Here is a 57,121-nt window from a genome sequence, read left to right on the forward strand (position 1 = left end):
TTATTTTTTGTTTTTATTTTAAATTGTTGTTGACAAGTATAAATGGTATACATTTTGTTTTACAGAAGATGATTTGAGATGATATATATGTGCTTAGGAATGACTATGTCAAGCTATTTAACAGAAGCATTTCCTCCCATACTTTTTATTTATGACACAAACACTTACATCTTCTCTCAGCAGGTTTTAAGTGTAAAATATTTTCCACTAGCTGTCCTGAGCATGCTAGCAGATCTCCTGAACTTGTTCCTCCTGGATAATTGAAAATTTGCTTCCTTTCCCCGTATTTCCCCAAGCCCTTCCTGCTCAGCCTCTGACCACCACCATCTGACTCTGCTTCTGAGTTTGACTTTTATATCCCTGGATGAGTGTGGTGAGGGTATTTGTGTTTCTCAGCCTGGCTTATTTCACTGAACACAGTGTCTCCGGTTAATCATTGCTGACTACAGGTGACAGGATCTCCTCCTTCTGTGGAAGGTTAGGTGCATTCCACTTCCCAGGGCATAATGAACGTGCCTCTTCATCATGCGTTATTCTGCTGATGCACACTCCAGTGGATCCTACTTCCTGGGTGTTGCACACTGTGCTGCAGTGGACGTGGGGGGATGGATGTCTCTTGGCTGTAAGGATCTCACACTCTGCATGTATGTACCCTGTAGTGGGTGTGCTGGATCATAGGGCAGTTCTATTGTGAGATTTTTGGGAAAACATTCTGTTCTTCACAATGAATGTGTTGCTTTATATTCTTCTCAGCAGTTTGGAAGAGTTATCTCTACATCTAAACTAACACTTTCTCATCATTTGTGTTTTTGATAATAACCATAGTATGAGGAATGAGGTGATATCTTACAATTTAATATGCATTTTTCATGATGATTGCTGTTGAATATTTCTAAACGTACCTATTGGCCCTTTCTATGTCTTGTTTTGAGAAATGTCTATTCAGGCCACTTGCCATTTTTTGCCATTGGGTTGTTTGTTTTCCTACTATTGAGTTGTCTCAGTTCCTTTTCCACTTTGGGTATTAATGCCTTATTATATGTACTGTTTGCAAATCCAGTGATGTGTGCTGGGATATAGTCTGTGACATATGTTGTGCATTTTCATTGCTGTTCAAACTTCTCAGACAGTCCTTAAATATATCTAGATGGTACATCTGACTCCATACTGAGGCTCTGTGGTGTGTATATATGTGGTACAGCCTGTTGCACCCAGAGCCATGAAGAACCCAACAACAGAATCAAGCAGGAGGGAAAATGATGCTATCATGAGACAGAGTAAGAGAAGATGCAGGAGGGCACTGCAGGGGACCATGGCAATCTATGTTATAAGGAGTCATTTTTTACATAAGGAGAAGGAATATGTAGGTAGAAGGATAAAAAGTATCACATAGAATATACATTAATCAGTAAGATAGTCACATCATCAAGTGTTATGCACCACACTAATTACATGTGCTATACTTTTATACATCTGACAGCACAGGATAGATTTGCTTACAGACACATGAGGAACACTTCGCCCCTTGATATTCTGATAAAGTCCCTAGGTGCTAGAGATATTTACCAGTAGTATAATCTGGTGAGACTCATGTTAAAATATGGGTCACCACTGATGAATGGCCACAGAACTGGTTCACCCTAATCACCCGTTACAGGTCTTACACGTTTTCAATTCCTCTTTGTTCAGTTTTGGTAGGTTGTGTGTGTCTAGAAATTTGTATGTTTCTTCCAGATTTTTTAATTTATTGGAATGTAGGTTTAAAAATAGCCCCTAATAATCCTGTGAATTTCAGTTATTTCTGTGGTGGTCTCTTATTTCATGTCTAATTTTCTTAATTTGGGTCTTCTCTCCTTTTCTTCTATTGGGTGATGTTTTACCATTCTTGTTTATTTTTATTCAAAGAACCACCTCTCTGTTAAATCAATACCGCATATTGTTTATTTATTTTCTGATCAGCTCTGATCTTAATTATCTTACGCACTTTTAATTGATTTGTTCTTATTTTTATAGAAAATTGAGATACATCTTTAGGATGTTTATTAGGAATCTGTTTTCTTTCATGTAGGCATTCATATATACACTTTGCTCTTAGAAACATATTTATACTGTGTCACTATAAACAACCTGCAGGAAAAAAGAGGGGGGATGGAGGAGGGAAGGTGGAACTACTGGAACGTAAATGGAGCATATTATATTCTATGCATGTATGGTTACGTCAAAATGAAATTCACTATTATGTGTAACTACACTATAGTAATAAAAATTTAAATTTCTTCCCTGAGTTCATCTGTGATCCCTATGACCTCCCAAATTTGAACTAAGAGGATAAAGAAGATCTAAAGAGATCAATAAAAAGCAATGAGATTGAAGCAGAGTAAATAGTCCTCCAACAGAAACAACAACAATGAAGCCCAGGACAAGATGGATTTCCAAATGTTTTCTACCAGAAATTAAAAAAACTCACACCAATACTCCTCAAATTATTCCATGGAATAGAAAGTGGAAATTCCAAATTTCTCTATGGAGCCAATATCACCCTAGCACCAAAAACAGACAAGGACATATGCACGGAAAGAAAGCTGTAGATCAATATCCCAGGTGAAGATAGACATAAGAACCTTCAAGAAAATATTAGGAAACCATATTCATGAACATATTACTAAGATGGTACATAACAGTGAAGTTGGCTTCATTCCAGTGCTGCAAGGATTGTTCATTATTTGAAGATCAATTCCTGTGTAATTCATCAAATGAATCAAATTCGGGACAAAAATCACATGATCATCTCAACAGAGGCAAAAAATCCTTTGATAGAATTCATCAACCAGTCATATGAAGAACACCAGTGAAAGCAGGGAGAGAAGGACTTCCCTCAACACCATAAAGGCTACATTAGACAGACTCAAAGTCGACATGCTAGTAAACAGAGAAAAGCTGAAAGCATTTCCTCAAAAATCAGACCAAGTCCTAGATGTCCATTCTACCACTCTTATTCCATATAGTTCTTGAAACTCTAGGCAGAACAATCAGTCAGAAGATGGAATTCAGTCAGGTTTGCAGATGATGTGATTCTGTATGTAGAAGGTCTAAAAACTTTAGCAGAAATGTCCTCAAAATGACTAAGAGAGTCATCACAATAGTAGGATACAAAATCAAAAAATCAGTAGTTTTTCTAAGCACGAATACGAAAACCACTGCAAAAGTAATGAGGAATCAGAAACCCAGGGATTAATATAATTGAAGAGGTGAAATAACTCCCCAATGAAAATGTCAGAAAGTGAGAAAAGGCATAGAGGAAAGCACTAGGAGGTGGAAGAACTCCCAAGTTTATGGACAGGCAGAGTTAACATTGCTAAAGTGACCATATTACGAAAAGTGTCATTTATGTCTAATACAGTCCCCATCAAAATACCAATGGCCTTTTTCACAGAACTAGAAAAATAGTCATAAAATTCATATGGTACAACAAAATTCCCAGAATAGCCAAAGAAATCCTAAGGCCATAAAAGCAATGCTGGAGACATCTCAATGCCTGATGTCAGATTAGACCACAGAGTTGTAGTGTCAAAGACTGAGTGGCACTGGCATTCAGACACAATGTGTACCAGCAGAAGAGGGTAGAAGGCACAGTGACAAACCCACACTGAGACACTCATCTGATCATTGACAAGGGCAGCAAAAACATAGATGGAAGAAAACACATCACTTAAAAAAAAAAATGCCATTGGGGAAATTTGATATCTACAAGTAGAAGAAGGAAGCCAGATCCCTATCATCCTGCACAAAAATCAACTAAAAAAGGATCAAAGTACCAGTAATCAGACAGAAACTGCAACTCCTAGAAGAAAATACAGGGTCAACGTTCCAATCCAGAGGGGTAGGCATTGACTTCCTCAAAAGGACTTATAAAGCTCAAGAAATCACACCAAGAATTAAGAATGGATGGCACCAAATTAAAAAGTTTGTGCACAGAACAGGAAACAAGACTGTTAAGAGAGCCCACAAAATGGGAGGCTGGGAGAAAATCTTTCTTCCTACTCTTCTAAGAGGGGATTAATATCCAGAATATATAGAGAACTCAAAAAACTTAACATCCCCCAATAACCCAATCAATAAATGAGCAAATGAACTAGACATTTGTAAAAACAAGGTGTTAAAAATTTCAACAAGGGGGGTTTCAAGATGGCGGCCTAGAGGGTGGCTGCATTTCATGTTGCTCCAGGACTCAGGATTCAAAAGAGGAGATATTGAGACACTTGGGACCAACTCAAAGCAGCCTGGTTACTCTCACCCATTGGGAAGACGTCCCAGATGGGACGGTGGTCCCGGAATGCAGGGAACTTGTGAAGTAGAGCTGCCGGCGAGACGCCCCTCCCCCCACTGGAGCAGTGAACTCGGACAGCTGGGAGCGCCATAAAGGAGGCCGCTCGGCACAGCGCTGGGACTCGGAGCCACCACTGGGGCTCCAGCGGCTGCCCAGGGGAGGAGTGGCGAGGAGAGCTGTGTGGACTCAGAACACCGGGGCCTGCCCTGAGGAGGAGGAGGAGGACCGTGGCCACTTGGATTTGGAGTGACTGCACCAGAGCTGCAGGCGGTTGCCAGAGGAGAAGCCGCGCAGCGAGCTGTTTGGACTCAGAACGACGCTTCTGAACACCAGGGCCTGCCCTGAGGATGAGGAGGAAGAAGAGGAGCACGGCCGCTTGGATTCGGGTGACTACACCAGAGCTACAGGCGGTTGCCAGAGAAGGGGCTGCGTGGCGAGCTGTTTGGACTCAGACCACTTCTGAACCCCGGGGCCTGCCCGGAGGAGAAGGAGGAGGAGGAGGAGGAGCGCGGCAGGTCATTTGGACTCGCAGTGACTGCATTAGCGCTCCAGGTGGCTGCTCAGAGGAGAAGGCGAGTGGTGAGTTGTTTGGACTTAAAGTGACAGCTCCTGAACACAGGGGGGCTGCCTGGAGGAGAAGCGTGGTGGGTCGCTTGGTCTTGAGTAGCCGCACCAGAGCTCCGGGCGGTTGCCCAGAGGACCCGTGCAGCGGGTCACGTGGATTCAGAGCCACTCAGAGCGACTGCTCCTGAACACCCGGGGGGTTATCTGGAGAAGGAGGAGGAACGGGGAGGGTCACTTCGACTCGGAGTGATTGATTGCCCCGGGCTACTGGTGGTCGGTGGGAGGAGGAGGCACGCAGTGAGTTGCTTGGACTCCTAGTGACCGCACCGGAATACTGGGTGGCAATCTGGAGGAAGAGGCCTGTGGCGGGTCTCTGGGACTCAGAGCGATTGTTCGGGGCCCCAGGTGGCTGCTCAGAGGAGGGGCCGCACAGCCAGGCGATTACGTGCAGAGCAGGGTCCCAGGATCTAGGAGGCTTCTGGGTGGAAGAGCCGCACAGAGACAGGCTTAGGGCGGAGCGAAGGTTCCAGGCCTGCGGGCAGATTCTCTGAGGAGGGGTAGCCTAAGGAGATTCATCTGCGAAGGGTGAGGCTCCCAGGCCCAGGAGGTAGGGCCGGGCCCCTGGGAACATTGCAGAGGAAGGCAGCCCAGCCCAGGTGGTAGCTGTAAATTGAGGGGAAACTCTAGGAGGGAACAGACCAGCGAGACCTCCCCACTGGGTGAGTCTTCCCTGCTGGGTGAGGTTTCCCCACAAGGACAGTAAAACCAGAGACTCAGGCCCAAACAGGCCTTGCCTCAGCCCGCAGCCTAGGTCCCCTTTGGATGACCATTGGTTAACAAGTGGAGGCACCTCTGCCCACTAGCAGGGATTATACCCCACCTAAAGGCCACCACTCCTAGAGAGGCAGCTTCCTTGTGGAGCACCGCATTATCAACTTCCTCCAAGACTTCAGCCTACTGAAGGCTAAGGGGGGATATATATAGAAATCTTGAGGGACATTGTAAGTCAATAGAGGAAATCTGCAATATCTCAGCGGTCCACTGATACCTGAACAATATGAGAAAACAAGGAAAGAAAATGCTGCAAACAAATCTAGATGTTACATCAATAAAACCCAATGACAGCATGGCAGAAGAAATGACAGAAAAGGAGTTCAGAATGTACATAATTAAAATGATCAGAGAAGCAAACGATGAGATGAAAGAGCAAATGCAAGCATTGAACGATCGCACCAATCGACAGTTAAAAGAGCAAATACAGGAAGCAAAAGATCATTTCAATAAAGAGTTAGAGATATTGAAAAAAAACCAAACAGAAATCCTTGCCATGAAGGAAACAATAAACCAAATTAAGAACTCCATAGAAAGCATATCCAATAGGATAGAACACCTGGAAGACAGAACCTCAGACATTGAAGACAAAATATTTAACCTTGAAAACAAAGTTGAACAAACAGAGAAGATGGTAAGAAATCATGAACAGAATCTACAAGAATTATGGGATATCATGAAAAGGCCAAATTTAAGAATTATTGGGATTGAGAAAGGCCTAGAGAAACAAGGCAAAGGAATGAACAATTTATTCAATGAAATAATATCAGAAAATTTCCCAAATCTGAAGAATGAAATGGAAAATCAAGTTCAAGAGGCTTATAGGACTCCAAATACACAAAATGACAACAGACCCACACCAAGGCACATTATAATGAAAATACCTAACATACAAAATAAAGACAGAATTTTAAAGGCTGTGAGAGAAAAGAACCAAATTACATTCAGGGGGAAACCAATACGCATATCAGCAGATTTTTCAATCCAGACCCTAAAAGCTAGAAGGTCCTGGAACAACATTGTTCAAGCCCTGAAAGAAAATGGATGCCAACCAAGAATCTTATACCCAGCAAAACTTACCTTCAAATTTGACGATGAAATAAAATCCTTCCATGATAAACAAAAGCTAAAAGAATTTACAAAAAGAAAGCCAGCATTACAGAACATTCTCAACAAAATATTCCATGAGGAAGAGATGAAAAACAAAGAAGCAAAGCAGCAAAGGGAGGAATTATCCTAAAGGAATTGTCAAATAAAGGAGGAAACAAGTTGTGTCAAACAAATAAATAAACAAAATTTTTAAAATGAACCAAATGACTGGGAAACCAAATCATTTCTCTATAATAACCCTGAATGTTAATGGCCTGAATTCATCAATCAAAAGACATAGACTGGCAGACTGGATTCAAAAGAAAGATCCAACAATATGTTGCCTACAAGAGACTCACCTCATAGAAAAAGATACCCATAGACTAAAGGTGAAAGGATGGGGAAAAACATACCATGCACATGGACTCAGCAAAAAAGCTGGAGTATCCATCCTCATTTCCGATAATGTGGACTTCAAGCCAAAGTTAGTCAGAAGGGATAAAGAAGGTCATTTCATACTTCTTAAGGGAAGCATAAATCAGCAAGATATAACAATCATAAACATCTACGCCCCAAACAGTGGCTCATCCATGTATGTCAAACAAATCCTTCTCAATTTCAGAAACCAAATAGACCACAACACAATAATACTAGGTGATTTTAACACGCCTCTCTCACCACTGGACAGATCTTCCAGACAAAAATTGAACAAAGAAACCATAGATCTAAATAACACAATCAATAATTTAGACTTAACGGACATTTATAGAATATACCATCCAACCAAGAGCGAATAAACGTTCTTCTCAGCAGCACATGGATCCTTCTCTAAAATAGACCATATATTATGCCACAAAGCTAATGTTAGCAAATACAAGAAGATAGAGACACTACCATGTATTCTATCAGATCATAATGGATTGAAGTTAGAAATAAATGAAAGAGTAAAACACAGAAACTATTCCAACATCTGGAGATTAAACAAAATGCTATTATATGAAAAATGGATAACAGAAGATATTAGCAAGGAAATTTAAAAATTCTTAGAGGTAAATGAGAACAAAGAAACATCATATCAAAATCTCTGGGACACTATGAAAGCAGTACTTAGAGGGAAATTGATTTCATGGAGCGCATTTAATAAAAGAAGTAAACCTCAACAAATAAACGACCTAACACTACAGCTCAAAGCCCTAGAAAAAGAAGAACAGAACAGCACCAAAAGTAGTAGAAGACAGGAAATAGTTAAGCTCAGAGCTGAAATTAATGAAATTGAAACAAAAGAAACAATACAAAAAATTGACAAAATAAATAGTTGGTTCTTCGAAAAAATAAACAAAATTGATAAACCTTTAGCCACACTAACAAAGACGAGAGAAAACCCAAATCACTAAAATTCGGAATGAACAAAGAAATATCACAACAGACACGAGTGAAATACAAAACATAATTAGAAGCTATTTTGAAAATCTATACTCCAACAAAATAGAAAATTTCGAAGACATCAACAGGTTTCTAGAGACATATGAATTGCCTAAACTGAACGAGGAGGACATAAACAATTTAAATAGACCAATTTCAAGTACTGAAATAGAAGTCATCAAAAGCCTACCAACAAAGAAAAGTCCGGGACCAGATGGGTTCTCAGCCGAGTTCTACAAAACCTTTAAAGAAGAGCTCATTCCAATACTTCTCAAAGTATTCCATAAAATAGAAGAGGAGGGAACCCTCCCAAACTCATTCTATGAAACCAATATCACACTGATACCTAAACCAGACAGAGACTCATCAAGGAAAGAAAATTTCAGACCAATATCCTTAATGAACATCGATGCAAAAATTCTCAACAAAATTTTAGCAAATCGCATACAAAAACATATTAAAAAGATAGTGCACCATGATCAAGTGGGTTTCATCCCAGGGATGCAAGGTTGGTTCAACATCAGGAAATCAATAAACGTAATTCACCATATTAATAGACTTAAAGTCAAGAATCACATGATTATTTCAATAGATGCAGAAAAAGCATTTGATAAAATACAGCACCCCTTCATGCTCAAAACACTAGAAAAAATAGGGATAGTGGGAACATTCCTTAACATTGTAAAGGCCATCCATGCTAAGCCCATGGCTAATATCATTCTAAATGGTGAAAAACTGAAAGCATTCCCCCTAAAAACTGGAACAAGGCAGGGATGCCCTCTTTCACCACTTCTATTCAACATCGTTCTTGAGACTCTGGCCAGAGCAATTAGACAAACCAAAGAAATTAAAGGGATACGAATTTGAAAAGAAGAACTCAAACTATCCCCGTTCGCTGATGACATGATTATATATTTAGAGGAACCCGAAAATACCACCAGAAAACTCTTAGAACTCATAAGTGAATTCAGTAAAGTAGCAGGTTACAAGATCAATGCCCATAAATCCAACGTATTTTTATACATAAGTGATGAATCTTCAGAAAGAGAAATTAGGAAAACTACCCCATTCACAATAGCCTCGAAAAAAATAAAATACTTGGGAATCAATCTCACAAAAGAGGTGAAAGACCTCTACAATGAGAACTATACAACACTAAAGAAAGAAATTAAAGAACACCTTAGAAGATGGAAAGATCTTCCATGTTCTTGGATAGGAAAAATTAATATTGTCAAAATGGCCATACTACCTAAAGTGCTATACAAATTCAATGCAATTCCAATTAAAATCCCAATGACGTACCTTACAGAAATAGAGCAAGCAATTATGAAATTCATCTGGAAGAATAAGAAACCCAGAATAGCTAAAGCAATCCTTAGCAGGAAGAGTGAAACAGGGGGTATTGCAATACCAGATCTTCAACTCTACTACAAAGCAATAGTAACAAAAACGGCATGGTATTGGTACCAAAATAGAAAGGTAGATCAATGGTATAGAATAGAGGACATGGACACAAACCCAAATAAATACAGTTTTCTCATACTAGACAAAGGTGTCAAAAATATGCGATGGAGAAAAGATAGCCTGTTCAACAAATGGTGCTGGGAGAATTGGAAATCCATATGCAACAAAATGAAACTAAACCCATATCTCTCACCATGCACGAAACTAAACTCAAAATGGATTAAGGACCTCGGAATCAGACCAGAGACCCTGCAAATTATAAAAGAAAAAGTAGGTCCAAATCTTCACCTTGTTGGTCTAGGACCAGACTTCCTTAACAGGACTCCCATAGCACAAGAAATAAAAGCTAGAATCAACCACTGGGATAGAGTCAAACTAAAAAGCTTTCTCTCAGCAAAGGAAACTATCAGCAATGCGAAGAAAGAGCCTACAGAGTGGGAGAATATCTTTGCCAATCATACTTCAGATAGAGCACTAATCTCCAGAATCTATAAAGAACTCAAAAAACTCTACTCCAAGAATTCAAATAATCCAGTCAACAAATGGGCTAAGGAAATGAATAGACACTTCACAGAAGAAGATCTACAAGCAATCAACAAACATATGGAAAAATGTTCAACATCTCTAGTAATAAGAGAAATGCAAATCAAAACCACCCTAAGATTCCATCTCACCCCAATTAGAATGGCGATTATCAAGAATACGAGCAACAACACGTGTTGGCGAGGATGTGGGGAGAAAGGTACACTCATACATTGCTGGTGGGGCTGCAAATTAGTGCAGCCTCTCTGGAAAACAGTGTGGAGATTCCTTAGAAAACTTGGAATGGACCCTCCATTTGACCCAGCTATCCCACTCCTTGGCCTATACCCAAAGGACTTAAAATCAGCATACTACAGAGATACAGCCACATCAATGTTCATAGCTGCTCAATTCACAATAACCAGACTGTGGAACCAACCTAGATGCCCTTCAGTTGATGAGTGGATAAAGAAACTGTGGTATATATATACAATGGAATATTACTCAGCCATAAAGAATGATAAAATTATGGCATTTGCAGGCAAATGGATGAAATTGGAGAATATCATGCTAAGTGAGATAAGCCAATCTCAAAAAGCCAAAGGACGAATGATATCACTAATAAGTGGAGGATGACACATAATGGGGGGGAGGGAAGGGTTAGTGTTAGGGTTAGAGTTAGGGTTAGGGAGGGGGGCAAGTATGGAGGAAGGAAGTACTATATAGAGGGTTAAGAGGGGTGGGAGGGGTGGGGGGAAGGGAAAAAATAACAGAATGAATCAAACAACATTATTCTATGTAAATTTATGATTACACAAATGGTATGCCTTTACGCCATGTACAAACAGAGAAACAACATGTATCCCATTTGTTTACAATAAAAAAAAAATTTCAACAAATATCTGAGGAAATATTCAACAACCTTAACAACATCCTTAGCAATCAGGGAAATGTAAGGAAACTACACTGAGATTTTTATTAGCAGTTCAGGATTATGTAATAGTAATAAATGCTGGCAAAGATGAGGGGGATAAAGGACAGTTATGTGATGTTGCTGGGGGATTTAGAGTGGTCGTTCCTCCAAAGACTAGGAATGGAACTCCATGTGACCCAGTTATAGCCCACTTCAATGTTTTTCCAAAAGAATTAAAGTCAGCATACTCTAGTGATGCAAGCATACCCATGCAATTCACAATAGCCAGGTTATGGAGCAAATATAGAATTGTCTATCAACCTATGCATGGATGAGGAAAAGGTGACATACTGACCCAATGGAGTTTTGTTCAGCTGTAAAGAAGAATGAATTATGTCATTTGGAAGAAAATGGATGGAAATAGAGAGTATCATGTTGAGTGAAACAAGCTAGACTGAGGAAAAGTTTTATCTCATATGTGAAAGAGAGAAAAACTTTAAGAAGTGACCTCAAGAAATCAGAGAGGAGATGGGTGGACACGGGTGGAGTTGAGCAAGATGTACCAGGAAGGGAGGAGAGGAGGGATGCCGAGCTATGGGGGAATGGAATCTACCAAAATTGTGTCCTTGTATGCAGGAATATACCACAGTGAATCCAGTCACTATGTTAATCATAATGCTGCAATGACAAGGTCATAATATGGTGATCGACCATATATTTTCTCAAGCTGTATGCTGTATCCTCACTCTGGTGATTATTTCCTTTGCTATTTAGAAACTTTTCAATTTGAAGCAATCTCATTTTCATATTTATGTTTTTGGGGTATTTTGGGGTGGATCACATCCTAAATGCCTTTCCCCAGACCCATGTCATGGAGCTATACCCCCAGGTTTGACTCCAGTAAGTTTAAGTTCAGTCTTTAAATCACTTGAGTTTTTTGTTTGTTTGCTTAGAGTGCTTTAATTCACTTTGTTGCTCCCTGTCCAGCAACAAGGTCCGATGTATCTCCTCAGGGCCCGCCTGAGGAGAATACGGGGCAGAGCAGGATGATGAGTGTCGGTGGCAATGAAAACCCACCAGAGCCAGGAGGTCTGTCAGCGCACAAAGCACAGCAGGAACTCCTTTGTTGAAGAAGTTACACAGCTTTTATGTAGGGTGGGAGCTAGGTGGGAACCAATTAGCTTAAAGGTCAGCAAGGCATGGGGGATTCACACAGGGGAGAGTCCCATAGGACTAAATGGCAGGCACGAGCTGATCACCTTCACGGAACTGCTGCTAACCAATCCCTGACAGTAGGGAGGGTGGAGATGAGCAGGCCAATCAGGGAGTTGCTGGGTAAGAACACATTGGTCAGGTTCTGGTGGGGAGAGTGGCAGTACAAAGAAGTCCCGGTAAACTGTTGGCGGATCAGGCAGTGCCACGTATGAGGAGGAGGTTGCCACCTGGGTGCAGCCACCATTAGGGTGCGTCCTCTGCACCCTTGAGATTTATTTGTTTAGTGTTTAAAACAAAGATCTAAATCTGTATTCAGGTTAATACTTGCTCAGTGTCATTTATTAAAAGAGACTCGCCGTGTGTTTTCAGTGTATTTGCAGAAACTCAGATGTCCTGCCTTTGAAGTGATGTCAGAAGGTGAGAGAGTGAATCCAGGTGTGCTTTCCTTTACAAATAAAGACCACAAAGAGCAGCCAACAGCTGTTGTTCCCCAATTGAGGGTGAAAACTGGAGTGGAGGTGGGAGGTCATAGCGATGCTGCAGAGTTTTGTGAGTTGAGGAAGAAAGCACGTGTCATGCCTGTCCCATCTCTGCAGTTCAGAACAATCCTGATCCAAAATGGCATTTGCACAGTGGAAGAAGGGTCAGCTGGGGGACCAAGCAATACCTGCTCTGTGCTGAGACTCCAGAAGTGCTCTTCTTTAGAGATCTTTGGAATTCAGAAGATCTCAGTCCAGTTTGTAGGAGCTACTGAGGGGTCCACACTGTTGCATTTCCAAGGAGAAAGGGTCCAGTTCATGTTGCACCCTCTGCTAGCTAAGCTGTGTGCTACAGTGTCCTCTTAGGACCTCCCTGATCCATGATGTAGGAAGCATCCACAGGGCTTTTTTCCTCTAGCTTGGGCTTCAAACTCTCAATTTCAACCTTGCAAAGTATGTGGAGAGCACTGCCATGCCTTCTGCATCACACAGGTGACCTGTCCAGACCCTTGCAGCCCATGATCAGCATACCAGAAGTTCACCTTAAGGAGCTTAGCATTCTGTAGATCCAGTGAGAAACTCCTTCACCCAGTTCATGAAGTCAGGGCCCAGAAAGCTTTTTACCATCTTCCAACCATCCCTTAGTCTCACTGATCTTCCAGGAAGCCCTGCTGAACCATCTATGGCCTCCATAGCACCTGAGATGCATACTCCATGTGATATGGTCTGAAAATGTGCCAAGAAGCAGCTGAGAGGACATTTCTCTCCCCCTTGTGTCATATGCAAGTAGCTGACCAGCTTGATCTCAGCTACTTTGCCTCTGGAACTTCCATGAGGACAAACTCACAGTGCTCAGGCACTGAATGGAGCCTGCCTGTGCCACAGGCTCATCCCTGCCAATCCACAGGCCTCAGATACCTCAGCCAGGTGTCCTGCTTCTACTTTCTCACACTGTGTACTTAATGTGCCCAGGCCTGCTAGTGTGAGCTCAACCAAGCTATCCACCCAAACTGACAGCAACCTGCACCTAGAGATGTGAATGTCACACCACGGGTTGCCACCACATCCAGGAAACTACATCTCAGCCTGTAAAATAATCACACAAACCACTTCAGTTGGGACTAGTGAGTCACCACAGGCATAGCTAATGTTGGTCACTGTTGGGGAAGGTATACAGGGACAGCACTACTGTGCTCATATGGAACCAGGTCCAACTTAGTCCACCCAACTGAAACCTGAGTTCACAAGTACAGGATGGACTTTTACTACAACAGTCATTATATAAAAATGGAGAAAAGATGGGCATAGTGGTGCACACTGTAATCTCAGTGACTTGGGAGGCTGAACAGGAGGATTACTAATTTGAATCCAGATTCAGTAACTTAGTGAGGCCCTAAGCAACTTAAGGCAAACCTGCCTTAAAATAAAAAATAAAAAAGGGCAGGGATATGGCTCAGTGTTTACGTACCATGGGTTTAATTCCTGATACAAAAAAAAATTAGTAGACATAATTGGTACATTAGACACGCAAATACACTTTTAGGAACAAAATCAATAAAAAGCAAGGTACTATGACAATAACTTTCTAGCAGCATATTTTTAGAAAGGGGTATGAATGAATTGCCTGAGAAAATAAACAAAATACTATTTTTAAGAAAAAACAATGAAATATGAGGGATCATCCACAATTCAACCACAAAGTTGAAACAATACATCATTTGAATGGAAATACAGAAAAGAGATATGTCATAACAAGCAGCAAACTAAAATATTGGAACTGGAAAAACTCAATGAAATCAAATATACAGTTAAGAACCCCAACAGAAGAGTATAAGAAGCAGAACAATGAATATCTCAACTACAAGATAGGTCATTTGAAATTACCCGGTCAGAATTTTTTAAAAAATTTTTTTAAACAGAGAAAACTGAAGAGAGCCAATGAGAGTTTTGGGACAACATTTGGTGAACAATGAGATTTTTGGAATGATAAGAGAGGAAAGTCACAGTATAACTATATTTTTATAATAATGGCTGAAAGCCTTCCAAATTTGAGGGAAAATATAGACATCCAGGTCAAAGAAGCTCAATGGACCTTAATTATCTTTGACCAACAAGGGTCCTGTCTCAGGCATCTTACTGCCAAACTGTCAAAAATTGAAAACAAAGGGAGAATTTTCAAAACACCAAAAGGAAAGTTTCAAGACACATAAAAGGGAATCTCTAGTAGACTAACAGCAGATTTCTCAGCAGAAACCTGACAGGCCAGGAGAGAGTAGAATGACGCATTCAGGATCCTGAATGACATAAACTTCCAACCAAGAATACTATACCCAGCAAACTGTGCTTTAGAAATGAAGGAAAAATGGTATCTCGCCAAGACAAGCAGGTACTGGAAGAAATCATCACTGCAAAATAGCCTCAGAAGAAATGCTTCAGGTAATACTGAATCTAGAAGCAAAAATAAGAAATTATCATCATGAAAACACAAGAAACTATAAAGGTCTTTACTAGAGAAGATACAGAAAAATGAAAGAAAAATATCAAAACTTCTTAATTCACAAATCACAAAGATGAACCACAAGAGAGGAAGAGGGGACCAAAGCACACAAGACAACTGGAAAAAAATAATAAAATAACAGAAGTCATTTCATATCAATAATAATCCAGAGTATTAATGGATTACACTCTCCAATTAAATTCTGAACACAATCCTTGTGATCATCTCAACAGGTGCACAAAAATCATTTGATAAAAGCCCTCAAACGATTGGATACAGAAGAGTGTTCCTCAATTAAATCAAGGCTATGTGTGGAGAACAGAAAGAAGAGTGTGTAGCACCCTGAGGGATTGCATGGTTCATTCTGCCCCTCTTCCCTCTGTCCCCAGCACTAGAATTCACTGTCGCTCAGATTCCCATCACACTAGTTGATTTCATCACGTCTTAACATTCACACACATGGGATCCTACAGCATGCTCTCCTGGTGTCTGCCTTTCTCTAAACATGGTTATTTTGAAAGTCACCTCTTTTATGTACATAAATAATACTGTTCCTCTCCATTGCTGAGGGGCATTTCATTACCTCATATACCATGATGTTGTTTTATACCCTCCTGCTGATGGACATTTGGGTTATTTCCAAATTTTTGCTATCATGAAGATTTTATGATCCTTATAATAGAAACCTTTTGTGGTTATATTCTTTCATGATTCTTGGGTAAACATCAACACATGGAATGAATGTTGGGTCATATGGTAAGTCAATGATGAACTTAAAACCTAAAAGACATGTATATTGATTTTCAAAGACTCCTATTTCCTTCATATCATTAACACCAGTTGGTATTTTCAATTCTCTGTGTCTTAGCCCATTTTGTGTTGCTTTAACACAAAACCTGAAACTGGGTCATATGTAAAAGGAAAGGATCACTTAGTTCACAGACCTGGAGGCTGAAAGCCCAAAGTGAGATTGCTCATCTGAGGGCCTCATGGTGTGTAATAACATGCTGAATAATGTATGGTCATGGCTGCATATGATATGAAAAGAAAATGTGGCCACAGTCAAAGGACAAGATATGAGGGGCATTGCTTGGTAATGACTCATTCTCATGGAGGGAAGTGCAGGCCTGTGAAAAGGGAATGTTCCATGTTGTTCCCATGGTGCTGCTGAGAGGTAGTAGAACATTAGGAAGTGGAACAAAACTGGAGGGAGGAGGTAACTGGAGGCTTCCCCTGGATGTGTCCATTTGTCTCTGGTCCATCACCCATGCCCTCTTGACTCCCAGTCACCATAAGGACAGCAGCTTTACTCTACCATAATTCTGCCTGTAGTTCTGTTTGACCACATGCCCAGAGACAATGGAGCCTGTCATTCATGGACAGAAAGCCCTCCAAAATCAATTGCTCCTCTTTCAATTATCTTTGCTCAGGTAGAATGTCACAGTGTTGAAAGCTTGGTAACAGCAAGTAGGTACGACTGGGGTTGTTGCCATGATTATCTGACCATGTGCTTGAAAGATGTAGAAAATGATCATATTTGAAAATGTTTTCTTTCCAAACTTTTCCCATAAACCATTTGGAGTTGCAGAATAGAAAAGGGCTAAAATATTGTGGATAAAACTTAAGAGATGTTTCTGGTGTGAGCTTGGATGAGCTGAATGCTGACCACAATGTCCACAGTAAAGACTATGCCTAGGAGATTTTAGATGGAAATGAGGACTGTCTTGAGGATTAGACTAGAGTCCATTTATGTTAGATTCTGGCAAAGGACTTGTCTATGTTTTACCCATGCCCTGAGACTCTGTGAAGCTGAGCTTAGGAGTTTTAGACTAAAGAATACAGCAGAAGAAATGTCAAGGAAGAACAGCATTCAGGCAGTGGCTTGGGAGGTTCTGGTTGCTTTTAGCCAAATTTACATTAAGAATTGGAAGAAAAGCAGATCAGAAAGATCTGAAGCACTTGCACTTTGGCCAGAAAAGGACCACATGTAAGGTGGAGGTCAGGTAGGGTGTGGTTTCAAAGAGATTAGCACCATTGAAAAGAAGCTGATGTCTTTGCACTGGGACAATAGGGAAGATACCATGAGTGCATCTCAGTACTGATCACTGTACCCCATTAACTACAGGCTCTAGGATATCAATGAGTGACCTATCTGAAAGACTTTGCTGTGAGAAGAGAGAGTCCTGCCCCCACAGAGTCACCTCGCAATTTGTTTTCCCAGGAATCATTTCACCATGTTCCACCATGCAGTTACCAGAGGATGCTTACCACTGGTCTAAGAGGACCAGGTCACTGCTTCTTTTACCAACAGATCTTGACAATATCCACATGTTGCTTGTTTTGAAGACATTAAGAATGACAGTATTATGGTCAATAGAGCCTTTTATCTAGACCTCAAGAAAGGCCAGGGAGGCCAGGCAAATTGTTGCAGGGTAGGAATTCCTGCAGGGAATTCATACATCCTCCTGAGAGGGTGATGCATAAAGATGTGAGTGAGCTAATACTAAAGTGGAGATCCCAGGAAGTTAAGATATACCAGGAATGTGGAACTGCTGCTGAGAACAGCCACAGAAAACAAGCAGAGCTAGGTCAAGGGAATGACCACATGAGTTTCAGCCAGAAAGCATATAGGGTCAGAGCTACCCAAGACCTTTTAGTTCAACATCCCACCACCACATTCTCTGGATGCCAGAATTGCAGGGAAAGGATTGAATGTTTGCTCTGCTGACTTTTGGCCTTGTTCTGGGCTAATTCTACTTTGGTATTGTGTGGTTTCCTTTAGGAATGGAATGTTTATCACATGCCATCGTACGTTGGAGATACGCAACTTCTAAAAATGATTTAGGGGCTCACAGCAAAAGTTTGTTTTGAGTCTCAGAGCAGCCTTTGGATTTGCACATTTGAACAATGCTGGAATGTTAAGACTATGGGGAGACTCCGCATGATGGACTGAATGCAAATTTTCAGTATGTGATGGGCATGAGTCTTTTGGGTCCAGGGGCAGAGAACTGTGTTTAAGATGTTGAATGTCCATGTGGCCTCCTGTGTTGAAGGCTGGTTCTCAGCTGGTGGTGCTATGGGGAGGTCAGGGAACTCTGGGATGCTGGAGCAGTTGGAGAATGTAAGTGACTGGGGGCATGCACGCAAGGGTATATCTTGTCACCAGATCCATTTTCCTTCCTGCCTGCAGTGAGGTGAACAGCTGAGCCCTGCCACATCTTTCTGCCTCATCACAGGGAAAATGGCACTAGATGACCCTGGGTTGATACTTATTGGACCTGAGCAAAAATAAGTTATACCTTCTTTAAGTCTCTTTTCTCAGGCAATTTGTCTCACTGAGGAAAAGTTGATTATTCCATGGCCTTAATCCATTCATGAGGGCTGTGACACCCTTTCCCAAGTGTTCCTCATGAAGCCCCATCAAACCCTGCCCCATTATAGACCAGGCTTCCAATATATGAGCACAATCCAAATAGAGCTCACTGTTACCTCTTCTAGGACACCAAAATACATGTCTCAATTTTGATTTAAGATTTTCAAAAACTCTTATGTGTTTTGACCATTTTTGTGTCATTTTTCATAAAATGTTCAAGCCTAAAATCCACCTAGGAATCCAATGTTTATTGGTCCACATGAGTCATTTTCAGTTTCCTGTATTGAGATTATTTTCTCCTGAATTATGAGCCACTTGCCCTTTTCCATCTCTTCTTTGTTGTCTTTTACCTTCTTTCCAATATGCAAAGATTCAGGAGTGGGAATTGTCTTTTTTCCTTCTTTCTGGTACTGGGGTGTGAACCCAGAGGCATTCCACCACTGATCCACATCTAAGATTATTTATTGTTTTAAATTCCATACAAGGTTTTGCTAAATTGCAGAGGCTGGCCTCTCAATGAGATCTTCTGCCTCAGTCAACCACATCTCTGGGATTACAGGTGTGTGCCACCATGCTGAAAGTCAATTATCATTTTTTGTGTGAAACACAAAGGCAACATGTGTGGAGCACAATGTGATGCCCGTCAGGGCCATTCCACATGTGGTGTGAACATCATGGATAAGTCCTCCAAGATTAACATGGGTACTGTGGATAATTACAGCTGTCTCCCAAAGTCTATCATTCTCTTCTAACTCTTTTAATAACCAGGTTTGTGAGTGTGAATTACTTTTTCTCACTGTAGCAACCCTGGAGTTTAGGTGGGTTAATCACGGTGCTTGGTCCAGGCATGAGGACTCTTCTCCTTATCTGATACCATTCTGCCTGGCGCAGTGAAGAGGTCCTAAATGAGCATGTGATTGATTCTGCACAAGAAAGACAATGAATTTTTTGTTTTGGGCATGGAACACTGCAATTTATAGACATGAATATATTCTCATTTTGCTGACTCAATTTATGTTCGAGTTCCCATTACTTATAATTAATATAAACTGGGTGTTCTCATCTTAAATGTATGATATTGTTTATGGGGCATCACTGGATCTGTCTTTGTACCAAACCTACAGTGAAAGCTGTCATGTCTATCCAACTGTCTACTTCACTACCTATCTAACCTGTTCAGTCTCGTGTCTATTTTTTCCCACCACTTTACCCTCCCCATTTGTCATTCTGTCCACCTCCCCTCTTTCCTGAATCCTCAAGGCATTGGTTTATGAACTCGTCCCATACTTTGTCCACAGGAGGTACTTTTGCCAAGAGAGAAGAAACACTCTTTTGAATAGGTATTCTTAAAACTCAAAAAAGGATGGTACAACAAATGGAAATGACAATTGATTTATTCACAATGGGTGCAAACGTGCATAAAAAATAGATCATCTCATGAAGAAACTGCACCCCATGAGCAATCAAGTCTTTACTCAAGAGCAAAGAGTCACAATGATCAATGAAATTCATAAAATTGAGAGGTATAGGAGAAAAATTGTGTCAAGGAAGCCAGGAAACCATTCAATCAAATATTCATAAATTCTGATCAATTTTATATGGAAGAACATATTTTCATTGGATAAAGGATATGCCACAAAGTGTAAAATGTGTACAATATTTTATGGTAAATATTTTGACAACTTTCCCAGTGAATATTAAAGTAGACGAATCCCATGATCAACTATGCTATTGGCAACATATTATATATAATTACAAAAAGAATGAAGGGGAATAATGAATGGGAGAGATGAGATAAAGCTGCAAACAAGATCATGTGCCTAAAGACACCCCAACAAACCATCAGCCCAAATATAAGAAGCAAGAAGGTGGTATGAGTGTGGTACAAGAAAGAATGCTTTCCTTTTACAACACAATGAAACTGAAAATCTAGCAGAAAAAAATGTTCTCTATTAATTCATAGAATATGTAGGATATCCACATATAAGCCAAGCTATTGCAAAGGTGTTCTCTATGATTTTATATAATATGGTTACATATATAAGTATGTATATTTACATATACCTAGCAAATCATGGAGATGCATATATTTTATGAGCAAATGGTACAGAGAAAGGGTCAAAGGAAAGATGTATTTATCTGCCCAAGGGTAGAAAAACTAACTGTTGTGCATCTATAATTTGGATTGAAATATGAAAGTATGAATTCAATAAATTGCTAGTCCAATATGAATCATGTTTCTCACAACCTGTGACAAAATGACTCTAAAATTCTAAGGGACTCATGAAAGGAAAATTCTGCAAAATGATCTCAAAGATACTGAAAAAGACAAAAATAAGAAGAAATATATTAGCCATTTCCAAAATATATTCTACTTAGTAAATGAAATATATTACTTATTTGATATAAAAAGAAATCACAGATGATGTGATTACATACTTAGAGGAACCAGGAAATTCCACCAGAAAACTTTTAGAACTCATAAGTGAATTCAGTAAAGTAGCGGGATATAAGATCAATACACATAAATCTAATGCATTTTTATACATAAGTGATGAATCTTTGGAAAGAAAAATTAGGAAAACTACCCCATTCACAATAGCCTCGAAAAAAATAAAATAGTTGAGAATCAATCTCACCAAAGAGGTGAAAGACCTCTACAATGAGAACGACAGAACACTAAAGAAAGAAATTAAAGAAAACCTTAGAAGATGGAAAGATCTCCCATGTTCTTGGATAGGCAGAATTAATATTGTCAAAATGGCCATACTACCAAAAGTGCTAAACAGATTCAATACAATTCCAATTAAAATCCCAATGACGTACCTTACAGAAATAGAGCAAGCAATTATGAAATTCATCTGGAAGAATAAGAAACCCAGAATAGCTAAAGCAATCCTTCGCAGGAAAAATGAAGCTGGGGGTATTGCAATACCAGATCTTCAACTCTACTACAAAGCAATAGTAACAAAAACGGCATGGTATTGGTACCAAAATAGACAGGTAGATCAATGGTACAGAATAGAGGACCTGGACACAAACCCAAATAAATACAATTTTCTCATACTAGACAAAGGGGCCCAAAATATGCAATGGAGAAAAGATAGTCTGTTCAACAAATGGTGCTGGGAGAATTGGAAATCCATATGCAACAGAATGAAACTAAACCCATATCTCTCACCATGCACGATACCAAACTCAAATTTAAGTTTGGATTAAGGACTTCAGAATCAGACCAGAAACACTGCAGATTATAGAAGAAAAAGTAGGTCCAGATCTTCAACATGTCAGTTTAGGACCAGACTTCCTCAACAGTACTCCATATCACAAGAAATAAAAGCAAGAATCAATAACTGGGATAGATTCAAACTAAAAAGCTTTCAGCAAAGAAAACTATCAGCAATGCGAAGAAAGAGCCCACAGAGTGGGAGAAAATCTTTGCCACTCATACTTCAGATACAGCACTAATCTCCAGAAACTATAAAGAACACAAAACACTCTACACCAAGAATGCAAATAATCCAATCAGCAAATGGGATAAGGAAATGAATAGACACTTCACAGAAGATCTACAAGCAATCAACAAACATATGAAAAAATGATCAACATCTCTAGTAATAAGAGAAATGCAAATCAAAACCACCCTAAGAGTCCATCTCACCCAATTAGAATGGTGATTATCAAGAATACAAGCAACAACAGGTGTTGGCGAGGATGTGGGGAGAAAGGTACACTCATACATTGCTGGTGGGGCTGCAGATTAGTGCAGCCACTCTGGAAAGCAGTGTGGAGATTCCTTAGAAAACTTGAAATGGAACCACCATTTGACCCAGCTATCCCACTCCTTGGTCTATACCCAAAGGACTTAAAATCAGCATACTACAGAGGTACAGCCATATCAATGTTCATAGCTGCTCAATTCACCATAGCCAGATTGTGGAACCAAACTAGATGTCCTTCAATTGATGAATGGATAAAGAAACTGTGATACACACACACACACACACACACACACACACACAATGGAATATTACTCCACCATAAAGAATGATAAAATTATGGCATTTGCAGACAAATGGATGAAATTGGAGAATATCATGCTAAGTGAGATAAGCCAATCTCAAAAAACCAAAGGACGAGTGATATCGCGAATAAGTGGATGATGACACATAATGGGGGATGGGAGGGGTTAATGTTAGGGTTAGAGTTAGGGTTAGGGAGAGGGGAAAGAATGGAGGAAGGAAGGACTGTATAGAGGAAAAAGAGGGGTGGGAGGAGTGGGGAGAAGGGAAAATTATAACAGAATGACTCAAACAACATTACCCTATGTAAATTTATGATTACACAAATGGTACGCCTTTACGCCATGTACAAACAGAGAAACAACATGTATCCCATTTGTTTATAATAAAAAAAAAAGAAATCACAGAAACACATAGAGGGATTTTAAAATAGAGCAAACAGCCTGGAAAATTTAGGACAAATTATGTATGACTAAAGTCAGTGAAGGAGTCTAACGAAGTCAACATGCAGGTGGGAAGTCCAGAGATGAGCAGGAGCTGCAGGATGCATTGCAGATTTTGTGAATAAAAATCACTTCAAGTGCAAGTGAATGGGAAAAAGAGACAGATGCAGGTAGGGCAACTGTCATTACTGCAGAAAGGGGTGTGGATTGTTAGTTCATTGAAGAAATCTCATGTAGAAATCCAATATCAACCTGTTGGGAAGGTATAGATTTATCTTCCGACACTTGATTTTCACAAACAAACTCAAGAAGGCTTATTACTCCCACAAAGAGTTTTATCTCTGAACCCATGCAGAGAGCAACTATGTGGCCTCAGTAAAATAACATAGCACTTGGGGGCAAAGATGCAGCCCAGGAGCCCAGCGCTGGAGGCCAGGATGGAGAAGACCTCCACAGCCACCATGACCTTGCCCTTGGTGCTGTGGTGCACAGGGAGGAAGGTCAGCCAGACACTGCAGAACACCAGCATGCTGAAGGTCAGGAACTTGGCTTCATTGAAGGTGTCAGGCAGGTTCCTGGCCAGGAAGGCCATCGTGAAAGTCCCCAGGGCCAGGGAGCCCAGGTATCCCAGGCCACAGTAGAAGGCAGTGACCGAGCCCTTGTTGCAGGTGATGATGATGTGGCCATGTTCAGAGTGTGTGTCTGAGTCCACAAAGGGAGGAGAGGTGCCCAGCCAGACTCCACAGAGAGTCAGCTGGATCAGGGAGCAGCTGGGAATGATGAAGTTAGGTGCCCCTGACACCAGCAACCGCCTCATCCTTCTCCCTGGGGCAGTGACCTTGAAGGCCAGGATCACAGTGACAGTTTTGGCCAAGACAGTGGAAACAGCCACAGTGAACACCAGCCCAAATGCTATTGGCTGCAGGGTGCAGGTGGCTGTGTTGGGAGGGCCAATGAAGAGCAGGGAGCAGAGGAAACAGAAGGTGAGGGAGATGAGCAGGATGTAGCTGAGAGCCCGGTTGTTGGCCTTGACTATGGGAGTGTGTTGGTGCCTCACGAAGACCCCAAGAACAGCAGCTGTGAGTGCAGAGAGGCAGAGAGCCATGCAGGCCAGCTCCATGCCCAGGGGATCTTGATAAGCCAGGAACGTCACCATCTTGGGGAGGCAGCGAGTCCTGTCACTGTTAGGGTACTCGTGTGTGGGGCACAGGACACACTGCCCTGCATCTGTGGAAAAGGCAAAGTTTCAGTATTTATTTTACACAAATTCCTCACATTTAAGTTATTAAAGGAAATGGTTATTTTTGCAATATCACTGTGAGTACACATGCTTGATGGAGAAGTTCCTCCATTCCTGACTCTGGGAGAATGCACTCAATGCAGAGCAATCCCACTACAATGGACCCTCTGAAGTTGTGGTCTGCAACACCTCGACCTTTCACTGGGTGGTGTCCTCAAGACCTGGGTTCTTCCATCCTTTCTCTCCCCACCCAGATTGTTCCTCATGTTGAACCCTGTGTAGCCATGTTTCTATTTTCTATTCACCCAAGAATGAGCTCCTAGTCACACATGGAAAGAGAGGTGAATGAGGAAACATTTCTGGTGCATCCTACCTCCATGACTACCATAATTTCTTGTGGTACTTTTTATAAATTTTCTTATTGGAAATCATCTTTTTCTGTAAAAATGGTGTTAAATTTTCTCCCGTCTCCCTTCTCCCCTGGAATACATTCAGGCTTAGAAGTGTGTGTGCTGAGCCCCTTTATGCTTAGTGTGGATGAGATTCCTTTTACTTGGGTTTCCTAGAAGTCACTCTTCAAATATGATTTGCTAACTCAAAGCTTTGTGATAGTGACAGTTGTGATTGAAGTGATTAGTTACTTGAAGTTTAGTGGAGAATCAAGGAAAGGATTCAGGCAAACCCGTGACTTGGTAGTGAAGCAGCATGTGCAATGTGTAGAGTAGGCCTTGCCCACTTAGGGTTTAACTCATTCTTGTGGGACTTGCACAGGAAAAATTCAAATCTTCCAGGGGTTGGAGAAAGGAAAAGCTTAACCTTGAATGTTTTTAAATTTACTTTTAAGAATTTAAAAAGTTGATACTTATTTGACCTTTTGATATTCATTTATTTACCCATCATATGCTATTCCCTTTTATAAAATATCAATTGTGATTAGTAGTACACACATGCTTGAAATAGACTCCTCCCTTGGTTATTTTCCTATTTTTCTCTGAGACCAATGGTATAAAGTAAGTTACCTGTATGTATCTATGAGAATTTAAAAAGTTTTTGCATGTGTAAAAAGAATACTGAAAAGAGATTGATGGAAATATTGGAATTTTGAATGAAAATATATTGCTGCTTTGTTATTGTTTTTATATTAATTGATATGATAATGCAGTTACTGAAGAACAGGGCATTTCTTTAAGCCTTTCCATTCATTTAAAGCAGACGGTGTGACTGGGTACCCTCCTTGAGGGGTGGTGTGTGTGGCATCCTGACCCGGGAGCCCTGTGCTCCCTCTGCCACGGCTCACACCTGCTCTCGCAGCAGGGATGCAGCCTCTGCCATGGGTTCATTAATGGCCCCATCTGCACTTCAATTTTGTTTCATGTGTGGAACCAGTCACCAGTTTCCGTGTTCCTGTATTAAAGGTCTTCTTTAGGTTTTATAAGCAATACTCATGCAGAAATTCAGAATTCCAAAATAATTGATCATGATTTTTTTTCACATTCCTTGAGATTTTTCTTCCTCATCACAGTGAACAGTGTTCCTGGCATCTGTCTCAGAAACAGGTGTGGCACACACAAGTGTGTACAAGTTGCATTAAGGGTACAGAGTCTTCATGCCTTTTGTCTCTTTCCTATTTTACACACTCATTTGGCATCTCAAATAGAATAATTCAAAGTAAGATTTGGTTACCTTACTTTTATCTGAAGACATCTATTGACTCTGCCAAGTGGTTGAAATCAATGATTTCTACTGCTGAGATGATTGCAATTGAACAGATTTGTGGGCATTCAAGTCATTATAATAAGTATTATTGGTATCTTGAAAAATAGAAATACTTTAAATTGAGTAAGTCTACATTTTCTGTTTTCCAAGAACATATTTAATTTTGACATAAATAACTGAAATTATTAGTGATGCATATAGAATTTATCCTTACATATACCAGATTGTGTCTTGTTAGGATGATGTGACTTTATATTTTCACTTCTTTGTTTCTTGCATTTGCCAAATAATCTGACATTATAGCTATATCATATCAAGTATGTGTACTTAGCGCAAAATTGTTCAGAGTTCATGACATAGCACAAAATAGAATAGAATATTTTCATGAAACTGTATATAGTTATCATTTGGTGGCAAAAGTGTTGAGTTCAAGACCTCAGTGCACCCCCAGGGAGCTCTGGGTGTTCAACCTCTTCCATGCATGGGCAGACTCTGCCTGGTGCCCTGAGAAATCTCAGGTGGACACCATCTCACCAGCACTGACTGTCAAGGTCAGGGGCCTCTGGAGTCAGCTCTGCAGGGGTGTCTAACAGGAAGAGGGGTGCTGACAAGAGCTGTCACCTAATGGGGTAGCAGCAGTGATGCTAAAATGGGAAGAGTAACAGTGAGCGAGGGGAGGATGGAGAGTAGGGTGCTTTGTTGTCCAGGGTGAGGCCCAGAGCCTTGGTTTCCTCTCCCCTGGGCCTGGTTAGGAGGCAAAGTGTCCATAAACGCTTTGGACATCTACCTGTGTGGTTGGAAATGTGTCCCTCTGGGCAAAACACACAAGCAAAGCAGCAGACAGGCCTTCCTTCCTGGGGGACTTTCCAGAATCCTGAACCACAGCCCTGGCTGCACACAGATCGAGGAATCTGAGGGGAAAGAGAAGCACTGGTCATGATTCTGCACTTTGTCAGCAACTTTGATGGCTGTCCATGTCCCTCCAAAAAAATCTCAGTGTGGGTAGGAAGTCCTCAGCACATCCTCCTCCAGCTCCCACCACGTTGACAGGGCCTCCCCTTCTTGACCTGGATTACATTTGCTACCTTGACTTTGTTATGCCAAATATTCTCAAGGTTCCTGGTCATTTTTTTCCTGCATCACCAGTCACACCCCAGACTTTTCTCTTTTTGTGTTAGCCTCTTCCTGCACAGCTCTGGGATGCAAGCTTCTATGTGGTGAAGATTCCAAGAGCATCTATGCCTGATAATATTTGTACCATACCTTCATTCTTGAAAATCAAAATGATACTGAGATTTCTTCTCACTTCAGTTAGACTGGCAACCATCAAGAACACACCTAAATTAATTACTGGAAATCATGTGGAAGAAAAGTTATATACGTGTATTTTTGGGGAAGTTGACAGTTAGAGCTACTACTGTGGAAGTTAGTGTGGAGATTCCTCAAAACCCAGTAATAGAACCCACCTACTCTACTCCTCAGTATTTATGAAAAAGTCCACTGAAATGAATGGTTGTAGCAGCAGAATTTGCAATAGCTCATTGTGGAATCAGACCTGGTGCACATTAACAGACACAAGGATAACAAATGTGGTAGATATACATAGATGGAGTTTTACTCAGTCACAATGTTGAATGAAATTATGTCATTTGTTGGTAAGTAGATAGAAGTGGAGAAATTCATGCTAAAGGAAATAAACCAGAGTAAAGAAGTCAAGGGTTGAAAGTTTCCTTTCATATGTGTTAAGGGGAGAGAGGGGGAGAATAAAAAGAGCATCTCACAAAAGCAGAAGGGTGAGCTATAGAGAAGAGAAAGGAGATGGACAGGGAGGGGGGAAGTGGGCATGGAATGTACTGGGAAATCTCAGGTGGACACCAAGTCAACAGCACTGATCTTCAGGAAGATGTACTGGGAATGTATTCTGTCCAAGTCTACTCTGTCCATGTATGAATACACCACAATGAACCCAGTGTTCATGTGGAATTAGAATGCATTAATTAAAATAATAATAAATATTTATGACAACAGAATGGAAATTATAGAATGGAGCAAGGGACAAGGAGTTGGGAGATGTAGGGGAAAGAGAAGCACTGGGGAATGATTCTCATGGATTATGTTATGGGCATGGATGAAGATGGCATCATGAAGCCCAGTATTCTGTGTAGTTTCCCTTGTTTGGGGCTAGTTCATAGATGGGGTAAGGTCACAGAGTCAAGACCCAGACTCCAGGAGTTTGGTGGAAGCAGGCTTGTGGCAAACAGCCTGCCAGCTCATTTATTGCAGGAACAGCTATACACTTTATAGGTTTCTTGCCCAATCACAATGCGCCACATGGGATCAGAGCACCAGGTTCCTATATGGACTCCCTTGGTAACACTGAGTCAATTTGGGGCAGTTGTATACTTTCCTAGGTAGCTGAAGCAGAATACTCCTCCCTGCAGGTTTACACACTTGAATCGTTGCCTGCTGCTAGCCAAGAACTAGGATTTCTCCCAACAATTACGTATGATAAAAATGAACCAATAAAGCAAAGTAGGCAAGCTGTTTAAAGTAACTGCTGAAAAGAGCAAGGTCAGGAGAGAAGTAGTGAGAGGGCATTACACACCATGGCTTGGGTTTATTCTGCTGTAGGTATCACAACCCAGGCATGAATTGCTTTTTGTTTTTTTGATTTTTTGGTATTGGGGATTGAAGCGAGGGTCTCATGCATTCTAGGCAAATGCAATAGAATGGTGTTATATTCCTAGGTCATTTTTAATTTTATATTTTGTTATGGGGTCTTGCGGTGTTGCTCACACTGGTCTTGAACTTGTTGTGATCCTTCTGCCTCTACTTCCCAAGTAACTGGGATCTGAGGGCTGCACCACCATGCCCAGCTGGACACCACTGCTAACAATTAAAAATGCATCATGGGTGGGAATCATGACTGTTACATAAATCTCCTGGAACACTGTAGGAATATCCCAATGTCAAAACATGATATAAAATCTTGCCAATTCATAGGGTTGCTGAGTAGAAGAAATGCTGAAGGTTAAATTGTCTAACGTGTTAAAGGAGGAATGTAATGGACTCCACAAAGATGTGAGTCCATAATTTACTCATATTCATAGGGCATTAAAGCATAATAAATCTGGACCATATTTAATGAAAGGCTTCTGGATGTGTGAAGGGACATATTTGGTATTTATTCATCTCCATTGTTATCTCCTTATCTCCATGCATTAACTTTGTTCATTTCATTCTTTCAATTGCTGCTGAAGCTAACATACACAAACTACAACTAATGGCTTTTGTGAACTTGTTCTTCGTGTTGATTTCAGATTAAAATATGCAAAAGCAAGACCACATATTAGAAGTTGAGATGGGAAAGGTGACTTTAGTGCTGAGTTAAACAGTCACAACTAGTCTCAATTCAGGACTCCATTCATATTTCTCCCACGTACCCAAACTGAAATGGATCATACCTCTGTGAATCCAATGGGCCATTCTATCATCTCCTCAGTGATGACCAAGCCTTGACCAAGTGGACTCTTGGAGACAAACTCTCCTACTTTAACCAGCAGCCCAAGCCCTGCAGGGAAATTCACAGCATTGTGGATATCATAGTGGGCCCTCTGCTTGCTCTTCTCATCTAGGGAGATGTGGTCCCCAGCTCTGTTTGTAAACTGGATTTTCTTCAGGAACCGATGCAGCTGTGGGAGAGGCAGAATTTGGACATGAGGAGCATATTCGAATGTATGTAGCATGCACTCCTTTTCTTACACCACCCTCCATTCTGGAGACATTGCTATTAGTGACTCAGCCCTGTTTGGGTGGCTACCACCTCATGGATTCAAGTGGGAAAAACAATAATGGAGTGGAAGAATTCAGTCAGAACAATTCTAGGATGATCCCCAGATCATCCTTGGCATGGGCTCCTTGCAAACCTGAACAATCAAATCTGTTTAGGGCTTCATAGGAGTCAATCCTTGCACACTGAAAAGGTCACAATGGACATGAATTTGTTCTCGGTAATGGTAATATGAGTGTACGCATAACTCAAAAATCATGAGCGTGTTTACATTAAATATGGGCATTGCTTTATGTATCAATTTTATGTCAACAAAGGTTAAGAAATGACATGGGCTGGGGATATAGCTCAGTTGGTAGAGTGCTTGCCTTGCAAGCACAAGGCCTTGGGTTCAATCCCCAGCACCACAAAAAAAAAAAAAAAGAAAAGAAAAGAAAAGAAAGCATGACATATGAGTGTTTTCTCTCTATTCCTCAGATATTTTTGGGAAAATGTCATCATCTCATAATATTGCAGGTTGTGTCCTTTGCTCTGAAATTAAAATATTAAAACTCCAGATTCTAATGACTTTTAATAGAGTATGCTAACATTGAATCTCTGTGTTGGGGAAGATAACTAACCCTTGTTCTTTAAACAGCTGTTCAGAGGTGTAGAGTCAAACCATTCTAAATAATCCACAATTATGTCATTGAATTTATCTTCTTAAAGTCACCAAGTTTTCTTAGAATTTCATCTAAATGAACTCAATATGGCATATCAAATATTGTTAGTAAAAATAGACAATAGATGGCAAATTAAACTTGATGACATAATGTTTGACATGCATGTATTTATCCACATCTGAAAAGAAAATGAAATTTAATTGACTTACTTGATAAATTTCCTTAAACATTTTGTCCCTTGTACATGAGAACAAGAGCTCATAAATGTGTTCCATGAATCAGTATTTAATTCAGATAAGCCAGGTGGAAAATAAACAAAAAACCATATATGATCAAGGGAGATATCCTGAGGTGACAGACATCATTGGTGGCATGCAATCGGAAAGTAGAACCACAGGCCCTGCCCACAATCTTGTTTGCAGTTTTGGAGAATAGTGACCTCTAAAATCAATTCATTCTCCAGAGTCATTTGAGGATACTATGTCAGTACCATTTCTCTTTTCACCCAGAGGACTTGGGGCACTACATATTTAGTATTTTAGATGGAACAGCTGCTGTCAAAGGTGGCCACTATGTCAATATTCTCTGTGCTTGTGTGCACACTAAGGAACTGTATAGATTTTATTAATTGTTGCCCTGTTTTGTCATGGGCTGTGTTTGGATATTTTATATAACTTTATCTTAAATGCAAAGTATTCTGATATAATATTTTATTCAACTGTATGAAGCCACCACCTCCTTTGGCAGAATTCTCCTGATATAGATAACAAGTATTTCTATACATCTAATTATCTGTATACAACAGTGATCTGTAATATATTCAGTATGAAAAAATGCATATTCCATTGTTCCTAATTTTGTTGATCTTAAGAGAAAACATGACCATGAGATACTTGAGTATAATACCCATAGATGCTATCAGTTTCCCAGTGCATGACCGGGTACTGGCTGAGTTTTACCTGCCAGGGAAGAAGCCTAGGCTGATCAGTGTCTTCTGAAGATCCCATTTCAGATTTCTGAATAAGCATGTTATGGAGGACGTGGGCCAGTGCATACACAGCATTATAGATGAAGTAGCTGGAGTCAGACATGGTCGACATGTCAATCATTCCTGACACAGTCTCAAAGGATGCATTTTCAGGACAATTAAAAATTTTTCCACATAGTGACCCAGCAGGTGAACAATGAAAAAGGTGCAACCACAATTTTGGGAAGTAAAAGTCTTCTGGATAGTGGGAAGGGTCAACTGTCTTGAGAAAGTGTTGGAAGCCAGGGATCTCCCCCTTGTGAGGTGAGAATGAGAAGCTTCCATGGAAAGAGTGCAGCATGTGGTTCATTTCCGACGTGACGATATCCCACTTTGCTGCCATGATCCACACCTTCCCTGTGGTTAAGAAGAATTCTGCTGCGAGGTCCACAGTGATGAGGCTCCCTGCTTCACCGTGGAGTATGTGCACATTTGCAGAGGAGACTCTGATCCTACTCATGAAGGCAATGTCGCTGGGTCCATACATTGTCTTAGTGTCAGGGAGCTTTTCTGTTAAGGCCACACAGATACCGTTCTTTACCAGCTCTGCTTTCAGATCCCTCAGGAACTGCTCTCCCTTCAAATCATCAGATATGAAGAGTGCCACCCAGGTCCAGCCAAAGTGCAGCAGTAGGGAGACCATTCCATGGGCCAGAGAGCTGTCCTTGGGGGCCATCTGATAGAGTGATGGAAACTGGTCTTCATCACTTAGCATGGGATCAAAAGGTCCATATGAGACCTAATGAGCAAAGATAATTGTCATGATTCTGAGTTCAATTGGAATTGGGGTTTCCCTCTTGTACAGGGCATGTTAGACTTTTCTAGGAAAGGGATCATGAGTGGATTACTGTTCAGAAAAGAGAAAGAGTTCTCTTTCAGTTAGCTTGTTCTCTGCTGTGACCAAAAGACCTGACAACAATTAGAGGAGGAAAAATTATTTGCACAATCATGGGTTCAGAAGTTTTAGTCCATGGCTGGCTGTCTCCATTTCTTTGGGTTCAAGATGAAGCAGGACATCATGGCAGAAGAGTGTAGTAGAAAAAGCCACCATGCTGCCTATCATCACCACCCAGTTAATCTATCAGCTTATTGACACACTGATTAGGTTAAGGCTCTTATAACCCAATAATGTAACCTCTAAAATTTCTTGCATTGTCTCACACCTGAGCTTTGATGGGACATGTCATATCCCCACAAGTGCTGTTTTCATTGCCCAGTTCTCTCCTTCTGAGCACAGGGAAGGCCAAATTTTTCAGCTTTATTTCCCTTAGGAAAGGTCATGTGACCTCCCATTAAAGCCAGTGTGTGAGATCCTTATGAGCTTCTCTACTCAAGTAGTGGGAATAAAGGATGGATTATAGGGAGGTGTCTTGCAACCTCTACCGTTTCCTGAGGTGTGTCTTATCCTCATGGGATATGGAAAGCCAGCAGCTGAATTTCCCTTTGATTCAATGTAAGGGACTGTCATTGGAGGAAATCCCAATTAGTCTGCAGAATTCACAGCCCACCTACCTGTGGGGTCTTGTAGAGCTCCAGAAGGGTTCCAATCTCAGCTGAGAATGCTGATGTGGTTCCTGCAATGACAGCAGCAGACTTGGTCTGTGTCTGACAGTTGTAATTAGGGAGAGGGTCCATTTTTCCAGACAGCCAAAGCAGAGTGCTCCACAAGGTGAACTGGTCACTGGAGAAGGCATTGTGGACCTGGAACCCCAAGGTCAGGTTGGGGAGCAAGTGAGAGTCCTTGTTGACCTCCTGGATGGCAAAGTAGAAAGCCAGCACATACTGGTAGTTCTTCCAAAGCCAGCTAAACACAAGGGAACAAGGAGTGAAGGTGATCCAACCATGCATTTCAAATCAACTTCTCCACTACACAAGACCTGGATCAGACTCTCTAATCCACTATGAGGGTCTCCTGCTTTCACATGGAGCTGGTGTGAAGAAGGTTCCCTGGCACCTGGAAGACACTGGAGTGACTCCCTCTCAGGAAGTGAACTGAGAGGCTTGCAGGGCATTGTGAGTGGATGAGGTGTCCTTTGTCTGGATCATAAGCTACCCACTGAGCATATTTGGTTTTCAGTGTCCTATAAATGGGAGGTGCATCAGAGCATGCTCAAGACAGTAAGGTGCTCTCCTCTGGGGACGCCAGTGAGGGTCACACACTCCCCTTTGTAAACACTTTAGCAAAGTATGGGGGGCTTCCCAACCTGTGGTTTTGAGTCTAGTTAGATGCAGACTGTTGGGATTCGGATGCGGAGTGGCCTGGCAGGATTCAGGAAGGTGAGCACAAGGGCAAACAAAGCACAATGGGAGCCAGTTTTGAGTGATGCAGACTCAAGTTTAATGCGGAAACACAAGTTTTATATTCTCACGCAGCCAATCAGCGACAAGGGGAGTGCCTTTAGAACAGGGTGCTAGCGGGTATCTCTCGTTCTGAGCTTGGAGCTCACTCCTTATAAGGGAAGAGTATGTGCCTGCAGCCAGTGTGCCTGAAAGGAGTTTGACTCACAGCAGAGGTGTGCCTCCTGCTTCTGAGAGGACACAGATGTGCCTGTTCCATAGTCAAACATCTTCCTTCAGTTTTAACCACACGGCTTGGGGCACTCCTTCAGCAGACACCAATACACAACATGTGGACTCCATGTGTATCTAATAGTTTAAAATAACCCTGACTTGCCAGTTCTTCAAACAATTGAGAGGAGCATCCTCTACAGCCCTTCAACATGGGGTATTTTGAGTGAATGCTTTCTATATTCTAATCTATCACCTTATCACAGCTGTTTTATTCAATGATATTTTCCTTGAAAGCTAATGTTTGATTCAGAACCTCCAATTTATTTCTACAGTCTTCAAGATGGTAACTCAACTTGAAATATTTTTTCTTTCTCTTTAGAGAATGCTTTCTCCTTTTATGTTTGAAAATTTGACATTTTTCTCTAAGTAGATTTTTGAAAAATATTGGTTGTTGAATTTTATTATAGCCTTTCTTGTTTTCTAATAGAATTATTATTTTGTTTAATCTTTATGAATTTCTTTCCTTTTCTTTGCTTATAATTGATCTAGTTCTTCTATCTTAAATTGCAGCCTTATTTAAATATTAAAAAACTTCATTTAATGAATTATGAATTCTTAATATTTTATGTTATTGGTGATTTAGTTCATATTCATGGTTGCTTATGGTTTAATTCTATGAATTTCCATGAACAGTTTTGTGATGTTATTTTGTAGGAACTCTTTAATTGAACATTGGCAAAATATTTTTAACCAGTTCCAAGTGACAATGATTTCTTTTTTAATTACACTGTGTTTTTTCATTCTTTCCAATAATTTTTTTCTGTATTATTGCTACTTAAGGATGAGAAATTTTTTGTCGCTAAAGCACATGGCCAAATATCTTTTTCTATACTTAATTGACAAAAATATTCTTTTAGTTCATGTAGAAATAATTGGACATGTGTTACATATAGTAGAAAATTATACAGTTGGAATTTGTTCCATTCTTAATTTTTATCTTTGTATTATTAAAAATTAGTAAGAATGAGTCAATACTTTTTTTAACTTTAAGCCAATTCTCTTCCTTGTTCTGGTTTTCTAAATGAAGGGAATGTTTTTAAAGGTTTAATTTTAAACTTATTGTTTTAACTGAGAGATCAAATATAAAAATTGTACACATTTATGAGGTACCACATGATGTTCTCATGTATGTACACATTATTTAGTGTTTAGGTTCAGTATACACTTCTATTCAAGTGTTTCTCTCTTTCCAAGATGAGAACATGGAGAAACCTTTGAGTTATTCAAGGACACAACTCATTATCATCGTTTGTAACCATCCTCCTGTGAAATAGCACCCCAGACAATCCAGCTTTTCTAATTGTAACTTAGAACCACTGATCCGCCTGTCCCACCCCTCACCAGTCCTTGTTCACTCAGCCTCTGATACCAACCAATCTACTCTCCAATTCTATGAGATCAACTTTTGGAAAAAATTCAACTCCCTCCAAAGTCCCCAGTACTTGATGAAGGGGATCAAACTGAAGAAGTGGTCTCAATAGATGCAGAATCCTATCCTGTATCTTAAAAATGTATAGATTCACAAGTCTCAAAAAAGTGATATACCTAAGAATAAAACTAAGAAATTAGAGATCTCTACAATGGAAATTATAGAACATTGAAATAAGAAATTGAAGAAAACACAAGAAGAGAGAATGCCTCCTGTATTCATGGATAGAATTAGTATGTTAAAATGCGATACTACCTAACATAACGTACGGTTTCAATGAACTCACCATTGAAATACTGATGAATTTCTTCAAAGACCAAGATAAAAAGTCTTAAAGTCTTTTTTTGGGAGAAAAAAAGACCCAGAATACTCAAAGCAATTCTAAGCCAAAAGAGCAATGCTGGAGGCATCACAATACCTGACTTATTTACTATACTGCAGAGCTAGAGTCACAAGAACTGCACATTTTAGTGGCATAAAAGCAGATATGTAGTCCAATGATAGAGAATAGAAGGTACAGAGACAAACCCACACATCTACAGTCACCTGACCCCTGACAATGATGCTGAAAACATTCACTGGAGAAAAGACAGTCTTTAACAAGGCTGGTGCTGAGAAAACTGGTTATCTATATTTAGAAGAGTGAAACTAGACCCTTATCTCTCATCCTGTGCAAAAGTCAACTCAAAATGGATAAAAGACCAAGGAATTACATTAGAAAATATGCAACTTCTAGAAGAAAATCTAGGGTCAACACACCCACATAGAGGCACAATGACTTTCTCAATAGGACCCCTAAAGCTCAGGAAATAATGCCCAGAGTGAATAAATGGGATGGTATCAAATTAAATTCTGCATAGCAATTTTGAGAACCTACAGAATGGGGCAGCATCCTTGCTAGCTACACTTCTGACAGAGGATGAATATCCACAATGTATAAAGAACTCAGAAAACTTTACCCCAAAACACCACAAATAGCCCAGTTAATAAATGTGCAAATTTATTAAGCAGGCACTTCTCAAAAGATGAAATACAAACTGCCAACAAATATATGAATGAATGTTAACATCATTAGCAATTATGGACATGCAAATCAAATCTAAATTGATTTCATCTCATACTGGTCAGAGAGGCAGGCCTCAAGAATACAAATAAAAATGAATGTTGGAGGGGATGTGGAAGCAAAGGAACACTTTTACACTCTTGATGGGACTGTAAATTGTACAACCACTATGGAAATCAGTATGGATCCTCAAAAGACTAGTCATGGAGACATCATATGACCCCGCTATACCACTCCTTGGTGTTTACTCTAAAGAATTAAAGTCATCTTACTAAAGTGATACCTGCATACCCATGTTCACAGCAGCACAATTCACAATAGCTAAACTGTGGAGGTAACATAGGTGTCCATTAATGGATGAATGGAGAAAGAAAATGTGCTTCATAGACACAATGCAGTTTTACTTAGCCATAGAGAAAAATGAAATTATGCCATTTACAGGAAAATGGATAGAACTTGAGACCTTTACATGAAGTGAAATAAGACAAACTCAGAAGGTTGAGGGTCATATTTTTTTTCATACTTGGAAGCTAGACAGGAAAAATGAAAATAAATTTGGAGAGATCTCATCAAAATGGAAGGCATATCAGTGGAGAAAAGGGACCAAGGGGCAAGAGCAGGGGAGGTGAGGGAAGTGCTGGAGAGAGACAGTAGCCAAATTACACTCCTGTGTCGTGTGCAGGTGTGAAAATGTAACAGTGAATCCCACCAGTATGTGCAACTATGTGCACAATAAAAAGGTGAAGTGAAAAATAGCACAGAGCAGAAGATGAAAATGGAAGGTTGTAGAAAGACAAAGGAAAAATGAAATGGAGAAAAACATTTTGTATATATTTATGAATATTCAAAATAAATCCCACTAATATGTGTAAATTATAATGCACAAAATAAACCCAAAAGAGAAGGAAAGGACCTCAGAATTCACTGTTTCTCTCATGACTGCACAGTTGTCATAATTCCTAGGGGGAAACACACATGCACACACACAGACACACACATACACAAGCAAATACACTTACACAAAATCATGACCACACCTAATACACACACAAAGAATAGAAACTCACCTGGTGGCTCTCACGTCAGTCTTTGGTTGGAGTAAAAAGGATATCCGAGATATCTCTGAGTCCTGGTTCATGTTGTAAAGGGGGAAAAACCCACCCAGGACCAGGTCTCCATCTCTGAAGACAGTCGGCCTCAAATATCCTAAGCAATTCTTTACTTTCACCCATGTTGTATGTGCAGGCTGTAGGAGCATGAAGAGAAGGCTCATGAAGAACACCATGTCCAGCTCTGCCCAAACAGAGATGAAGCCCTGGGCAGAGTGTGAAGTGGGAAGTTGCAGCTGGATCATGTCTACCCTCTCAGCCTCTGCAGGGAGGGTCAGTCCCTGAGTAGGGCACAGGAAATCCCCTCACTCCATGCCCTCCTGCTGGGAGAGCACATGCAGGAGTAGCTGGCCAGACCCTGCAGAGCCAGGAGCAAGGGGGTTATTAAGGCAGACTTGGTGCAGAGACCTCACCCTTACTGTCCTGTGGTCAGACCAGCTCTGGGCTCCTTGTCTTTTCTCTGCTTCCCTTCAGTCCATCCAGAAACTCTGGGGACCAGTGCCCAAGGCTCTGCACCTGTCACCCTGCAAACCTGGTGACAAAGACTGTTGAAAAACATGTTTGTCACTTCTCCTGTGGGGCTTAGGACTTCATCATCTTCCAACAAGGCATTGGGGACCCGGTGTCCTGAGACAGCAGGCCCTGCACCCTGTGGCCTCAGGGGCTAGGGGTGGCTGTGTCAGAAGCCTGATCTGAGGAATTGGGCAAGTCTGAATGAGCTGGTGTTGGAATGGACCAAGCACCCAGGAGGCCCTTGCACATGATGCATTAGCAAGACGGTGAGGGCTGAGGTCAGTCAGTGAAGACTTCCTGTGCAACCCCCACAGCCCTTGACTACCACCTCTAACAGCACCATCAGGCCTCAGTGTCCTACTGGAATAAAGGGCTTCTGATTGACAGGGCACAGGCTGGGCTGAGGACAGGATGGGAGGCTGACCTCAACCTCTTCACAGAACTGAACCTAGTGACCCCTGAGCCTGATGCTCTGAGCTCTGCCCTGTCAGAATCCCTGCCCCAGTCTCCTCACTTCCTGGCTTCATGTGACGCAGCCTCAAATCCCTGCTCTCCACACAGCCCTGCTCTCCCCTGTCACGTCCTTTTGATGCCAGTATATATGAAAAAGTTTTGTGAGAGCATTTTCTAATGCATTCATTTTTATCTTAAATTGTTGTTGACAAGTATAAACATCTTTTGTTTTACAGAAGATGATTTGAGATGATATATATGTGCTTAGGAATGACTATGTCAAGCTATTTAACAGAAGCATTTCCTCCCATATTTATTACTTATGACACAAACACTTACATTTTCTCTCAGCAGGTTTTAAGTGTAAAATATTTTCCACTAGCTGTCCTGAGCATGCTAGCAGATCTCCTGAACTTGTTCCTCCTGGATAAATGAAAGTTTGCTTTCTTTCCCTGTATTTCCCCAGCTCCCTTCTTGCTCAGCCTCAAGCCACCACCATCTGACTCTGCTTCTGAGTTTGACTTTTATATCCCTTGATGAGTGTGGGTGAGGGTATTTGTGTTTCTCAGCCTGGCTTATTTCACTGAACACAGTGTCCTCCTGGTTAATCATTGCTGTCCACAGGTGACAGGATGTCCTCCTTCTGTGGAGGGTTAGGTGCATCCCTACTTCCCAGGGCATAATGAACGTGCCTCTTCATCATGCATTCATCTGCTGATGCACACACCAGTGCATTCTACTTCCTGGGTGTTGCACACTGTGCTGCAGGTGGACATGGGGTGACGGATGTCTCTTGGATTTAAGTATCTCACACTCTGCATGTATGTACTCTGTAGTGAGTGTGCTGGATCATAGGGCACTTCTATTGCTAGATTTTGAGAAAACACACTGTTCTTCACAATGAATGTGTTGATTTATATTCCTCTCAGCAGTTTGGAAGAGTTATCTCTACTCCAACACATTCTCATCTTTTGTGTTTTTGCTAATAACCATAGTAAAGGAAAGAGATGATAACTTAAAATTTTAATATTCATTTTCGAGGAGATCCAAGATGGTGGACTAGAGGTTGACTGCATTTCCCGTTGCCTCCAGAACTCAGGATTCAAGAAGGGGAGGTATTGAGAGACTTGACTAACATAGAGCCGTGGGGTGCGTCCACTCCCACCAGGTGAAGCTCAGCCCGAGCAGCAGGGCTGGACAGTGGGCAGCTTCTCAGAGCAGGCAGGAGCAGGGCAGCGAGGAGAACATTCCCAAAGCAGCCTGGCTCCCTCCGGCGGCAAGCGTGGTCCACAGCCCACTTCCTGGAGCAGGCCCACCCAGTGAGAGCTTTTCCACACAGAGCCAACCCCAAGCCCTGAACCCAGCGGTGGGCCCCTGGTCTTCAGGCAGCTTCTGGGACCAAGGCAGGACAGGGACATGATTTCCCCAAACAGCCTGGCTCCCTCAGGCAGGGGCAAGACCTGTCTATAGCCAGCTTCTAGGAGCAGGACCACCCAGTGAGAGGATTTCCATGCAGAACCAGCCCTCAGCCCTGGACCCAGTAGCTGGCAAGGGTCAGCTTTTTTCAGCACTGCATTATCAAGTCCTCCAAACTTCAGGCTACTGAAGGCTTGGAGGTGATATACTGGAAATCTACAGGGACACTATAAGCCAATAGAGGAAATCTATTCAATATCTCAGAATCCCACTGATAATCAGACCAATATGAGGAAACAAGGGAAGAAAATGTCCCAAACAAACCTAGATACTATATCAATAAAACCCATGACAGCCAGCAGAAGAATGTCAGAAAGTGACTTCAGAATGTCCATAATTAAAACAGTCAGGGAAGCAAACGAGGGAGATGACAGAGCAAATGCAGCATTGAAGGAAGAGATGAGAGAGCAAATTCAGGCATTAAATGATTGCACCGATCAACAGTTAAAAGAGTAAATACGGAAGCAAAAGAACATTTCAATAAAGAGTTAGAGATACTGATAAAAAAAAGAAAACAGAAATCCTTGAAAACAAAGGAAACAATAAACCAAGTTAAAAACTCCATAGAAAGCATAAACCAATAGGATAGAACACCTGGAAGACAGAACCTCAGACATTGAACACAAATATATAATCTGAAAACAAAGTTGAACAGAGAAGATGATAGAAATCATAAACAGAATCTACAAGAATTATGGGATATCATGGAAAAGACCATTTTAAGAATTATTGGGATTGAGGAAGGCTTAGAGAAACAAACCAAAGGGAATGAAAAATCTATTCAATGAAATAATATCAGAAAATTTCACAATCTGAAGAATGAAATGGAAAAACCAAGTAAAAGAAGCTTATAGGACTGCAAATAAAAAAATTACAACAGACCCACACCAAGGCACATTATTATGAAAATACATAACAATGCAAAATAAAGACAGAATATTAAAGGCCGTGAGAGAAAAGAATCAAATTACAGTCAGGGGAAAACCATAAAAATATCAGCAAATTTTTCAATCCAGACCTAAAAGCTAGAAGGACCTGGAACAACATTTACCAAGCCCCTTAAAGAAAAACGGATGCCAACCAGATTCCTTATACCCAGCAAAACTACTTTCAGATTTGATGACAAAATAAAATCCTTCCATGAAAAAAAAAAAAAAAAAAAGCTAAAAGAAACTTACCAAAAAGAAAGCCGGCATTACAGAACATTCTCAGCAAAATATTCCATGAGGGAAGAGATGAAAAACAATGATGCAAATCAGCAACAGGAGGAACTAGCCTAAAAAAATAGCCGAATAAAGGAGAAGCCAATCATGTCAAAAAACAAAAATGAGTCAAATGACTGAGAATACAAATCATATCACAATAATAACCCTGAATGGTAATGGCCTAACTCATAAATCAAAAGACTAGACTGGCAGATTGATTAAAAACAAAAATCCAACAATATGCTGCCTGCAAGAGACTCATCTCATACAAAGAGATACCCCATAGACTAAAGGTGAAAGGAGGAGAAAAAAACATACCATGCACACGGACCTCAGCAAAAAAGCGGAGTATCCATCCTCTCAGATAATATGGACTTCAAGCCAAAAACTAGTCAGAAGGGATAAAGAAGGACATTACATACTGCTTAAGGGAAGCATAAATCAGCAAGAGACATAACAATCATAAATATCTATGCCCGAACAATTGGCTCATCCACGTACATCAAACAAATCCTTCTCAATTCCAGAAATCAAATAGACCATAACACAATAGTACTAGGGCAATTTTAACACACCTCTCTCACCAATGGATAGATCTTCCAGACAAAAATTGAATAAAGAAACCATAGATCTCAATAACACAATCAACAATTTAGACTTAACAGACATATAAAGAATATACCATCCAACAAAGAATGAATACACTTTCTTCTCAGCAGCACATGGATCCTTCTCTAAAATAGACCATATTTTGTGTCACAAAGCTACTGTTAGCAAATACAAGAAGATAGAGATACTACCTTGTATTCTATCAGATCATAATGAATTGAAATTAGAAATAAATGACAGAATAAAAAACAGAATTTCTCCAATACCTGGAGAATTAAAATAATACACAATATATGATGAATGGATAACAGCAGACATCAAGAGGGAATAAAAAAATTATTAGAAGTAAATGAGAACAAAGACACATCATATCAAAATCTCTGGGACACTATGAAAGGCAGTACTTAGAGGAACATTTATTTCATGGAGTGCTTTCAACAAAAGAAGTAGAAATCAACAAGTAAACGACTTAACACTACAGCTCAAAGCCCTAGAAAAAGAAGAGCAAGACCAACACCAAATGTAGTAGAAGACAGGAAATTGTTAAAATCAGAGCTGAAATCAACAAAATTGAAACAAAAGAAACAATTGGAAAAAAAGACAAAATAAAGAATTGGTTCTTTGAAAAAATAAACAAAAATTGATAAACCCTTAGCCACACTAACTAAGAGAAGAGAGAGAGAATCTCAAATTACTAAATTCGGAATGAACAAGGAAATATCACAACAGACACGAGTGAAATACAAAACATAATTAGAAGCTATTTTGAAAATCTATACGCCAAAAAACAGAAAACCTGGAAGACATCAACAAGTTTCTAGAGACATAGAATTACCTAAACTGAACGAGGAGGACATACACAACTTAAATAAATCAATTTCAAGCAATGAATAGAAGAGGTCATCAAAAGCCTACCAACAAAGAAAAGTCCGGGACCATGGATTCTCAGCGGAGTTCTACAAAACCTTTAAAGAAGAGCTCATTCCAATACTCCTCAAAGTATTCCATGAATAGAAGAGGAGGGAACCCTCCCAAACTCATTCTATGAAGCCATATCACCCTGATACCTAAACCAGACAGAGACACTTCAAGGAAAGAAAATTTCAGACCAATATCCTTAATGAACATCGACGCAAAAATTCTCAACAAAATTTTAGCAAATCGCATCCAATATATATTCAAATGATAGTGCACCACGATCAAGGGGGTTTTATCCCAGGGATGCAAGGTTGGTTCAACATCGGGAAATCAATAAATGTCATTCACCATATCAACAGACTTAAAGTTAAGAATCACATGATTATTTCTTTAGATGCAGAAAAAGCATTCGATAAAACACAGCATCCTTTCATGCTCAAAACACTAGAGAAAATTGGGATAGTGGGAACATTCCTTAACATTGTAAAGGCCATCTACACTAAGCTCATGGTTAATACCATTCTAAATGCTGAAAAACTAAAACATTCCCCCTAAAAACTGGAACAAGGCAGGGATGCCCTCTTACACCACTTCTATTCAACATCGTCCTTGAAACTCTAGCCTGAGCAATTAGACAGAAAGAAATTAAAGGGATACAAATAGGAAAAGAAGAACTCAAACTATCCCTGCTGGCTGAAGACATGATTGTATATTTAGAAGAACCTGGAAATACCACCAAAAAACTTTTAGAACTCATAAGTGAATTCAGTAAAGTAGCAGCTTACAAGATCAATGCTCATAAATCCAATGCATTTTTATACAAGTGATGAATCTTCAGAAAGAGAAGTTAGGAAAACTACCCCATTCACCATAGCCTTGAAAAAATAAAATACTTGGGAATCAATCTCACCAAAGAGGTGAAAGACCTCTACAATGAGAACTACAGAACACTAAAGAAAAAAATTAAAGAAAACCTTAGAAGATGGAAAGATCTCCCATGTTCTTGGATAGGCAGAATTAATATTGTCAAAGTGGCCATACTACCAAAAGTGCTATACAGATTCAATGCAATTCCAATTAAAATCCCAATGATGTACCTTACAGAAATAGAGCAAGCAATTATGAAATTCATCTGGAAGAATAAGAAACCCAAATAGCTAATGCAATCCTCAGTAGAAAGAGCAAAGCAGAGGGTATTGCAATACCAGATCTTCAACAAAGCAATAGTAACAAAAACGGCATGGTATTGGTACCAAAATAGACAGGTAGATCAATGGTACAGAATAGAGGACATGGCACAAACCCAAATAAATACAATTTTCTCAAAGTAGAAAGGTGCCAAAAATATGCATGGAGAAAAGATAGCCTCTTCAACAAATGGTGCTGGGAAAACTGGAAATATTTATGCAACAGAATGAAATTAAACCCCTATCTCTCACCCTACACAAAACTCAACTCAAAATGGATCAAGACCTCAGAATCAGACCAGAGACCTGCAGAGTAAGAAGAAAAAGTAGATCCACAACTTCAACATGTAGGCTTAGGATCAGACTTCCCTAACGGGACTCTCATAGCACAAGAAAAAAGCAAGAATCAACAACTGGTGTAGATTCAAACTGAATACCTTCTCTCAGCAAAGGATGCTACCAGTAATGTGAAGAAAGAGCCTACAGAGTGGGAGAAAATCTTTGCCACTCATAATTCAGATAGAGCGCTAATTTCCAGAATATGTAAGAACTCAAAAACTCTACACCAAGAATGCAAATAATCCAATCAACAAATGGCTAAGGAAATGAACAGACACTTCACAGAATAAGATCTACAAGCAATCAACAGATATATGAAAAATTTCAACATCTCTAGTAATAGAGAAATGCAATCAAAACCACCTAAGATTCCATCTTACCCCAATTAGAATGGCGATTATCAAGAACACAAGCACAATAGTGTTGGAGAGGATGTGGGTTAGGAGGCAAAGTGTCCATAAACGCTTTGGACATCTACCGTGTGGTTGGAAATGTGTCCCTCTGGGCAAACACACAAGCAAAGCAGCAGCAGACAGGCCTTCCTTCCTGGGGGACTTTCCAGAATCCTGAACCACAGCCTGGCTGCACACAGATCGAGGAATCTGAGGGGAAAGAGAAGCACTGGTCATGATTCTGCACTTTGTCAGCAACTTTGATGGCTGTCCATGTCCCTCCAAAAAAATCTCAGTGTGGGTAGGAAGTCCTCAGCACATCCTCCTCCAGCTCCCACCACGTTGACAGGGCCTCCCCTTCTTGACCTGGATTACATTTGCTACCTTGACTTTGTTATGCCAAATATCTCAAGGTTCCTGGTCATTTTTTTCCTGCATCACCAGTCACACCCCAGACTTTTCTCTTTGTGTTAGCCTCTTCCTGCACAGCTCTGGGATGCAAGCTTCTATGTGGTGAAGATTCCAAGAGCATCTATGCCTGATAATATTTGTACCATACCTTCATTCTTGAAAATCAAAATGATACTGAGATTTCTTCTCACTTCAGTTAGACTGGCAACCATCAAGACACACCTAAATTAATTACTGGAAATCATGTGGAAGAAAAGTTATATACGTGTATTTTTGGGGAAGTTGACAGTTAGAGCTACTACTGTGGAAGTTAGTGTGGAGATTCCTCAAAACCCAGTAATAGAACCCACCTACTCTACTCCTCAGTATTTATGAAAAAGTCCACTGAAATGAATGGTTGTAGCAGCAGAATTTGCAATAGCTCATTGTGGAATCAGACCTGGTGCATTAACAGACACAAGGATAACAAATGTGGTAGATATACATAGATGGAGTTTTACTCAGTCACAATGTTGAATGAAATTATGTCATTTGTTGGTAAGTAGATAGAAGTGGAGAAATTCATGCTAAAGGAAATAACCAGAGTAAAGAAGTCAAGGGTTGAAAGTTTCCTTTCATATGTGTTAAGGGGAGAGAGGGGAGAATAAAAAGAGCATCTCACAAAAGCAGAAGGGTGAGCTATAGAGAAGAGAAAGGAGATGGACAGGGAGGGGGGAAGTGGGCATGGAATGTACTGGGAAATCTCAGGTGGACACCAAGTCAACAGCACTGATCTTCAGGAAGATGTACTGGGAATGTATTCTGTCCAAGTCTACTCTGTCCATGTATGAATACACCACAATGAACCCAGTGTTCATGTGGAATTAGAATGCATTAATTAAAATAATAATAAATATTTATGACAACAGAATGGAAATTATAGAATGGAGCAAGGGACAAGGAGTTGGGAGATGTAGGGGAAAGAGAAGCACTGGGGAATGATTCTCATGGATTATGTTATGGGCATGGATGAAGATGGCATCATGAAGCCCAGTATTCTGTGTAGTTTCCCTTGTTTGGGGCTAGTTCATAGATGGGGTAAGGTCACAGAGTCAAGACCCAGACTCCAGGAGTTTGGTGGAAGCAGGCTTGTGGCAAACAGCCTGCCAGCTCATTTATTGCAGGAACAGCTATACACTTTATAGGTTTCTTGCCCAATCACAATGCGCCACATGGGATCAGAGCACCAGGTTCCTATATGGACTCCCTTGGTAACACTGAGTCAATTTGGGGCAGTTGTATACTTTCCTAGGTAGCTGAAGCAGAATACTCCTCCCTGCAGGTTTACACACTTGAATCGTTGCCTGCTGCTAGCCAAGAACTAGGATTTCTCCCAACAATTACGTATGATAAAAATGAACCAATAAAGCAAAGTAGGCAAGCTGTTTAAAGTAACTGCTGAAAAGAGCAAGGTCAGGAGAGAAGTAGTGAGAGGGCATTACACACCATGGCTTGGGTTTATTCTGCTGTAGGTATCACAACCCAGGCATGAATTGCTTTTTGTTTTTTTGATTTTTTTGGTATTGGGGATTGAAGCGAGGGTCTCATGCATTCTAGGCAAATGCAATAGAATGGTGTTATATTCCTAGGTCATTTTTAATTTTATATTTTGTTATGGGGTCTTGCGGTGTTGCTCACACTGGTCTTGAACTTGTTGTGATCCTTCTGCCTCTACTTCCCAAGTAACTGGGATCTGAGGGCTGCACCACCATGCCCAGCTGGACACCACTGCTAACAATTAAAAATGCATCATGGGTGGGAATCATGACTGTTACATAAATCTCCTGGAACACTGTAGGAATATCCCAATGTCAAAACATGATATAAAATCTTGCCAATTCATAGGGTTGCTGAGTAGAAGAAATGCTGAAGGTTAAATGTCTAACGTGTTAAAGGAGGAATGTAATGGACTCCACAAAGATGTGAGTCCATAATTTACTCATATTCATAGGGCATTAAAGCATAATAAATCTGGACCATATTTAATGAAAGGCTTCTGGATGTGTGAAGGGACATATTTGGTATTTATTCATCTCCATTGTTATCTCCTTATCTCCATGCATTAACTTTGTTCATTTCATTCTTTCAATTGCTGCTGAAGCTAACATACACAAACTACAACTAATGGCTTTTGTGAACTTGTTCTTCGTGTTGATTTCAGATTAAAATATGCAAAAGCAAGACCACATATTAGAAGTTGAGATGGGAAAGGTGACTTTAGTGCTGAGTTAAACGTCACAACTAGTCTCAATTCAGGACTCCATTCATATTTCTCCCACGTACCCAAACTGAAATGGATCATACCTCTGTGAATCCAATGGGCCATTCTATCATCTCCTCAGTGATGACCAAGCCTTGACCAAGTGGACTCTTGGAGACAAACTCTCCTACTTTAACCAGCAGCCCAAGCCCTGCAGGGAAATTCACAGCATTGTGGATATCATAGTGGGCCCTCTGCTTGCTCTTCTCATCTAGGGAGATGTGGTCCCCAGCTCTGTTTGTAAACTGGATTTTCTTCAGGAACCGATGCAGCTGTGGGAGAGGCAGAATTTGGACATGAGGAGCATATTCGAATGTATGTAGCATGCACTCCTTTTCTTACACCACCCTCCATTCTGGAGACATTGCTATTAGTGACTCAGCCCTGTTTGGGTGGCTACCACCTCATGGATTCAAGTGGGAAAAACAATAATGGAGTGGAAGAATTCAGTCAGAACAATTCTAGGATGATCCCCAGATCATCCTTGGCATGGGCTCCTTGCAAACCTGAACAATCAAATCTGTTTAGGGCTTCATAGGAGTCAATCCTTGCACACTGAAAAGGTCACAATGGACATGAATTTGTTCTCGGTAATGGTAATATGAGTGTACGCATAACTCAAAAATCATGAGCGTGTTTACATTAAATATGGGCATTGCTTTATGTATCAATTTTATGTCAACAAAGGTTAAGAAATGACATGGGCTGGGGATATAGCTCAGTTGGTAGAGTGCTTGCCTTGCAAGCACAAGGCCTTGGGTTCAATCCCCAGCACCACAAAAAAAAAAAAAAGAAAAGAAAAGAAAAGAAAGCATGACATATGAGTGTTTTCTCTCTATTCCTCAGATATTTTTGGGAAAATGTCATCATCTCATAATATTGCAGGTTGTGTCCTTTGCTCTGAAATTAAAATATTAAAACTCCAGATTCTAATGACTTTTAATAGAGTATGCTAACATTGAATCTCTGTGTTGGGGAAGATAACTAACCCTTGTTCTTTAAACAGCTGTTCAGAGGTGTAGAGTCAAACCATTCTAAATAATCCACAATTATGTCATTGAATTTATCTTCTTAAAGTCACCAAGTTTTCTTAGAATTTCATCTAAATGAACTCAATATGGCATATCAAATATTGTTAGTAAAAATAGACAATAGATGGCAAATTAAACTTGATGACATAATGTTTGACATGCATGTATTTATCCACATCTGAAAAGAAAATGAAATTTAATTGACTTACTTGATAAATTTCCTTAAACATTTTGTCCCTTGTACATGAGAACAAGAGCTCATAAATGTGTTCCATGAATCAGTATTTAATTCAGATAAGCCAGGTGGAAAATAAACAAAAAACCATATATGATCAAGGGAGATATCCTGAGGTGACAGACATCATTGGTGGCATGCAATCGGAAGTAGAACCACAGGCCCTGCCCACAATCTTGTTTGCAGTTTTGGAGAATAGTGACCTCTAAAATCAATTCATTCTCCAGAGTCATTTGAGGATACTATGTCAGTACCATTTCTCTTTTCACCCAGAGGACTTGGGGCACTACATATTTAGTATTTTAGATGGAACAGCTGCTGTCAAAGGTGGCCACTATGTCAATATTCTCTGTGCTTGTGTGCACACTAAGGAACGTATAGATTTTATTAATTGTTGCCCTGTTTTGTCATGGGCTGTGTTTGGATATTTTATATAACTTTATCTTAAATGCAAAGTATTCTGATATAATATTTTATTCAACTGTATGAAGCCACCACCTCCTTTGGCAGAATTCTCCTGATATAGATAACAAGTATTTCTATACATCTAATTATCTGTATACAACAGTGATCTGTAATATATTCAGTATGAAAAAATGGCATATCCATTGTTCCTAATTTTGTTGAATCTTAAGAGAAAACATGACCATGAGATACTTGAGTATAATACCCATAGACTGCTATCAGTTTCCAGTGCCATGACCGGGGGTACTGCTGAGTTTTACCTGCCAGGGAAGAAGCCTAGGGCTGATCAGTGTCTTCTGAAGATCCCATTTCAGATTTCTGAATAAGCATGTTATGGAGGACGTGGGCCAGTGGCATACACAGCATTATAGATGAAGTAGCTGGAGTCAGACATGGTCGACATGTCAATCATTCCTGACACAGTCTCAAGGATGCATTTCAGGACAATTAAAAAATTTTTCCACATAGTGACCCAGCAGGGTGAACAATGAAAAAGGTGCAACCACAATTTGGGAAGTAAAAGTCTTCTGGATAGTGGGAAGGGTCAACTGTCTTGAGAAAGTGTTGGAAGCCAGGGATCTCCCCCCTTGTGAGGTGAGAATGAGAAGCTTCCATGGAAAGAGTGCAGCATGTGGTTCATTTCCGACGTGACGATATCCCACTTTGCTGCCATGATCCACACCTTCCCTGTGGTTAAGAAGAATTCTGCTGCGAGGTCCACAGTGATGAGGCTCCCCTGCTTCACCGTGGAGTATGTGCACATTTGCAGAGGAGACTCTGATCCTACTCATGAAGGCAATGTCGCTGGGGTCCATACATTGTCTTAGTGTCAGGGAGCTTTTCTGTTAAGGCCACACAGATACCGTTCTTTACCAGCTCTGCTTTCAGATCCCTCAGGAACTGCTCTCCCTTCAATCATCAGATATGAAGAGTGCCACCCAGGTCCAGCCAAAGTGCAGCAGTAGGGAGACCATTCCATGGGCCAGAGAGCTGTCCTTGGGGGCCATCTGATAGAGTGATGGAAACTGGTCTTCATCACTTAGCATGGGATCAAAAGGTCCATATGAGACCTAATGAGCAAAGATAATTGTCATGATTCTGAGTTCAATTGGAATTGGGGTTTCCCTCTTGTACAGGGCATGTTAGACTTTTCTAGGAAAGGGATCATGAGTGGATTACTGTTCAGAAAAGAGAAAGAGTTCTCTTTCAGTTAGCTTGTTCTCTGCTGTGACCAAAAGACCTGACAACAATTAGAGGAGGAAAAATTATTTGCACAATCATGGGTTCAGAAGTTTTAGTCCATGGCTGGCTGTCTCCATTTCTTTGGGTCAAGATGAAGCAGGACATCATGGCAGAAGAGTGTAGTAGAAAAAGCCACCATGCTGCCTATCATCACCACCCAGTTAATCTATCAGCTTATTGACACACTGATTAGGTTAAGGCTCTTATAACCCAATAATGTAACCTCTAAAATTTCTTGCATTGTCTCACACCTGAGCTTTGATGGGACATGTCATATCCCCACAAGTGCTGTTTTCATTTGCCCAGTTCTCTCCTTCTGAGCACAGGGAAGGCCAAATTTTCAGCTTTATTTCCCTTAGGAAAGGTCATGTGACCTCCCATTAAAGCCAGTGTGTGAGATCCTTATGAGCTTCTCTACTCAAGTAGTGGGAATAAAGGATGGATTATAGGGAGGTGTCTTGCAACCTCTACCGTTTCCTGAGGTGTGTCTTATCCTCATGGGATATGGAAGCCAGCAGCTGAATTTCCCTTTGATTCAATGTAAGGGACTGTCATTGGAGGAAATCCCAATTAGTCTGCAGAATTCACAGCCCACCTACCTGTGGGGTCTTGTAGAGCTCCAGAAGGGTTCCAATCTCAGCTGAGAATGCTGATGTGGTTCCTGCAATGACAGCAGCAGACTTGTCTGTGTCTGACAGTTGTAATTAGGGAGAGGGTCCATTTTTTCCAGACAGCCAAAGCAGAGTGCTCCACAAGGTGAACTGGTCACTGGAGAAGGCATTGTGGACCTGGAACCCCAAGGTCAGGTTGGGGAGCAAGTGAGAGTCCTTGTTGACCTCCTGGATGGCAAAGTAGAAAGCCAGCACATACTGGTAGTTCTTCCAAGCCAGCTAAACACAAGGGAACAAGGAGTGAAGGTGATCCAACCATGCATTTCAAATCAACTTCTCCACTACACAAGACCTGGATCAGACTCTCTAATCCACTATGAGGGTCTCCTGCTTTCACATGGAGCTGGTGTGAAGAAGGTTCCCTGGCACCTGGAAGACACTGGAGTGACTCCCTCTCAGGAAGTGAACTGAGAGGCTTGCAGGGCATTGTGAGTGGATGAGGTGTCCTTTGTCTGGATCATAAGCTACCCACTGAGCATATTTGGTTTTCAGTGTCCTATAAATGGGAGGTGCATCAGAGCATGCTCAAGGACAGTAAGGTGCTCTCCTCTGGGGACGCCAGTGAGGGTCACACACTCCCCTTTGTAAACACTTTAGCAAAGTATGGGGGGCTTCCCAACCTGTGGTTTTGAGTCTAGTTAGATGCAGACTGTTGGATTCGGATGCGGAGTGGCCTGGCAGGATTCAGGAAGGTGAGCACAAGGGCAAACAAAGCACAATGGGAGCCAGTTTTGAGTGATGCAGACTCAAGTTTAATGCGGAAACACAAGTTTTATATTCTCACGCAGCCAATCAGCCGACAAGGGGAGTGCCTTTAGAACAGGGTGCTAGCGGGTATCTCTCGTTCTGAGCTTGGAGCTCACTCCTTATAAGGGAAGAGTATGTGCCTGCAGCCAGTGTGCCTGAAAGGAGTTTGACTCACAGCAGAGGTGTGCCTCCTGCTTCTGAGAGGACACAGATGTGCCTGTTCCATAGTCAAACATCTTCCTTCAGTTTTAACCACACGGCTTGGGGCACTCCTTCAGCAGACACCAATACACAACATGTGGACTCCATGTGTATCTAATAGTTTTAAAATAACCCTGACTTGCCAGTTTCTTCAAACAATTGAGAGGAGCATCCTCTACAGCCCTTCAACATTGGGTATTTTGAGTGAATGCTTTCTATATTCTAATCTATCACCTTATCACAGCTGTTTTTATTCATGATATTTTCCTTGAAAGCTAATGTTTGATTCAGAACCTCCAATTTATTTCTACAGTCTTCAAGATGGTAACTCAACTTGAAATATTTTTTCTTTCTCTTTAGAGAATGCTTTCCTCCTTTTATGTTTGAAAATTTGACATTTTTCTCTAAGTAGATTTTTTGAAAAATATTGGTTGTTGAATTTTATTATAGCCTTTCTTGTTTTCTAATAGAATTATTATTTTGTTTAATCTTTATGAATTTCTTTCCTTTTCTTTGCTTATAATTGATCTAGTTCTTCTATCTTAAATTGCAGCCTTATTTAAATATTAAAAAACTTCATTTAATGAATTATGAATTCTTAATATTTTATGTATTGGTGATTTAGTTCATATTCATGGTTGCTTATGGTTTAATTCTATGAATTTCCATGAACAGTTTTGTGATGTTATTTTGTAGGAACTCTTTAATTGAACATTGGCAAAATATTTTTAACCAGTTCCAAGTGACAATGATTTCTTTTTAATTACACTGTGTTTTTTCATTCTTTCCAATAATTTTTTTCTGTATTATTGCTACTTAAGGATGAGAAATTTTTGGTCGCTAAAGCACATGGCCAAATATCTTTTTCTATACTTAATTGACAAAAATATTCTTTTAGTTCATGTAGAAATAATTGGACATGTGTTACATATAGTAGAAAATTATACAGTTGGAATTTGTTTCCATTCTTAATTTTATCTTTGTATTATTAAAAATTAGTAAGAATGAGTCAATACTTTTTTAACTTTAAGCCAATTCTCTTCCTTGTTCTGGTTTTCTAAATGAAGGGAATGTTTTTAAAGGTTTAATTTTAAACTTATTGTGTTAACTGAGAGATCAATATAAAAATTGTACACATTTATGAGGTACCACATGAATGTTCTCATGTATGTAACCATTATTTAGTGTTTAGGTTCAGTATACACTTCTATTCAAGTGTTTCTCTCTTTCCAAGATGAGAACATGGAGAAACCTTTGAGTTATTCAAGGACACAACTCATTATCATCGTTGTAACCATCCTCCTGTGAAATAGCACCCCAGACAATCCAGCTTTTCTAAGTGTAACTTAGAACCACTGATCCGCCTGTCCCACCCCTCACCAGTCCTTGTTCACATCAGCCTCTGATACCAACCAATCTACTCTCCAATTCTATGAGATCAACTTTTGGAAAAAATTCAACTCCCTCCAAAGTCCCAGTACTTGATGAAGGGGATCAAACTGAAGAAGTGGTCTCAATAGATGCAGAATCCTATCCTGTATCTTAAAAATGTATAGGATTCACAAGTCTCAAAAAAGTGATATACCTAAGAATAAACTAAGAAATTAGAGATCTCTACAATGGAAATTATAGAACATTGAAATAAGAAATTGAAAGAAAACACAAGAAGAGAGAATGCCTCCTGGATATCATGGATAGAATTAGTATGTTAAATGCGATACTACCTAACATAACGTACGGTTTCAATGAACTCACCATTGAAATACTGATGAATTTCTTCAAAGACCAAGATAAAAAGTCTTAAAGTCTTTTTTGGGAGAAAAAAGACCCAGAATACTCAAAGCAATTCTAAGCCAAAAGAGCAATGCTGGAGGCATCAAATCAATACCTGACTTATTTACTATACTGCAGAGCTAGAGTCACAAGAACTGCACATTTTAGTGGCATAAAAGCAGATATGTAGTCAATGAATAGAGAATAGAAGGTACAGAGACAAACCCACACATCATACAGTCACCTGACCCCTGACATGATGCTGAAAACATTCACTGGAGAAAAGACAGTCTTTAACAGGCTGGTGCTGAGAAAACTGGTTATCTATATTTAGAAGAGTGAAACTAGACCCTTATCTCTCATCCTGTGCAAAAGTCAACTCAAAATGATAAAAGACCAAGGAATTACATTAGAAAATATGCAACTTCTAGAAAGAAAATCTAGGGTCAACACACCCACATAGAGGGCACAATGAACTTTCTCAATAGGACCCCTAAAGCTCAGGGAAATAATGCCCAGAGTGAATAAATGGGATGGTATCAAATTAAATTCTGCATAGCAATTTTGAGAACCTACAGAAATGGGGCAGCATCCTTGCTAGCTACACTTCTGACAGAGGATGAATATCCACAATGTATAAAGAACTCAGAAAACTTTACCCCAAAACACCACAAATAGCCCAGTTAATAATGTGCAAATTTATTAAGCAGGCACTTCTCAAAAGATGAAAATACAAACTGCCAACAAATATATGAATGAATGTTAACATCATTAGCAATTATGGACATGCAAATCAAATCTAAATTGATTTCATCTCATACTGGTCAGAGAGGCAGGCCTCAAGAATACAAATAAAAATGAATGTTGGAGGGGATGTGGAAGCAAAGGAACACTTTTACACTCTGATTGGACTGTAAATTGTACAACCACTATGGAAATCAGTATGGATCCTCAAAAGACTAGTCATGGAGACATCATATGACCCCGCTATAACCACTCCTTGGTGTTTACTCTAAAGAATTAAAGTCATCTTACTAAAGTGATACCTGCATACCCATGTTCACAGCAAGCACAATTCACAATAGCTAAACTGTGGAGGTAACATAGGTGTCCATTAATGGATGAATGGAGAAAGAAAATGTGCTTCATAGACACAATGCAGTTTTACTTAGCCATAGAGAAAAATGAAATTAATGCCATTTACAGGAAATGGATAGAACTTGAGACCTTACATGAAGGGAAATAAGACAAACTCAGAAGGTTGAGGGTCATATTTTTTTTCATACTTGGAAGCTAGACAGGAAAAATGAAAATAAATTGGAGAGATCTCATCAAAATGGAAGGCATATCAGTGGAGAAAAGGGACCAAGGGGCAAGAGCAGGGGAGGTGAGGGAAGTGCTGGAGAGAGACAGTAGCCAAAATTACACTCCTGTGTCGTGTGCAGGTGTGAAAATGTACAGTGATCCCACCAGTATGTGCACTATGTGCACATAAAAAGGTGAAGTGAAAAATAGCACAGAGCAGAAGAAGGAAAATGGAAGGTTGTAGAAAGACAAAGGAAAAATGAAATGGAGAGAAAACATTTTGTATATTTATGAATATTCAAAATAATCCCACTAATAGGTGTAATTATAATGCACAAAATAAACCCAAAAGAGAAGGAAAGGACCTCAGAATTCACTGTTTCTCTCATGACTGCACAGTTGTCATAATTCCTAGGGGGAAACACACATGCACACACACAGACACACACATACACAAGCAAATACACTTACACAAAATCATGACCACACCTATACAACACACAAAGAATAGAAACTCCACCTGGTGGCTCTCACGTCAGTCTTTGGTTGGAGTAAAAAGGATATCCGAGATATCTCTGAGTCCTGGTTCATGTTGTAAAAGGGGGAAAAACCCACCCAGGACCAGGTCTCCATCTCTGAAGAACAGTCGGCCTCAAATATCCTAAGCAATTCTTTACTTCATTCACCCATGTTGTATGTGCAGGCTGTAGGAGCATGAAGAGAAGGCTCATAGAGACACACCATGTCCAGCTCTGCCCAAACAGAGATGAAGCCCTGGGCAGAGTGTGAAGTGGGAAGTTGCAGCTGGATCATGTCTACCCTCTCAGCCTCTGCAGGGAGGGTCAGTCCCTGAGTAGGGCACAGGAAATCCCCTCACTCCATGCCCTCCTGCTGGGAGAGCACATGCAGGAGTAGCTGGCCAGACCCTGCAGAGCCAGGAGCAAGGGGGTTATTAAGGCAGACTTGGTGCAGAGACCTCACCCTTACTGTCCTGTGGTCAGACCAGCTCTGGGCTCCTTGTCTTTTCTCTGCTTCCCTTCAGTCCATCCAGAAACTCTGGGGGACCAGTGCCCAAGGCTCTGCACCTGTCACCCTGCAAACCTGGTGACAAAGACTGTTGAAAAACATGTTTGTCACTTCTCCTGTGGGGCTTAGGACTTCATCATCTTCCACAGGCATTGGGGACCCGGTGTCCTGAGACAGCAGGCCCTGCACCCTGTGGCCTCAGGGGCTAGGGGTGGCTGTGTCAGAAGCCTGATCTGAGGAATTGGGCAAGTCTGAATGAGCTGGTGTTGGAATGGACCAAGCACCCAGGAGGCCCTTGCACATGATGCATTAGCAAGACGGTGAGGGCTGAGGTCAGTCAGTGAAGACTTCCTGTGCAACCCCCACAGCCCTTGACTACCACCTCTAACAGCACCATCAGGCCTCAGTGTCCTACTGGAATAAAGGGCTTCTGATTGACAGGGCACAGGCTGGGCTGAGGACAGGATGGGAGGCTGACCTCAACCTCTTCACAGAACTGAACCTAGTGACCCCTGAGCCTGATGCTCTGAGCTCTGCCCTGTCAGAATCCCTGCCCAGTCTCCTCACTTCCTGGCTTCATGTGACGCAGCCTCAAATCCCTGCTCTCCACACAGCCCTGCTCTCCCCTGTCACGTCCTTTGATGCCAGTATATATGAAAAAAGTTTTGTGAGAGCATTTTCTAATGCATTCATTTTTATCTTAAATTGTTGTTGACAAGTATAAACATCTTTTGTTTTACAGAAGATGATTTGAGATGATATATATGTGCTTAGGAATGACTATGTCAAGCTATTTAACAGAAGCATTTCCTCCCATATTTATTACTTATGACACAAACACTTACATTTTCTCTC

The 57,121-nt window shown here is 40.6% G+C and overlaps 1 protein-coding gene and 1 pseudogene across 2 annotated transcripts; both read right to left on the reverse strand.

The window, feature by feature from the left end:
• Positions 1-23,465: 23,465 nt before the first annotated feature.
• On the reverse strand, positions 23,466-38,013 carry LOC306646489 (vomeronasal type-2 receptor 116-like; the record flags this gene model as incomplete). Its single annotated transcript, XM_079115088.1, has 6 exons — positions 23,466-24,388; positions 25,421-25,430; positions 29,582-29,809; positions 31,529-32,335; positions 33,109-33,400; positions 37,727-38,013. 6 exons carry the CDS (start codon positions 38,011-38,013, stop codon positions 23,466-23,468), a joined length of 2,547 nt encoding a protein of 848 aa, XP_078971214.1.
• A 6,894-nt stretch (positions 38,014-44,907) lies between these two features.
• Positions 44,908-56,419, reverse strand: LOC306646490 (vomeronasal type-2 receptor 1-like; annotated as a pseudogene). Its single transcript has 5 exons — positions 56,342-56,419; positions 51,143-51,433; positions 50,240-50,371; positions 47,615-47,842; positions 44,908-45,070 (listed from the first exon to the last, which is right to left on the reverse strand). The product of its transcript is annotated as a vomeronasal type-2 receptor 1-like (transcript).
• Positions 56,420-57,121: the final 702 nt, after the last annotated feature.

The sequence above is a fragment of the Sciurus vulgaris genome, assembly GCF_902686455.1.
Source record: "Sciurus vulgaris genome assembly, chromosome: 16".
Classification (NCBI taxonomy): Eukaryota; Metazoa; Chordata; class Mammalia; order Rodentia; family Sciuridae; genus Sciurus; species Sciurus vulgaris.